Source organism: Rhinatrema bivittatum, chromosome 12 (assembly GCF_901001135.1).
Source record: "Rhinatrema bivittatum chromosome 12, aRhiBiv1.1, whole genome shotgun sequence".
NCBI lineage: Eukaryota > Metazoa > Chordata > Amphibia > Gymnophiona > Rhinatrematidae > Rhinatrema > Rhinatrema bivittatum.
This window is the reverse complement of record NC_042626.1, coordinates 17,983,055-18,050,147: the sequence shown is the minus strand read 5'-3', so window position 1 is coordinate 18,050,147 and position 67,093 is coordinate 17,983,055. Positions and strand designations below refer to the sequence as shown.

The 67,093-nt window shown below is 46.9% G+C and overlaps 1 protein-coding gene across 2 annotated transcripts; it reads right to left on the bottom strand.

Moving 5' to 3' along the window:
• Positions 1 to 16,840: 16,840 nt before the first annotated feature.
• SPDEF (SAM pointed domain containing ETS transcription factor) lies at positions 16,841 to 65,268 on the bottom strand. 2 transcript variants are annotated; one of them, XM_029573012.1, is made up of 6 exons: positions 64,837 to 65,268; positions 33,758 to 34,243; positions 29,456 to 29,653; positions 27,900 to 27,947; positions 24,102 to 24,242; positions 16,841 to 18,061 (listed from the first exon to the last, which is right to left on the bottom strand). In XM_029573012.1, exons 2-6 carry the CDS (start codon positions 34,215 to 34,217, stop codon positions 17,883 to 17,885), a joined length of 1,026 nt encoding a protein of 341 aa, XP_029428872.1. In that variant the 5' UTR covers positions 34,218 to 34,243; positions 64,837 to 65,268; the 3' UTR covers positions 16,841 to 17,882. The 2 variants fall into 2 exon arrangements, with proteins under 2 accessions (XP_029428872.1, XP_029428873.1); XM_029573013.1 differs by lacking the exon at positions 64,837 to 65,268 and adding an exon at positions 62,856 to 63,014.
• Between the last annotated feature and the right edge of the window lie 1,825 nt (positions 65,269 to 67,093).

The following is a 67,093-nucleotide window of genomic DNA, read 5'->3' as shown; positions in this document are numbered from 1 at the left end:
AAGAGAGCGATATTCAGTGCCACTTAGCCAGGTAAGTTTGGACTTCTCTAGCTAAGTGGTGCTGTTTCAATATTTGGCCACTGCTTAGGCGGATAATTATTTAGCTGGCTCAATATCTATCTGGCTAACTGAACGGTGGGATGAGGCGTTCTGGGGCAGAACGAAGGGGGTCATTTTCAAAAGCGATTGCATGGGAAAAGGGACTTTTTGCGTGCAATTACTAAATTGGGGCGGAGTCGGCCCCGGAAGAGGAGGAGTTGGAGCGGCACCGGGGCCGACGCTGTGGTCACATCGCTGGCGGTGAAAGGTAAGGACCCTTATCGCTGCCAGTTTCGCTCCGACTAACTACACCTTTTTATGGTGGTGTTATTCGGTGCGAAAGCCGGCAGCCAGCACACCGCGGTGGTGCGATGGCTGCCGGCTTTCGCAGGCCCGCCCCCTCCCCCCGTTACCAGTGGATTTTCTAAGGTCTGTGACCTTAGAAAACGCAGGCCTAAGTTAGCCGGATAGCGGCTGAATATACACCTCTAAGTATAGTATCTGAGTTGTCTGCTCTCAGGGGAATTTATAGGAGCTGCTGTTACATGATAAGATTTCCAAATGTTGGACTTTCAGAGACAGGGCGGGTGAGAACTTATTACCATCCATTCTGTTGTTCATCTGGTACTTGGAGAGGGAGAGATGACGCAACACGGCAACCACCAAGGCTTACCTGTTCTCATCTCGATTGCAGGTGGCTGCCATCTAGTGGCCAGAGCTAGTATTTGCATGCAAGCCTCCGTACACAACAACGTGTATCCGGCTCATTCTTGTGTCCTCTCTTAAAGCCAGCGTCGGACTATTCCAGGGCCGCTTTTTCCATGCTGGGAAGAAGGCGGGCCTTGCTTTTAAAATTGGTTTCTATCACTTTGATCTTTGCCATGTTCCCTGCACCATTTCACTTTCTTAAGCCGCTGTCCTTCTGTTTCCCTGTTCTGCTGGGTGAGGAAAGGGATTTTAAACAGTAAATTGAGAAGATCCGAGTCAGATCATAGGTGTCAAAGAGCAGCCGCAGACACACAGGCGGCACCCGCAGGGCTCTTCTTACACAGGGGCTGGTAAAAACCTTTCCCTTCCCCGAGTCATCGCACACACGGTGAGGGCTATGAGCTGGTGCGGGGGGGGGGGGGGGGGGGGGGAAGCAAGGGGAAGAAATTAAGGAAAAGGTTCAAAAAGCAACAACCGCCTCCAGAGCAAATCCTGTCACCCGTAGGACTTTGCCTTTTTTCTGTCTTTGGAGTATTGAAAGGAAAAACAAAATGATGCACCCCCAGCTCGCCGTGAGCTGAGTATCTGAAACCCTGCAGCCATCACAACTCTGCCATTGTCCTTAAGGCTAACAGAACGCTAGGACTTGCCCAGAGAAAATTTGCAAACAGACCAAAAAACGTTATTAGCCGTGGTGCAGCTGCCTCTTGGATCCTGTGCAGATCTGATCAGAAAGATGGTTTGGTTGGGTCATGCAGGCAGGTCACTCCAGTTAAGCAAGAACAGGACACCCAATTGTTTTTCAGTCTGGGTGCACATGAAAAAGATGCACCAGGGCAGATGTAAAGATTTTGAAAAGGGTGAGCAGATGATGTGGTGCATCATCATCCTCCCTACTCTTTTCCCCTCCTACGCTTATCCTCCCTTTCCCTCAGATCCTTCCAGGTTCCTCTCCATCTCCTCCTAGCCCGGTCCCTCTATATATTCTCTGTTTGTTATCTTCCACTCCTCCCTCACCATATTACTGTTTATAATTGGATATGTGGAAATGTGCCATGCTGCCAGAATAGCATTGGCATTGGTTTGTTCATGATAATTTATCATTTAGGATGGGATATGTAGAAATGAGTGACATTGTAATGGGAGGTAACAGCAGAACATGCAATGGCCCCTTTAGTTACCTCGTACCAGTGGTTGTCTCCCTCCTCCTGTCCTTCAGGTATCTTACAATCTCTCCCCCTCCCCCTCTCCAGCAGTTCCTGCCCTTATTTATTTATTGATATAAAATTTCTAGACCCCATCTGAGAATTTATATGTGCTTTACAGATAAACATTCATAGTCAATAAGAACATAAATAGCTAAAATCACTGAACATAGACAAACTTAAGACAACGCAAATAAAGCACTGAAAACATTTAAAAAAAAAATGGGGAAATACAACTGGCCCAACTCTGCTCATGGACTTTAAAATGTGGTGTTAAATCCTGGCCTGTCTGAGCAGAATAACAATGACCTTACTTCTTCAATATTAAATAATCAGTCACCATTTCCCTGCACACAAAACTTTCAATGCCGCCAGTACCCCACAGAGCGATAAGCTCGAGAAATGCTGCCTAACTTACGCAGGTAAAAACAGCCCATGTCACCTTTCCTTCCTCCCCATCAAAACCCATCCACTACCAGTCAGCCAAATAATAACTAATTGCCTTGATGGCAGCGCAAGAGACTGATAAAAATAGATAAAAGAAAGGAAGTGAATTGAAGCAGATATAAAACACAGCTCATGCCTTATTCCCATCATTTATACTTCTGGGAAAGCCTGTGAAAAGTGGAAACTTCATCATCCTACTTTTTATTTTTTTAAAGAGGTCTCCTCCTTTTGCGCGCGAGGCACTGAATTCAAAAGTTCAGGACCTTGAGCATAAAAGAGTCTTTCCCGAGACTCATCTGATCTTGCTATTCAGAATGAAGGAACATGGAGTAAGTTTTGGGTCGCTGATCGACAGGGCCTGGCAGGATGATCAATTCTTAAGACGGCCTTGAAACTAGTAGGAACAAGAATTTTAAATTTTACCCGCCAATTGATGGTCAGGATCATGGCGATATGTTCATGAACTGGAGTCCCAGCTAGGAATTCTGTACGGGTTGCAGAGCTCGGCTAGCAGGGCTGGGAAGAGAGCAAGGGACAAGGAGTTGCAATAATCCAGGGATGACAGTAGCAGTGAGAGTGCAACAGTTTTTAAATCGGCTTCATTCAGAAGAGGGGCGAAGCCTCCGTAACATTCTGGAGCTTATAGGAAGCACTTATGACAGTCCTACTAAGATGGGGCTTCAGCGATATAGAGGGGCCCATTAAGACCCCTTAGATCCTTCTCCATCTCGCCCTGTCATGTCCTACATTCTGGGGATCTACCCATGGCCACCCTGCTTCCCTGTGAGGAGAGAAACAAAAAAAACTAGGAGCCCTCCACTTGGAAAAGAGATGAGTGAAGGGGCGATGTGACAGAGATAGGTACAAATCAGGTGAAAGTAAAGAGGGCAGAGAGGTTGCAGGCCATCTTTTACCCAAATCTTTGCTTTCCTTAGAAGAGCAGAAACTCCAGGGAGAATGTGCAACAAGCACTGCGGGACTGTACCCAATCCTTAAATTTAGCCCTATGAGACATAAAAGCCAGCAGCAGCCGATCGCACAGGGTTTCACTCTTCTTGTCCTCATTTTTCCCGGTCCTTTAATCTGGGCCTTTCAGCGGGCACAGTAAACTGGCATGACTCGTACCCGTTGTGCTGTGCTCTGGTACTATGTGCAAACACCAACGTGAATGAGGTTCTGAACAGGTAGTCACGGAATTCAATCGATATTAAATTATCTACAGATATTAGTGGGAAAGACAGAGCTTGAAGGCAAATTATTCTCCTCTCAGGTTAGGTAGATCAAGCCCCTCTCATAGCTGTAACTAAGTTGCCGCCATTCCCTGATCAACCTTTACCCTTCAGTCTTGGCTTGGCCAACCATTTTCCCCTCAGAGCACCTCCCGCACTGGGGCGACAATGAGCACTGGTGGGGGTAAGGAATGCAGATACACCAAACACAGATTGTGAGCCCCCTGGAGCTAGGGAAACACCTACAGTACCTGAATGTAATACACTTTGAAGTGTCGAAAGGAGGAATATAAAATCAAATAAATAAAAATAGATCTGGGGAGGGTGATGAGACGTGGGGGTGTGGGGAGCCCTTTTAGGAAAGGCTGGAGGGCAGGTCAAATTGTGCACCGTCCCTGGCCGAGGCCGGAGTGAGTGGGAGGCCGCTCAGTGGGCACTGTCCCTGCAGGGAGGCTGCTAGGGGCTTGGAGTGTGCACTATCCCGAGGAGAGGCTGATGTAGTAATCTGTGCATTACTGGATTTCAGTGCACGGTCGTAATGCACAGATTACAGTTTTATTTTAAACTCCCCCATGCAGTAAGCTAATGCTATGTTAATGCAGTGGAAGTTTAAAAAAAAAAAAAAGCATGTTGAAAGGAAAACATACGTTCGGCACCCGCCAAACACACATTTTAACTGGGGAAGGGGGTGGTGCTATCACTGACAGAAGCAAATACCCGGTGACATCTTATCTGGCTAAGTGTTCCTGATGTCTTTTTTTTTCCCCTCTTTTTTTTGGGGGGGGGGAGGGGTTAAGTGCCAGCACAGTAACACTGGAAGCGTAACTCCATCTGTGCCCTGGAGTTAAGTTTTCAGTGCTGAGAAAATCCCACTTGAGCCAGCGCAGGCACCTCTCTGCATGGGTGAGGGTCAGGTCGCTAAACAGCGCTCCCATTTTGAAATGCATATTTGCTGCGCACAAAACTCCTTGCTGCATTGGCAGAAACTCTTGCACGCAGAAACTGTGGATTGAAGTGCAGGTAAAAGGGTGCGGCCGAGTGAATGCACCTTTCTGCATCGGCCCATGAGTGTGCACTGTCCCTGGAATGAGAGGGGCTCCGCCTGTGTTAATATATGCAATGCAAACGTCTTGTGCAGCTGTCTGTTCTGTGTCATGCCAGCCTGCAGCTTTCTTTCTCAGAAAAAGCTGCAAAAAAAAAAAAGAAAAATCAGAATGAAACCAGAAAAGGAAATATAAAGGATTATTTTATTCATACATCGTCTGCTTTGCTTTCTTGTAGTACAACAAAATATTTCTGCTGTATAAACCCCCCTAACCAGAGCCTAGGCACAATGCTGCCCTTTGTAATGCTCTCCCAGAAATACACAATGCTCCTCTTCATAACGCACTGCCCCCCCATATAACTCCATCCTCAAATGCACAATGTCCCTCTTTATCACCCACTTGACTCTAGGGTGTGCATGTGAAAACATTTCATTTTGCTTTTTCGGTGCCCGCTGTTTGCAAATAGTGTGCACTAAATGATTTAGTGTGCATTATTTGTGAATTGTGCACACTTAAAGCATCTGGTTGATTGGGCTTGCAGTTTTATGTTTCTTTCTTCTGCTGCTCGCAAGTAAGTTGAAGGGAAGGATCCCATTTTCACCACCAGCTTCTTGTGTTTTTGCCTGGAATGAGGAGGTACAAGAAGACAAGTTTGTCCAGGAGCGGAAGTGTGTAGGTGTTGCTTCTGCAGACAGACAGGGAGCCCCCATACTGCAGATGCTGGTGCAAATGGATAATACTTTGTTTTCAGCTACATTACCCTTGGTTATCTCCCCCCCTCCCTCCACCCCCAGTGACCGGAACCAACATTTCCATACTACGCAGACTAAAGAGCATTTTCAATATAATTCCCGCCCTTCTATTTGGCAGCCTCTTGCATTCTCATACTGTGCAAGCTAGTTAAATATACACAGATGTTTAGTTAAATATACACATACGTTTAATATGCAAATCTTTTACTTATCTGAATTTATCATCTTTTCTGCTGTCTGTTTGCTAAACCATGCCTTCTTCACAGGAACAGCACTTCCTGGGTTCAGAGAGAGGGTCAGGGCAATAGAGAGAATAGAAAGCCCTCCCTCGCCATAAAGAGTGACTCCAGTACTGCCCTCCCTTAGCTTTCTCCAGCAATGAACCGGGAACTCGTTTCAAATCAATTTACCAGGCTCTGTGTATCCTGCCCTCCATCCTCCCAGCTCCCTGGTAATAGGATCCTCTTGTTCTTTTCTTAATCCGGAAGGGGGCAGGAGGGAGAGATTAACCATCCAAGGCCCTCCAGTGGTGTAAGAGCACCTTAAATAATCCACTTTAGTTCACCCACACAAGGAAGACATTTGATGCGAGAGATGTGGTTCTCAAACACGAAGACAGCCTGATGAAAGCAGCATGGAAAAATATTTAGAAAAAAATACATTTCTTTACACTTCTGTTTCTTGGACTTAAAGAATCCGTTTCAACGTTTAGTAACAATTAATCCAGGAAAAAAAAAAAAGTCATTCCTTTTTTCAACAAGACTTTATAGTTAATGCTCCAAAGCTGGCTCTCAGTCAGGGGACTGCTGCAGACATTACTGAGACAGTAAAGGCGCACAGCTCACCTCTCTCCTTCAGGCAAAAGTTAGACTGATTGGATCTATCCCAAGACTGGGGACAAAAGCTCCTCTCTTTCTCCCTTACTGGAAAAATATAACTCGAGGCAGTGTGCAGCTTTACTAGTAAGAACGGTACAGCGAGTCCCTTCCCCAAAGAGCTTACAAGCTAAGTGACCCCTGAGGTGAAGGGAGATAAAGTGACTTGCCCATGGTCATAAGGCGTATCCTGGGGCTCCCTGGGTCTCATAGGCCTCTGCTTTTCCTAATTTGCCTATACTAGGACAAGCTCCAGCTCCTTCATCTGCTTCCTGGGCTCGTCTTTCTGGAAGAGCACCCCCCTCTCTCCTTTAGGGATTTACTACATGTTTAGTTTATTATTTATTAAATCTGATTAGCTGCTAAGCGAGCAAAGTCATGAAGGTTTCTCCTCTGACCCTAGGGAAAGGTAACCTGTTGTGCCTGGAAACGCCCCCGTGGTTTTCCATAGCCCCCCACCCCCACCCGAGGGTGTTCCCTGAGGTCTCCCCCAGCCCCCTGAACAAAAGAGCAGGGGCAAAGTCCCCCACCACTTTATTGCACATTACCAGATGAATTTTCAAAAGGAGTTACTCGCGTAAATGTAACAACCATCGTAGCAATTTTGAAAAGCCATTTATGTACATAAAGTGATCTTATGGGAGTAAATCCTATGGGCAAGTCAATGGTATATATTGTAGCAATTTTCAAAAGTCCACTTATATGGGAAAAGTGCATTTACACGAATAAAATCAGATTTTAAGCGCATAACTACTTTTGAAAATCAGGCCCTATGTGTTCTCGATGGACCGGGTGGTGCTCGTCAACTCCTTTCCTCTGCCAGAGGCTGCAGCTCCCTTCTGAACTAAGAATGCCTGAACCCTACGTGTGGCGAGTAAGGGTCACCATTGAGCTAAGGAGGAGACTCTCCCCACTCCCCCCAAGAGGGTACAACTGCCAGCCCGGGGCAGAGAATCAAGCCCAGTTCCTCTTGATGGAAGCATCTAATACTGACACTGGGGTGATCGGGGGTTTAAGGGAAGGGACTCACCCCCTCCTTACCGGATTCCCATCGAGGAAGGCTGCAGCCCTGACCGCCCCCATCTCTTATACCCATTGAAAAGACTTTTCGGCAATCGTCCAGAAAGTGGAGGCTACCTCCTGCTCCCCCATTGTCTCAATCCGGTTCCTCAGACTGTGCCAGAATCAACTCATATCTGAGCTGAGTTTGGCCTGGTTTGTAACCATCCGGCCAGGGGGCTTTCCCTCTTGCCCTTTGGGTGATGTTGGTTAAGCCATGACTGGCCTGTAGACTGGGAACGGCCACTAGGGAAGGGAGGAATTTAATCTTCAGGAAAGCTACTTGTGAAAATCTGCTATCGCAGTGACCATAACCTACCCTGGAAGTCCCTGCCGCATTCCGCAGTAACAGAACTGAAGAAGGCTTGGGATACGCAGAGAGAATCAATGGCTGCAGTTCAGAAGTGAAGGCAAAGCCAGAGGTCCCCTGGGGGCTGTAATAAAATTGGGCTTGCTGATCTTTGGTTCCTATGAGCGTTCCCACCTGAAAGGGTAGATGCCAGCGGAGCCTAAGGAGACCCGTCTTCAGATGAGAGGCCATCCACCTGCCAGGTTTCCAAAATCAGCCACTGCCTCCACCCGCAAAGACCAGAAGACTCCGCAGTGCATAAACATTATTTTAATTCCGGATCTGAAGCGGTGTTTCTCAAAAGCAAATAGGAAGTATTTTCAAGGTTTAATTAAACATAGTTTACTTGTCTAAATTGGACAAAGTCCTTTTCTTTTCTGAAATAGTCTGACATCGTTTTCTTTTTGGATCCAGCACATGGCACAGGGAAGAGCAGGCCTGTCGGCCATGGAAGTTGGAAGGGTTCCTCCTGCCCTGAGCACGTGTCTGTCTGTCTGTCTGTCTGTCTCTCGTGATCAGGCCCACTGAAATCTACTGTAACCTCTTCTCTCCTGTCAGAGAGTGATGCTATTTTTATTTGAATTGAATTTCTGAGGCCAGGGCAAGGAAAGCTCAGCGCCCCCCTTCCCACTCCCATGCAGACGTCCTGGGGAATTTGGCTCCTTTTGGGAGCATGGGCGGGACGCTCTCTGCTTGCCAGTTTGTTCTGGTTCCCAGCTTTGTTCTGCAAGCGCATTAGCAGTGTCCTATCCAAATTTGTTTTCAAGAAAAGCGGGCGATGCATCTTTCCTGGGGACATAGTGCCTTGGAGTATTTCAAGGCTCCTCTTGTTTAGCAGCTGCCACTGTTACAAATCTGAGTACAGTAGGGGCTGCTGTGGCACTGATTGTCATCAGAACTGAGTGCAAGGGTCGCTCGGTGAGGCCTGAAGCGTGAATGCGGCACGGAGGGCTGAAAGAGGATCTCCCTCGGAGCCCCATGCAGGCATCACACACAGATATGTAAAGCATGACTACAGCTCGGACTTCTGAAGAAATGCAGCAGGAACAGGGAAGGGGCTTTTGTAAAAGAAGGGGTGAGGCACACCTTTTATTCCGAAAAAGGGTCCAAACAAATAAGGATATGTTAGGCCATGGAGGAGACCTAGGAATAAGACCAATAGGTGGGCATAAGAACATGCCATGCTGGGTCAGACCAAGGGTCCCTCAAGCCCAGCATCCTGTTTCCAACAGTGGCCAATCCAGGCCATAAGAACAACCTGGCAAGTACCCAAAAACTAAGTCTATTCCATGTTACCGTTGCTAGTAATAGCAGTGGCTATTTTCTAAGTCAACTTAATTAATAGCAGGTAATGGACTTCTCCTCCAAGAACTTATCCAATCTTTTTTTAAACACAGCTACACTAACTGCTCTAACCACATCCTCTGGCAACAAATTCCAGAGTTTAATTGTGCGTTGAGTGAAAAAGAACTTTCTCCGATTAGTTTTAAATGTGCCACATGCTAACTTCATGGAGTGCCCCCTAGTCTTTCTACTATCCGAAAGAGTAAATAACCGATTCACATCTACCCGTTCTGGACCTCTCATGATTTTAAACACCTCTACCATGGCAAGGCGCCAACAGATCAACTGATATTTTGAAGACTGTGACCAGAGCCTAGGAATGTGCAGGGGACAGACCAAACTTAAGAAGAAGGCAGAAAAGCTCCTCACCTGAACACTGCTCTCATCTTCCTCCACCCCTCCCCCACCCTCATCTTAAAATATGTTCTGTTCCTGGAGTTTCTGCTGGGTCCCTTCACCTCATCTCATACTCCTTGCACATCTGGAACACAATGGGAGCTTAAGGCAGCAATGGGGATTGCAGGCATGGGGGGGGGGGGGGGGGTGCGAGAGCCCTGCAAGTCCTGGTTGGAAGCAGCAGAGAAGGCTGTGTCCACTAATCTGAGCCTGACCCAACACCGCAATAGATAGGAAAGGGGGGTCACCACCGTTGCTTCTTACTGCAATAATTATTTACTAGCAGAAACCCGGTGAAAATCCAATGCAGCCCCCTGCTCTCCCTCCCAGTCCCTCCCATGATCCCCTGCCCGACCTCAGCACTCTGCTACTGTCCCCTCCCACCATGGGTACTTTGCAAAGAGCACTGCACATCCTCCAACCTCGTGGCCTTGACCGAGAGAGCTCAGACAGACAGACAGACAGACAGACACCAGCAGCTCCCCCCCCCCCCCCTTACAGACTCGGAGCTCTCCAGATGTGCAGCCAGATTGCTGAAGAGCGGTGAAAACCTGTGCCCTTGGGAAGCAGGGTGAGGACAGGTTTACTGCACCAGGGGCAGATGGGAAAGAGCTCTGCACTCGGAAGACTTTGTCCGCTATCGAGGTGACTCACTCTCAGCTCCTCTGGGCATTTGTTTGCACTAAGGGTGTGCACTGGAAAAATGTTTTCTTTTACTATATTTATTATTATTATTATTATTATTATTATTATTATTAATTTCAGGAGGGAGGGAATTGAGGGGGCAGTTGTTTCATTTGTAGTTTATTTTGTTTTGTTAATTTTAAATAAATCAAAGAAAAAAAAAAAAGAAAAAGCGAACAAAAAATAGTGGCAGATCTGGGCCCCTCGGGCAGGAGCAATCCCAGGTCCCTTCTGCCCTTTCCTTTACACGGAAGCACATCCATGTTTTTTTCTGCCGAGAACGTGAAAAGGAGAAAGGATGCGAGAGAAATGGTGACAGGAGGGGAAGAGTCAACAGTGGCGCCACAGGTGGTGAGTGAGGCTGGGCCAAGCTTAAGTAAACGGAGGCGAGTGAGAGAGGAGCGGCCCCCACCGCCCTGCCAATGTCAGGGAAGTCACCGAAACAATGCTCCCTGACCCCATTGTTCCCTGCTTTCACCCCCCTCAGCCCTGTTTACCCAGCCCCGCATGAGCAAACTTTCCCTGCAGAAAGAAAAGGCGATTTCTCAGGCAGACTGCAGGTGCCTGAAGCGGAAGCGCCCGGCTCTACCCGAGGGACGTCTCACACTGCCAGTGAGAGGTCGGGGGGTGCATTCGTTTGAAACGACCCCAGACAATGTCAAGGACACTAAAAAAAAAAAAAAAAAAAGGGAAAACATTCACGAAAATAAAAATCGACCCCCCCCCCCCCAAACGACATGACACGACACAAAATGATATTTTAGGGCCTGCACACCCCTAATAAGAACTGGGTCTGCTAGTTGTTAGAGGACAGAGAATGTCTGATATAGAATGGGAACCTGCATTTTATTTTACCATATATACTGTAGCAAGCTTCCAGAAACTGCTCTAAAAGCCTCTGTTTTATAGCAATTCACAGATAGGACTCCTGTTATTGACTTATTCTGCCTAGAGCAGGTTCCAAGATCACTTCTGCTACCAGCAAACTGAGATTCACTGGGGAGGGGCAGCAGCCTGGGGGACAGCTGGTAAGGAAGCTAGAACGACCTCGTGGCCGCAGGAGGTCGCTCCACTACTGGGCCAACATGTATGAAAGGATCTAGTAGAAATCAGACAAAGCCTGTATGCAATGGCTCCCTGATAAGAGCTGGATGGGAAGGAATGAGGAGAAAGGCTACACATGATGGCTCCTTCATGAGAGCTAGAGGAGTAAGATTAAGGAGGGAGGTTACCCCTTATGAGATTGGCCTTGCATACTGGCTCCCTGATAAGAGCCAGATGAGAAAGGGTAAGGAGGGGCCGGATATGATGGCTCTGCGAGGAGAGCCCAGTGAGGAGGGCAAAGGGGGAGAAGCAAGTGCATGATGAAGCCCTGATGGGTGCTGGATGAAGAGGAGAAAGGTAAGAAGTAATGCCAAAAAAAAGACGCACAGATTAAAAAAACAAAACAAAACAAAACATGATTAAACTTCTATAGGGAATAGATCCATGCCCTCTCCATCCTTATTGCCTCTAAGATCCTCCAGCCTGTGATGTCCCCAGCAGAGGCTTGCCCTTCTCAGTCATGATGGGAAGTGGGTGCCCTCGCCTGAGCAAACGGCGAGCCAGAATCACAGGGGCACAGGGGCCTTCTGGTCTTTGCGCCCTCTCAAGAATCTCACGCTGGAAGGTGGAGTGCGAACGCTCTCCTGGGAATCGTGCGGGGCTCCGCCCGTCCCCGCCTGCTGCAGCTCAGGGCACGAAGGGCAAGGAGAAAAGGGACAACGCAGAAGCTCCATAAAGGCAGCCCCCTCAAATGACCACAGCATGGAACAAGGCCACTTTTCGTTCCAGTTTACAGAGAGCACCCAGTGCCTCCGTCACCCTTCTAAAGAATTCACCAGAACCCAAAAAACCTACGCACACAGAGCCCTCTCTCATCAACCTAAAATAACAGTCAGAAACACCCAAAGGAAAGATAAACATCACCAGGCAGCTCCAAACTGAGAGTTAACACAATATACATTCTCCCAGGTTACTTCTTTGAGGAGCGAGGGAGGCTCTGGGGTGTGAGCCAGAGAATAGTCCTACAGGCCCAAAAAATGCCTCGTGCTCTCTGCTACCAACTGTATAACCTTGGGCAAGTCTCTGTATCTCCCTGTGCCTTGACAGTGATCCCTCATCTTTGGGGTTACCAGATAACTGCAGGTCATCAGGGTCGGGATAAGCCAGTCCTGGTTTTACCCCATTGCTTGATTGGACTTGTTTTTCTTGGGAAAAATCAATGGCCCGGCCTGTCTTCGATGACCTGAAGACAACCCTGCATACAAGCAACTGATCTCATAACCCCTAAAGAAATCTTGTGATAGTCATCAAATCCTTCTATCAGAGCTCCTTGCTAGAACAAACCGTCCTTGGATCACAGGTTGTTTGCTATGAATAGGATGCACTGTCACATTCCTCCCTATGTGGGGCACGTGGTGTGCTATGATTCTCCTTCACTGGACCTCTACATATAGTGAAAGTGCATTCGTTTCAGCAGCGATGCAGCTGAAGCTGCATGAAAACATCCAGAATGAGTGCAATACACCAAAAAGTGTCCACATAAAGAATGCAAACGAAAGGAATGAGCAATAGCGCTGAATGCTCTTACATCATGTCTTAATAGATGGCAGTAGATAAGGCCCAATTGGCCCATTCTGTCTTCCCAGTTGTCTGTTTCTACCGCATTGGAAAGATGAGCAAATAGACTCCCATATTTAAACTAAAACCAGTCCCCTCCCCCCACATCTTTAGCTCAACTGTATTCCTACACCCGCCCTTTCTAACAGTGCTTCTCAACCCAGTCCTCAGGGCACATCTAGCCAGTCAGATTTTCAGGATATCCACAATGAATATGCATGAGATAGATTTGCATGCACTGCTTCCATTGTATGCAAATCTGTTTCATGCATAGTCATTGTGAATACCCTGAAAACCTGACTGGCTAGGTGTGCGCTGAGGAGCACTGCTCTATAATCAGTCCCAAGCATGTTTAGATTGCATTACACTGCTGGCCTTCACCCCTCAACTGGTAGGCTATTCCATGCTCCTCTTTACTTCTCTCGTTCCCATACTTAATCCAGCGCTCATGACCCCCTCCCATGACTTACCACCAGGCTTTGGTGAGAATCCAAACAGCTACCAAAAGTAGCGAGGCTGTTGTCCAAACATTTGGCTTCCGGGCACTTGGTGATGTGGTTATGTAACCATGGCTGCTCTGTGCAGGTTGCCTCGGCCTTCACGGAGGCAGTTTCAGCAAAACTGAGTACCCCCAAAACAAAGGTAAAAGATACCACCAAAGTGAAGCTGTGGCTGTGATTGGTTTAATTTAAACTTAAGGATACCAACTCAACCCAAGTCAACCAAAAAGGCTGCGCCTGTCCTTGTTTTCCCCCATTGCATGCATGGAGCTCTGGTGGAAATCAGTGGAGCAATCAGCACTACAACTCCATGCATGCAATGGGGCAAAACTGGGATGAGCTCAACCTGGCCGACCTGGGGTGAGTTGGCCAACCTGTGATACTGTACAGAAGAATAGAAAGACACAAGCTGGGGAGACCCAATGATTACATTCTAAAGTAGGATGCATTTTATTTAGGAAAACAAATTACATACAATAGAATCACAGATGCATAACCCACTTCCCCCCACTCCCCATACACCACCCTCTGTTCTGTTCTGTGAAGTGGATTAGCCCCAGGTCACCCTTCAGTTTAGATGAGATACCAGAATGTTCCACAAATGAAGAAAGTTCATTGGCTGAAGGTCCTTCACCTGCCTTACAGGAATTATATTAAAAAACATGATGTACACAAGCATGCACGCACTCGCATGCACGCACACACACACACACACACACATATATGCATACACATATAGGGAGACAGAGATTCTGCTGTAGGAAATCCCCTGATACAATGAATCTTCCCTGGAGTCTCTGTTTCCTTCTAACATGGTAACATTGTGAATGTTGGCAGATAAGGAGCACTTGGCTCACCCAATTGCTCCAGTTAAGGATATCTCTCAGCTGTCAGCCATCCCGCTGCTCTCTGCAAGTCAGTTATGTCATTTCCTTTCTTTGGCCCTCTACCAATCAGCAAAAAAAAAATGTGCGTTTACATTTTCATTTCTAATTCCAAACCTGGGCGTCCCCCTTTGCTGTATCCAGCCTCTCCCCATCACTGCTCTTATCACTGCCCTCTCTCTCTCCCCCCAGCGTGCATTCATTCTGTCACAGCGGTGGTTTCCACTACCTCTGCTGGGAGGTTATTCCAGGCATCCACCAGAGACTCCCTCTCTCCAACTTCATATCATTTTGATTTAGAAATGGCACGAAACAAGACAACGCATGTCGTTGGTGTATTCTGTGTTGTTTTAAAGAACTGCACGTCCCTAATATCATGACTCCTCTTACCCTTGATTTTCTTTTTTCCATGGCTCAGAGCTCTCTTCTCGGACTGTACTGCAACCCGCTGGATATTGCAATGAATCCCTTACCTGTTCCCTTCTCTCTTCCAGGCAGGTAAGCCGGCAAGCGGGGAGCAGTACAGGGCATCCACCTTTCCTGGATATTCAGCAGGACTTGTGCGCATAAATCTCCTGCTGAATAGCCATGGATAAGGTTGTGCAGACAGCTTTAGCACTGCGATTTCTCCAACAAGACCTATGTGTATCGTTTTAGATAGAGAGCTCTATGTACGTGTGCTCACCGGCTAATAAATAGCTCCATCCCAGAATGCCTCCGTGGACGCTCCTTTCTGTGCATAGCCGTGTACTTCTTGTGTGCATGGAAGGTTTTCTGCACAGAATGTGTGCCATTGGCAGGGGTAAAATTTCAATCCCAGAACCCCTCCGTGGACGCTCCTTTCTGTGCACATAGCCGTGTACTTCTTGTGTGCACAGAAGGTTTTGTGCACAGAATGTGTGCCATTGGCAGGGGTAAAATTTCAAAACCTGGCTTTAGTGCGTGGAACTCAAAAATGTACGCATGCAGAGGCTTTCAACGTCGACCTGACGGTGGCCACCTGGCTCCGTTTTCTTTTAGGTTAAGTTGGTCAATCTGATTTTGTGACAAAAGGGTCTCGTGGTGTGACCCCTCAGAAAGGGAATACATCTGGGGACTCTGGGAGTAATTGCATTGCTAACCTGCATTTCTTCTTCTCCAATCATTTTGTGTTCCAGTATTTGCCACAGCATTGTGGAACCAGCTTGGAAATGTGAATAAAACATAAATTTGTCAGGTCGAGGTACTTTTTATTGGCTCAGCGTAAGCTTTATCCAACACATGGGCTTGCAAAGCCAACACTGCTTTCCTTTCCTGATGTCAGGGTCCAGGGTGTTTCTGTGAATAATTCTTACGTTGATCTCACCACTCACAGGCAGCCCAGGTTTCTTCAGGACTCAGAACAGCTGCTGGACCTCTGGTCTGCCTTATTTCTCATTTGAATCTTGCATTTGCTTCTAGCTGTGGTTCCCACAGCCCCGTGCTTCCCAGAATCCTTTGGTCTCCGCGGCTGGCCGCTGCTCCAGCCCAGGTGTCAGGGCGCACTGGGCCAGGACACTGAGCTCTGGGAGTCCCATTGTCCTCTCTCAGGTCAGCCTCAGGTGCGCCTAACACAGCCCACAAATCACTGCCCCCTTCCTCCTCCTCCTGCCAGGACACAAATAATTGAATGGCCTGGCGCTGCTCCTTCTCCCTGCTTAGTCTGAAATATATGCGGCCCCATGAGATTTCCATTCTCTTGGGGGGGGGGGGTGTCCTAAGAACTGCTGGTGGGGGCCTCTGTAGGCCTGAAAGCATCCATTGTCATCTAGACATATTCATGAACCCTATAAAGGTACTTTATTGGTTCACTTTCAGCTAATTTCACCATTGTTGCTGGATAAAGGCAGCTGGTGGCTCCTCCTGTAATACATGAGAATATCCTGTAACAATATGAAAATATCTTGCCAGTCTGCCTCTGTCCAGGCCTTACAGCAAAAAGTTAGAAACATGAACAGGGCAGCCAGGGATCCAACAGTCAAGACGGTGACAGTCACTGAGAGACATTTCAGCGCAGTCAGAGAGACACTGTGGCAGTCACTAAGAGACATTTCGGCAGTACAAGGATAGGAACAGATAGAGACACTGTAATAGTGACAGTCGCTTAGAGACACTGTGGCAGTACAAGGACAGTGACAGCTACTGAGAGACACTCTGGTGCAGTACAAGGGCAGCTGCTGAGGCAGCCTCAGTGACAGTTATCTGTGGAGGTACAAGGACAGTCACCGAGAGACACTATGGCAGTGCAGAAAGAATCACTGAGACACCCTGCGGCTGCAGAAGGGCAGTCACTGATTATAGCAGGAATTAGAATGGAGGCCCAGGGAGATACAGTAAACTCGCCCAAGGTCACACAGAGAATCAGAAGAGAGCTGACCTGGTAACCTCTAAACTACTGCTCAAGGTCATGTCAGGGTAGAGCATGAGAACTGAAACATTTTGCTCTCCATCCCCCTCGCGGAAATGGAAATACTTTTACTAGATACATCCCTAATCTCTGACGTGGTGCTCCCCAAGCTCCTATCCCGATATTCTGGAATAGCCTTCACCCCAGCGCTGAGAGATGCCAGCGTCAATGCAAAGAGTTATCAAGCTGCAGGTGAAGTGCGAGGCGCCCCCCGTACTCTCGCTTCTCTTCTAGGGATTCAAGGATAGGGGTTGCGGGAGGGGTGACCAGCTGCTGGGATTGTCCAGTTCTTTTGCCCTAACCGGTTTTCATCTTTTTTTGTTTTTGGAAGAAAAGTTTCAGTGTGATGGGCTCGCAGCCTCTTAAGACAACATAAAATTCTACTTCTTGCATATTTGGGCAGGAAAACCAACCTCCCTAGGCTCCTGCTCTGCAGTCCCCTATGACCACCTGAATTTGAACCTTGCTGGGGGAGGTGCTCATCCCGGCTGGAGCCCTTGCCTTGTGTAGGGCTGAATTTCATGGGTGTAGGGCAAGGTCACTAGAGTGAGGAGACGGGCACAGCTCATTCCCTGACAAAGTCCTTACAGATCAGCTCATGCTGGTAAGGTCCCTTGGCTGCCACCCCCCAGCCAAGCCCCTTTATCCATTGAGCCAGCAGCTGTAATTCCAGTATGAAAACCACCAGAAACTCGTATCACCCAACCAGACCTACTGCTCCGTGGCAGAGTGAAAAAATGAACTGGGAAGCCTTCAGAAGGAGAGCATAAGATGGTGCAGACTGCTATAAAGTTCCTGATTGCTGCAGGAGCACCAGGGGAAGCTTCCCACAGGTTCACTGAAAGCTGGAACTCTGTAGCAGTCTGTGCTATCCTATGGATTCCTCCGGGCATTCATTTTCTACCCTACTTTTCCAGGCCCTGCTGCCTACCCTTCCTTGAGCTGCTGGACAGAGAGAAGAGTAGAGTTTGCACAAATGCCTTGGTCCCAGGATTAAACTAATTTACAAGGTTTAACAGGCAGTCTATTCATAGTACATTGGTAGCTATTCACTTGCTATTCACGGTCCCTTTCCATCACAGTTAGGGCATTCCTTGCTGCTGGTGTCCGCTGGGAGGCTCTCTTTGGATTCTCGTGAAACCCAACCCAAGGTTCTGTCTTCATTAAGGCTCTGATTCTCTTTTAAGTGTCCTTGTTGGATTGTGGCTGGGATTCCATGTTCTCCTCCTGAGGTCAGTCCTTTGCTGCTGCCCCCTCTCCCCCCTCAGCCGGCAGCACCTCAGACGGGGTGCACAAACTGGTAGACCAGGCGCTGGGAGATGTCCGGCTTCCGGATGATCCCCTTCTTGTAGTACTGCCGGATGGAACGGCTCAGCTTGTCGTAATTCATGGCTGGGCGGTTCTTCCGGATACCCCACAGTCGGGCCACCTGAGCAGAGTCCTCGATCTTGAAGATACCTGGGACAGAAGGCGGGGGAGAAAGGGATCAGTGGAGAGTCTTGGGCAGGGAAGATTAGAGTCCTGCTTTCATGCTGAGGCATTGTAAGGTAAGTCACCAATGAGATGTCAACCGAGGCAGAAAGCGCATCACCTGACCAGGCCATGAATGTAAACCAAACAGTCCTACACTCAGGAAGAGCCCCTGACATAATACTTAAATCAGAACAAAAAACAGAGTTTCATTTAAAAATTGTTTAGTTTCGAAGTAGTTTATCTAAAAGGAATTGTCAGTACTGTGGCTCTAATTCTTTGTGGGCATGTTGGGGTTAATATAATGCTGGGGTGGACAGGAGCATTAGCTTAGCATCAGTAGTAAGGCCTGGTCAGTCAGATTCAGGTTCAGTCTCTTGCCACCCTTGTGCCAGTATGTAGAAACATTTCTGGATGACATCATGAATACACTTATTTTCTCACAGAAGAAGGAAAGACAGTATCCCCAGCAGTTTCAAGGATATTTGGCATGTAAAGCAGAGTTGCTTACCTGTAACAGGTGTTCTCACATGGGCTCCATCCGATGATGTCACCCATGTGCGAGGTCTGCCATCCTAACAGCCACCTGCAAAAAGATACTCCTTCCAGCAAGCTACATGGCTAACAGTTAGGGCTGTCAACCAGCTCCGGATTTTCAGGACAGAGTGATCCAGTCCTGGTTCTACTCCAGTGCGTGCAGGGACTTGTAGTGTTCCTTTTCTAAGGAAATGCATTATGGACAGGTCAGAACTATAAGTCCCTGCATGCAATGGGAATAGAACCAGGAGTGGATCAAGTTGACCCTGAAAATCTGGATCCAGTTGTCAAGCCTCCTACGGTATATTCTGAAGCAAGAGAAAGTCTTCCCTCATACACCCCGCAGAGACCTCTCTCTCCATCCATCTATTGCATCAGCTTAGCCAAGTGATGGACCACAGGGGTCTGCACTGCTAATTGGAAAGATAAAGGAAAAACAAACCTGGCCTGGCCTGTGCAAGGACGGGATCTAAGAATATAATGTGTTAAACCCCAACGCACAGTACAGCAATAGCAGAAGCAACAACAGCAGCTGACTACTGACCGGACCAGACACCGGGATCCCGTTGCCTTCGCTTCCGGCCAACGTGAGGAATCAGCCATCTTGGGGGACAGATCATCCTGCTCATCTGGTAGCCAGGCATAGAAAGACATTTCTGTGTGGAACTGGCTTACTGTAGGTGCTAATCTGGTGCTTTATCTATGTACCAGGGTTATAATAAGCATTAGAGTACCACTGGTCAGTCTCTCCTGTGTCTATATCCCGCGGGTGCTTTCTGTTAGTGGCTGTAACAGGCATAGACTAATCTCTTCCAGGCACTGAAAGCTCTCTGGTGTTTGCAGAGTAGCAAACTTTTCCTATGTGGTGGAGAAACTGCTTCCTTTGGACCAGAACTTACTATTTTCCAGTTTCCCCACCACCACCACCGGTAAATTCACGCTTTCCATTGCTTTTCAACAGGAAAATGAACTGACCTCCTTCTCCCAATCCCTTATCAAGGGGGAGTGAGCCTCAGGGCTCAAAGTGTCTCAGCTGTTTAGTCACTTGAAGCTGCTGGGAACATCCCAGGGGTGATATCCGCATGCGCCCTCACCATCCTGGGATCCTGGCATGTGCTGATACGGGATCACACAATGGCTTTGCTCAGCTTCAATGTTCAGAAAAACTCATTAACCAGGCAAAAAGGCACTTTTACTCGCCCAGATAATAATCCGCCTACCATTTCCGTTCAACTGCCATGTGTGTGGAAAATGCTGGGCTTCTTGGACTGAAGTGCTATTTGCCTGTGCATAATTGGTGAAAAATAACCTGTGAAACTCACGCACTAGATGATGCAAAGTATTGAAACAGTGTGAAATCTGGTATTGCAGATGTTTGCACGGAAATCAAAAGAATGCAATGGGCAACGTACCGCTAGCTCAGGCCCGCCCAAGAACCCAGGAGTTCTGCTCTGTTCTATTTACAGCTGGGCAAATTTGGTAGAGGCTGTCAACATGAAAACCACTAAGGACCGCCCCATGCTGAGAGGGACCACACAAAAAACAGCCTCAATAAAGCTGACGAGAAGACCAACTAAAAGAACCCTGGGAGTTCTGCATCGCATTGCAGCAGTTTCCACAGCTGGAGCTGGGGGGAGGAGACCTAGGGTACTATCAGTGAGTACCCCTGGATCACCAAGCAGTCTGTCTGAAAGTAGATAGAAGTCCCTTGTTAAAGCAGCACATTCCTTTGCTATTTAATTACCAACGGGCCGATACAGTAAAAGTCGCGGGCGATTCTGTACTCAAATGAGGGCCATGGCAAAAAGAGGCGCTAGGGACACTAGCGCGTCCCTAGCGCCTCTTTTTGGACAGGAGCAGCAGCTGTCAGCGGGTTTGACAGCCGACGCTCAATTTTGCCGGCATCAGTTCTCAAACCCGCTGACAGCCATGAGCTCAGAAACTGGATGCCGGCAAAATTGAGCGTCCGGTTTTCAACCTGCGAGCCGCGGGCCGATTTCAAATCTTTTTTTTTTAACTTTTTTTAACTTTCGGGACCTCCGACTTAATATTGCCATGATATTAAGTCGGAGGATGCACAGAAAAGCAGTTTTTACTGCTTTTCTGTGCACTTTCCCGGTGCCCGGAGAAATTAACGCCTACCTTTGGGTAGGCGCTAATTTCTGAAAGTAAAATGTGCGGCTTGGCGCACTGTTAACCCGCATCCAATTGCGGGTTAACAGTGCGCTCCACCGGAGCTCACAGTACTGTATCGGCCTGCATATGCGTAACAATTTTACTTTTTGTTATGTGAAGGAAAATATTCCTTGGTACATCTGTCTCATTCTATTTCCCTGAAGCCAGATCTCCAGATATTAAGAACATAAGAACATGCCATACTGGGTCAGACCAAGGGTCCATCAAGCCCAGCATCCTGTTTCCAACAGTGGCCAATCCATGCCATAAGAACCTGGCAAGTACCCAAAAACTAAGTCTATTCCAAGTTACTGTTGCTAGTAATAGCAGTGGCTATTTTCTAAGTCAACTTAATTAATAACAGGTAATGGACTTCTCCTCCAAGAACTTATCCAATCCTTTTTTAAACACAGCTACACTAACTGCCCTAACCACATTCTCTGGCAACAAATTCCAGAATTTAATTGTGCGCTGAGTGAAAAAGAACTTTCTTCGATTAGTTTTAAATGTGCCACACGCTAACTTCATGGAGTGCCCCCTAGTCCTTCTATTATCCGAAAGAGTAAATAACCGATTCACATCTACCCCTTCTAGATCTCTCATGATTTTAAACACTTTCAAAGCAAAAGTTCTTTGGGTCGGAAAACCTAGCATTTGAATTGTTTTGCAGAGATGGCACGTGCTCATGGAGTGCCTTGCTGGATGAGAATACATCACCTTGCAGTAATATGCCCTCCACCCTGCAGGCATCCAGGATTTCACTGCCCAGTATTTGGATAAAATGGATACATTTAAGCATTCCTACCATATAAAAATAAAGTGATATAAGGGTGCAGTAAAACGTAGGTCAGCGCCTTTTGTATCTGGGCACATGAAGCCCTCATCTGTTACATGTTTTAATGTAACTGTCTGTTGTACTCACCCTTTCCGATGCAACCTCCATACACTATCTCTGTTTCCATCTCTAACTCTATTACCTCTCCTGATGCCACCTCTATACGCATCCTTTGATGATCTCTCCCTATGTTTCCAACCACCCCATTATACGTTTATACCCCTTTATAATAAGATCAATGTCCTTGGTAAACTGTAGTTTTGTACATAGTTCTTAAGTTGATCAACTTAAATACTTCTTACTTATACTATGCTGTTATGATGTCAATTTGATCCATGTACCGGTTTCAACTTACTCCTTGTATCTGTTTGCCTCTTACTATAATCACTAGGCTTTTTGAAAACTATTACGATGCATTTATCTATTATGCTTAATTTTATTGCACTGTTTTCTTTGTAAACCGATACGATGTGCAAACGGCAATCGGTATATAAAAACCTTTACATAAATAAATAAATCTTCACACCCACATAGGGCACACAGGAAAGCCTAGCGCTTCTACAGGGTGGGAGCTGGAAGGGAAGCCTCCATTCCGGCAAGACCCATCAATGGCAGCCATGTACCAGCAGGGGGTGCTCTTGCAGTGCTAATTGTCCACGTCCCCTGCTTCCTTCCAAAGGCTTTACTGTGCTATTGCTTTTAATGGACCCCTTAACGTCTGCCAACTAACGTAGCCTCTTGGTTTCCATTTCTTAATTCAAAGCAGGGGTCTGAGAGCTTCTTTTCTAAAAGTTAGCTGGAGGACGGTGAGGGTTTTCTTGTGGGCCCACAGTAACCGTAACTGTAAGCAGTTTGCTCCTTTGTTGCGGCGTTTGCCACATGAACTGGGAAGCGCAACTGGTTTTGCAGAAAGGCTGTTATGGCAGTCCCAGCACCCGTCTTTGCACCTGTGCCTTGGAATCCAGCCTGGCAGGAAGGAATCCTGTATCCAGGTCCAAGCCCCCAGGCACAGGCTTAACTGCTTCCTGATGAGCTGTTCCTCTGTTTGCATTTTCAAGACAAAGGTGCCTCCAAAGGAAAAGAGATTTAGAGAGAGCATGAAAGAGGCATGGCAGGAGGACCCTGGGGGCTGGGCTCCCTCTTATGGTGGGACCATGGGAGCTCTGGGGTTAGAAGGAAGAAGATAGCCCCCCCCCCCTCCAGCGTGGGACAGAGAGGGGAGCTCTGGGGGTGAGAGAAAGAGAGCCCCCTCCCCATATTGGACAAAGGGAAAGCCGAGAGAGAGAGAGAGGGATAGATAGTTTATTAGTTTATCTCACAGCTAACTTAATAGAAATACACAGGGCATGAGAATTATACTTGTGAATAAGTAACTCACATGGTCAAGACCTACCTCACTCAACAAATGAGATTTTTTTACTTGACATGATGTAACCGAACCTTTATGGCACTTGTTAGAATGTACTACCGTACACATTCATCTACTTTAATTTATGTGCCTGTATGTAAACCGTTGTGATGGTAAATAACTTAACGACGGGACAGAAAAGATGTGAAATAAATAAATAAATAAATAAACTCGTGGTGGTGGGGGGGGGGGGGGGGGGGGATGAAAGGGTGGGAGACAGCCCATCCCAGTGGATGAGAGAGGGGGGACGACGCTCGGAGGGGTAAGCGTGAGGGACACTGCTGCCTGCTGAAGTTGAGCTTTGGATAAACCGAGTCACTTAAGCCTCCTGGAAGTGAGATCAGACAGCAGGGAGACACTCCAGCCTCGTTTTCCAGGACTTTACCCTCGTTCTTCTATGTTCCCATCTATCCCTGTTAGATCACCTTACTCGTAGTCTCCTTGGGTTGAAGTATCCACTGTTTGATGTAATATTTATTTATTTACTTAATTTATATCAATTGTTTGATGTATCCACTGTTCGATGTAATTTATAACTTGGTTTGATGTAAACCGAAGTGATATGTCTATGCATGAATGTCGGTATAGAAAAGTTATAAATAAATCTTAAGCAAAGGGTGAGTGCATCGTGACTCCCTAGGCCAGCTCTCTGGCTGCTTCTCCCTTCATTCCTATCAACAGTCAATTTCCCAATGAGAGCCCTCGGGAGCGTGGCCCTTCCTGCTGATCCTAGCCTGAGGTGCGTGAAGCAAAGATTTACTTTTTGATAGGTTTCTTGCACTTTTTTTTTTTTTTTGAATGACGGTGGTTTTTGTGCGAATGTGGCCCAGACCTCGATGCCCGGCGTTGCCCGTTTACAAGCTTCAGACTTGCGTTAATAATTTCAAGCCCCTGTGTGTGCCCGCTCCCGCCCATCTTTCCATATGAGGAAGAAAGTGATCGTTACTGGGGAGGGATGAGAGTTTCGGTTTTCCCACCCGACTCTCCCCCCCTCCCCCCCAAAAAAAGAAAAAAATAAGAATAAAAGAAGATTCTTGGCAACCCCAGCGCAGAATCTCTAAAGCACTTCTTACCTTTCTCCTTATTTAGCCACCGAATGAAGCGTCCGTAATTGTGGGGTTTCAGCAGAAGCTCCTTCAGGAACTGCCAGAGATGGATGGGCTGACCAGAGCAGGAAGAATCTGCTTCGCTGTCCGTCCAGTTCTCCTCGCTCCCTGAAAGAGAAGGAAATCCGTCTGCCGGCCAGAAAAGGAAGGAGGAAGCTGTGGGCAGACCTCCTGCTCCAGACAGGCCTGCTGTACCGTGCCTTCTCCCTCCCTCAGTTCAGAAAAGGGGCTGCTAAAATGATCCCGGGCCTACAGCGCAAACCCCACACAGAAGTGCTGCAGGCACTCAGAACGTGCTCACTGGAGCAGGAAACAGACATCTGACACAGTATGGCAAGGAGAGGACATTCAAGGAGGAGGGATCATGATATGAAGTTGTAGGGGGTTTTCGGAGGAGACATGGGGAAATGTTCATTTATCAGGCAGGTAATAAATGGCAGGAATAGCCCATAGGCCTAGACAGTGGCAAACCAGAACCGGGACAGACACAGAATGCATGGGTAACAGCAAGTGTGTGTGTGTGTGTGTGTGGGAGGGGGTTCCCCATAGACAGCAGGAAGGATGGAGGGGGCTTGAGTGTTTTTACACAATCCTATGGGACTTTAGGGTGTCAGGGGAGGCAGAGAGTGGCACTGCGGCTGCATTAGGCTCCCAAGGAGGTTGGAACACCCGTGGTTGCAAGCCTCACGTTAGTGGTGTGGCTGCAGTGGACTTCTGCGAGAGCTGACACAAACCACACCCTAACAACGAGCACAGGGTGATCAGAGGTTTCAGACAATGGCCTTACTGATTTGGGTGCCTGTTTGGATTATTACAAAACTTTGCGGCAACACGTGGGAAGGCGCCTGAGTGCTGCACTAAGCATTGGAGCTGGAAGAACTAACGATGAGAATACTAAGGCTTGCAATAGCCTACGTGAGGTAGAGGTCAGCACTAAGATGAAATTTCCAATACAGAGGGCAGTCGTAGGAACAGAGTTGAGAGGTTGGGTATATAAGATAGTTTAGATATGGGAATTTTATACACTCATGTATGGAAAGTGATGGAGAATCAGAGAGGAAGACTAGGTGGGACAAGTGGTCCTTATCTGTTACTAGCTAGCTCTCCAGCCAATGCAACATTAATTGGTCAAGCAACTGTCCAACCAGCTAGCCAACTAGCCAACCCATATCTAGTCACAATTTACTAAGTAACCAATCAGTTAATTTATTAATCAACAAATGAATGAATCAACCAGTCAGTATAGCACTGAAATAATTAGTTAAGCCAGTCAATGATATTAACTGGCCAGTTTAGTGCTAAGTATTGGTATTTGTACACTACCTTTGATTCAACCAGGATCCCCGTGCACATTACAGTTTAGTATGTCAGAGATATACACCTCTCGGGTGGATGGCCTTGCAGCATATTTATCCCACTAGAACTGCATTAAAAGCTTCTAAAAGGGTGACATCTGGATGATAACAGTTATAATAATTATTATTATCCAGGAGTAGATGGACAAACGAAAGCACAGGCAAATAAAGTGACTAGCATAGAAGTATAGGCCACGATAGCAAATAACACCCAGCTCATCTACCCATTATCCTTTCAAAGCCTCTTTGATCTCTTGGTTTACTTTCATTTCCACTCAGCTAAAGTCCTGGGCACAGAGAGAGTCAGGGGTAGGGGGAGTTTATGACATCACAACGGATAGGGCTGAACCAGTCCTGATGTTTCCCCATTGCATGCATGGAGACACCATTCCTGCTGTTGTTTAGAAAACCACAGCTTCCGCTCTATGCACGGAGTAGAGATCAGCCTGTCCCTTCTGACATGGAGATATCCAGTCACCTTAATGTCCATATCCCATTAGCTCTAGATCACAATCCGTCAAACTGGCAACTGACTGAACAAACCAGTCAGAGAAGCTTCTGTCATACCTTTACCAAGCATTGAGACAATCAACTTGTCGGTCAATGAAATACCATTTGAGCAATCCTTCAATCGACAAATGAGTAACTGAAAGAAACAATCAATTGGCCAACCAATGACAGTAGGAGTTCTCCTGTTTGAACAATTAAAATATTTAGGGATATTCCTACTGAAGAAAAAACCATGGCTGCAACTCCAACATTGCTCTCTGCTTCAACGGCAAGAGGTAACGGGGAATTGGACTCAGACAGCAACCAACAGGGGCCCTGACTTTAACAGTTTGGGAAACTAAGAAAGGGGGTGACCTGTACGGCGCAGCAGATGCTACCATAAGCTTGTTGGGCAGACTGGATGGACTGTTTGGTCCTTTTCTGCCGTCCTTTTCTGTTTCTATATAAGGAGCGTTCTAATAACAGGAAAGAGTTGGAAGCATTTAGCTCTGGGACTGAGAAAAGGACAGAAATTAAAACCAAGCAGTTCAGGGCAAATTCTTAAATCACAGAGAATCATGGCGGGTCGGCTGAGTGAGGGTGCTGGGATCTGGAATCCAGTCCTGTGTCCAGCTTCCCGGGCTCTATTCTCAGAACCCACGGGGAGGGAGTGCGGTTAGGGAGGAAAGGGGGAGCCTCAGCCGTTGCACAACAGCGACACCCAGTGGCTAGACTCAGGAGGCTGCGCACCTTGCAGGTTTGGGAAGGAGCCAAGATCTGCAGAACATCGGTGAAAGGCTGTTGCTGTGACAGCTGGGCTAGAAGGGGATTTCGGGGGGAGGTGGTTATAAAATGGAGAGGGGGTATTGCTCATGGTGTCACAGCCCAGTATAGACTCGTTCCAACCGAACGAGGCCATCACCCTTTACTGTATAGTCTGCCACTGGGGGATACGGTACCCTCATCAGCAGATGAGGGTACTACTAGGACGGGGATTCTCCTGCCTGCAAGCATTGCGGGGCTTGGATGACTGGGGATATGATATAATTATCTGAGGTGTCATCCTTTCCGGATGGGTAAGGCCCTGGCTGTCTTTCAGCGAGATGTACCACTAATGTTGCTTTTGTCTACTCAAGAATTCGGCTGACAGCGCTGAGCAAAGGGCAGACCTGTTTTACAGGCGAAGGCTGACTGCTACAAGGGATGATATCTGGAGTGGGCGGATAAACGATTTCATTTTTATAATCTTCCGCGCAGGCCTGGAGCGTGCCAGAGCTGTGATAACCTCTCCCAGCAGCAGCGGCAGAAGACGGAAGTCCCCCTCTTTTCCTGACCCGTGTTTATAAAAGTGCTGGAGGAGTAGCATTCATCTATTTCCGTAGGAGCTGATTGCACCTAAGCATTCTGGTGCTCTTATTAATCTAGGACAGCAGCCGTGTTATAGCCCTAGCGCTGCAGCAGCAGTACTACTCTCTCACAACCAGACTTATTACACTTTCTAGCACCCAAGGACATACATTAGCTTACTGTTTACCAGTTCATACACTCAGCACTGCAAGAGCATTATCCAAGTAGTATTACCGGAGAACTCTAAAACCTACAAGTGCTTTGCATGGGTATTATATATGCCTATTATTATCCTAGCATAACATGGCATTGGAAAGCTGCTATTCCAACACAGCCTGAGTATTATTATTATTATATACCTGGGACTGCAGGAATATCCTTAAGCTTCTGGAGGAGGAGAGCAGGCAGTAATGCAGAAGAGGAAAGGCAGTGAGGGAGGGTGCAGAGCAGAGATTAATAAGTGATGGGGAGGGGAGCAGAGAATGAGGGAAAAGGAAGGGTGGAGCCAGGTGATAATGTTGGGGCAGGAGGGGACCATGAAATAAAAGCAAAGGATCAAAGCAAAGGATCTTACCACAGAAACGCACATCTGCAGAAGGCGTCTTCTCCTTCATCCAGGCAGCTGGGAGAAAAAAAAAAAAAGCAAAACAAAACAGAACCCCAGTGAGTAGAAGGAAGGGCACTGAGCTGGGGGGGAACGACAGCAGAATGAAATCAGGCAGCCTGGGTGGCCTTTGCCATCCTTATTTGCTATCATATTCTTCATTTCCGTTCAAGCACCACAGAGAAAATATTTCAGCACATGGACATGGGCAGTAAGCTCATGACTGAATTAAAGGGGTACCACGCTCACAGTCATGGGGGAGAGGGCAGAGGAGAGGGAGACTCTCATCCAATGGAGGCGTCGCACTCACAGTGATAGGGCACAGGGGGACTGTTCTCCTATATGGAGGTGTCACGCTCACAGTGACGGGGGAGGGCAGGGAGAAGGTGACTATCATATGGAGGTGTCACGCTCACAGTGATGGCGAGAGGGTGACTGTTCTCCTATGCGGGTGTCACGCTCACAGTGATAGGGCACAGGGGGACTGTTCTCCTATGTGGGTGTCACGCTCACAGTGACGGGGGGAGGGCAGGGAGAAAGTGACTCTCATCCTATGGAGGTGTCACGCTCACAGTGATAGGGCACAGGGGGACTGTTCTCCTATGCGGGTGTCACGCTCACAGTGACAGGGGGAGGGCAGGGAGAAGGTGACTATCATATGGAGGTGTCACGCTCACAGTGATGGCGAGAGGGTCTTGCACTGACAGAGGTGGAGGAGAGGATGGCTGTTGTCCTATGAGGATGTCACATTCACAGTGATGGGGGGAGGGCAGGGAGAAGGTGACTCTCATCCTATGGAGGTGTCACGCTCACAGTGATAGGGCACAGGGGGACTGTTCTCCTATACGGAGGTGTCACGCTCACAGTGATGGCGAGAGGGTGACTGTTCTCCTGTGGGGTCTTGCACTGACAGAGATGGAGGAGAGGATGGCTGTTGTCCTATGAGGATGTCACATTCACAGTGACAGGGTGAGGGCCTGGAGAGGGTGACTCTCATCCAGTGGAGGTGTCACGCTCACAGTGATGGGGGAGAGGGGAACGGATGTCCTATGGGAGCCTCACAGTAGTAGTGATGGAGGGGAAGGCTATGCTCTTGTAATGAGGAATGGTTTCCCCTAAAACATAATCAGGAGTCAATTAGTGGTCATCAATGAGCAAGTTACATTTAAGCCAAGTCGAGCACCTTTATTCCCCCTTAAGCCTTTCTTGCATGGCTCTTCTTGTTATGCCTTCCCCTCTAGCTCTCATCAGGGAGCAATTAAGCTCAACCTCTTTCCTTCCTCTTTTTCATCTAGCACTCTCCCGGAAGCCATGAGGCATGATTTCTCGCCCAGCTTCTTCCCATCTAGCTCTCATCCGGGAGCCACCAAGCACCAACTCCTTGTGCATCCCCTTTGTGTTCCCCCTTATAACGCCCGCCTGCATGTAAGGCCAGGAATTTTACTGCCCTCCAGAGCCTTCCGTGCTGCGCTTTGCCTTCCTTTCCCCTCCGGGCGGTAAGTGCTACTCACTGGCATCTTTTATACCTGATTTCCAGATGTCCAGGTGGGCATAGAGAACGTCTCCGCAGATGGGAGACCGCTGTCGGAACTCCTCTTCGGGCATCAGGCACACATCCTTGCCCGACAGGTCCTGGAAGGACTTCCCAATCTGTGGCAATCGGTACTGGTGCTCGGTCCATAAGATCCACTTCTGTACATTGCTAGGACTCCACTCCATGGGGTCTGCCAGGTGGGAAGGGAGAGAGGCCCAGATCAGGGTGGGGGGAGGAAAAAGGGTTTTCCCAGCCGGTGCTTCCCCCCCCCCCCCCCCCCCCCACCAATTCCCTGCAGGAGGCTGATCGAGTGGGACACAGATCTTCTGGCACGCTGGGACAGGACAGGAGAAGAGGCCATGACGAAAACCCCAAGCTCCCTTTAGTTCAGAAAGCGCAGAGCTCCAGCAGCTGGATTGGCCCCCCCCCCCCCCCCAAAAAAAAAACCCTGGATTCTCTGGTTGTGATGGACCAAACATAAGATTTAACCTAAGATGTTATGTGTGAGCTTTTGAGACCAACCAGGTCCCTTCCTCAGATCTCACAGGTGGTCTACAAGGCTCATGAACATATTTGGATAATTCTTGCATTGATCCATCCAAAGGTAATTAAAGGCCACGGACAATTCTGTGCAGCTTAGAGGAAAGTGGAGGAATAATATGACACCCTACAGCACCTCCCAGCGCCCAAGACAGACAAAGGCTGTGAGGAGAGCTGCTACGCTGATGCCACTTTAGGGGATTCGGTCACGGGGAGCAACACAGGAAAGAGCTGAGGCCTGCAGATCCCCTTCCCTTACCCTTCCATCCCCTGCAGCATTTCAGCTGCTGGACCACTGAAATGTTTTTGCAGGATTGCAAGAAGGCTCAAGGTCAGGGTGAGATTACTGTCCTGACACCAACATCTGACACTTCATCTGAGGGAATCAATGTCACAGGGAGGGTCTGTCACTGTCACAAGGCGACTCTGTCTTTATAACAGAATCACTAACACAGGGACGTTCTGTCACTATAATAATCACTGTCACGGGGAGGTTCTGTCACTATCATAGGGTGACTCCATCACTATAACAATCACTGAGGCTCTGTCACTAGGTCACTAGGACAATTCACTGTCACGGGGAGGTTCTGTCACTGTCACAAGGTGACTCCTTCACTATAACAATCACTGAGGCTCTGTCACTAGGTCACTAGGACAATTCACTGTCACGGGGAGGTTCTGTCACTATCACAGGGTGACTCCATCACTATAACAATCACTGAGGCTCTGTCACTAGGTCACTAGGACAATTCACTGTCACAGGGAGGTTCTGTCACTGTCACAAGGTGACTCCATCACTATAACAATCACTGAGGCTCTGTCACTCGGTCACTAGGACAATTCACTGTCACGGGGAGGTTCTGTCACTGTCACAAGGTGACTCCATCACTATAACAGTCACTGAGGCTCTGTCACTCGGTCACTAGGACAATTCACTGTCACAGGGGGGTTCTGTCACTGTCACAAGGTGACTCCATCACTATAACAATCACTGAGGCTCTGTCACTCGGTTGCTAGGACAATTCACTGTCACAAGGAGGTCCCCTTGTTTAGCTCAGTATTGCTATATTGGCAGGGGAGGATTCTGAGGTATACATATCGTTTTTAGGGGATTGTTTCACTATTATGAGGTTGTGCTCAATATCAGAATTCACAAGATGGGAATAAGTGATCAAGGTGTCAATTTTCAAAAACTTGCAGAGCAGTGATCTTTGCATGGATAGTCAGCCACACTTAATCTGGCTAACTATGCAGCTAAATATCCGGCTAAATCTACCCAACCCAAAATGTGAATGGACAGATGCAGGCCTGATGTTTCTGGGCTTCCCTGGCGAAATGTACACAGTTAGTGCTGAATATTGGGCTAACTGGCTAAGCTTGAAAGGCCATCCCAGGAACGCCTCCAGCTCGGACCTGTTTTTAATAGGATAAATTTGTGCGGCCTGCGATTTTTAACTGCATAAACTTAGCCCGTTATAGGGGCCACATTGTTAACCGGATAAATCTTTCCAATATTGACCCACTAAGTGTCTGCCTCTCTTAGGTTCTGAATCTTTAACACGAAGATTTTAGGTCCTCTTCCCCTTCTTTCCCCACCTCCTTCCCTTCCTGAGTTTCTCTCCAATTCCCCCTCTGCTGATAAAAGCTATTGCCCACTCATCCCCCCCCAGCCCCAGTCCTGCCCTGGGACAGGATCTCGCTCTATGGACAGACGCCAGCACAGCCTGTTTCTTGCTGTTTTGAATACTGTACAATCAGTGGGGAGGGGAGAGGGCAGCTGCTTCTAAACTGTTGGCTTCCCCCCATCCCCTGTTATAGCCTGGAGGAGGGGGGGGGGAGCAGTATTTGAATACAGGAGAATGAAGATCTGTCTTCCTTCCCTAAAGGAAATCAGCATACGGAGCATGAGATGTGCTTGTGGCTCCTGATGAGAGCCACGCAACACGGAACGCATCTGTGACCCATGAAACGGGGCAGAGGACATGGACCGCACACGCGATTGATAAGAGTGGGAGAGGGCCTGAGTACAGATCACAACCCCCAAAGACACACAACTGCTTAAAGCACTTTTCAGTTATCGTTCACCTTATGACCTGTCTTCTTTGTGCATGTCTGGTCAGACCCCGTGTCAAGCGAGAAGGCTTCCTATAACCTGTTAGAATAATCTGTTCCCTGGGGTAATTCACTGTCCTGGAGAGACTCCGTCACTGCTGCTGTAACAGCTTACATCCTGATTCCTGGCGTTGCTAGGGAGAGCCGATCAAAGGCAGGAAGAGCCTGCGGTTTAACGGGGGAGTGCATGGGGTTGAGGGGCCGATAGCCAGAGGATTAATTGCCGTTTGCTGGTTTGGCAATAGTTTTGCTCAAGGCTGTTGGCCTGCTTTTAGCAAAACCAACCTCGTTGACCAAAATACTGGCTGGTTGGCAACGCTAGAGCTGTTTGGATGAGTTCCTGAAGGACAACTGAGTCCATACGTAGAACGATCTACTTAGATTTCCACAGCTAACCGAGAGAAATTCAATTTTTGGGTCTTGGAGGTGGTTTTTCTGCTTTAAGATGAAACTGGCATTGACAAAAAGGAATTCCTTTGCCTTTCCCTAGATCCCCACCACCAGGGAGGTGCCTGAGAGGCTGCTGAAAAAGCCGAACATGTTGCCTTCTAGTCTCCTTTCAACTTGAACCTTCTCCAGAATTGTTAGGGGTCACCTATCCTGTTGATCTGGGGGGGAGGGGGGTCGTCCGATCTGATGCTCCACCACACCCAGATACAAATTAGTATATGGTATAACCACCAAGTCAGATGACATAGCTACTACAAACCACATCACGTAGCCACCAACTATAATATATTTACCTAAAGTTCACTGAGCAGGCAAGATATTGGCTTAGTGTGTTATCTGAAATATGGCATCTTAACGCTATGCTGGGACATTGGGTCGGTACTGGCTCAGAGAAAAAAGTACCCCCTGCTGGGATACTGGGTCAATACTGACTTAGAGGGACAAATGCCACCTCAGTAAAATCTCCGTTCTCATGCCTTCCCTAGCTGGCATTGCTGGTGTTTGTGCCTTCCTCTGACTGCACTGTTCGCCCTCCTTCCTCAGCACAGCCTGCACCAGAGGCTCGCACTCTTCCCTCCGGGGCAGCAAACAGGCCCCCACGTAGTGCTCCTCCTCCTCTCATGGGGCACCCAGCATGCACCATGCACGTGCCTCCTTCAGAGCACCTGCCGCTTAACCATAAACTCTACTTTCTTCTAACACAGCTCTCCTACACCTCCTAGGAGTTTCTCAGCTGGCATGTGGAGGAGCAGGAGATACTTAGGCTTGCATTTCAGGTGGAAAAGGCTTGGCGTGTGAGTTTTCAAGAGAGGCCTCCCACAAAGACATGCTAACGTGTCATGTACGTAGATTGAGGCGAAGCAGCTTGAATTTCCCAGAGAAGCGGAAACGTACAGCTCCTGGCTCGCACCTCAGAACAAGCTGCCTTGGGATTTCCGGCAATGCAGGCCGACAGGGACAGAGGAGGGAAGGTGCAGAGAAAAGAAGAAGGGAATGTAGGAGGCAGGGGGGGCCTCTGAGGTGAAGGGGATGAATGACAAGGGTGGGAGACGGGGAGAAACGGAAGGCAGTAATGAGGGGAGAGGAGAGCAGGGAAGCAGGGGATGGGGAGGTAAAGCTGCAGGAGTAGGGAGGCAAGGGGATTAAGGGACAGCAGGGTGGGAGATGAGGAAATGGGAAGAAAGCTACCTACCTGCAGAGATGTTAAGGAGCTTGCAGGCTGTCTCGATGTCTTTTAACACCTCCCCCACCACCATAGTTTGCATCTGCTCCAGTGAGTGCTCCTCCAGGTGGAGCGAGGTGTGATAGTCCAGTTCGTGGCTGAGCCCCAGCCCCTGGCTGTCAATCACGGGGCACTGATCCGGCTCCTTCTGCCCCTCGCTTCTGCCCCCATGGCCACTGCTGTGTGGGCTCTCTGGCAGTCCCTTGGGTACCCAGCCAGGGTCCTCGGTGGGGTACAGCATGTCAAAATAGGAGAGGTAGAAGGTGGGCAGGGTCTGCTCGGGGGTGGCAGGAGGGCTGGGACTGTCCAGGGAGCTCCAAGTCCTGTTCTCAAGGTCTTTGGTGGGTTTCTCCAGCGTTGTCAACACAGAGTCCTGAAAGGCAATCCGTCCGTGCTGCAGAGTGGTCAGCCCAGGGCCGGCACTGCCCATCCCTCTGAGCAGTGCTGTCTCGAGATCTGAAGAGACAACGCAAAGAGACCTTTATTAAACAGTAACCTTTCTCCTTCCACTGACTGAACCCACACAATGTGGGGGGACAAGCTAAGCCTGTTACCAGAGAGGAGAGTCAGGAGAATCGGCAGTGACACCTCACAGCCAGGAACCTCCCAGAAGAAAGCCGGCTAAACACTCCTTCTGTGGGCTGCTGTCGTTTGGGCACTTCTGGGTCACTGGGCAGAGGGATATGCCCCTCAGGAGCCGGGGCTGATCACTTAATCAGATCAGAGAGGGGGGGAGCCGTGGGGAGTTAGAGAGCACATGGGAAGGGTGAAGCATGGAGACAAGGAGCCCAGCAGCAGCAGAAGCAAAGCCTGGGCCCGGGTCTCAGAACTGTGAATGAAATGTCCATCGTAGGCGCTTTACAAAGCCTGGGGAGAGAGATATTATCTAGGTATAGAGTACTGTACAGTATATCCTTATCTATCTCATAGATGCATTTATCTCAGGTTGGAAAATATGTCCATTTGGGGAGAGGGGTCCTGATCAGGTCATAAACCATTAGCCCTTTGCTGTTGTCACCAAGACAGTAACATTTCCTCAACATCTTAGCTGATTGACTTTTTTTTTTTTTAATTATTCTTTGTATACTACAAGAATGCATTTAGGGGAGGACGTCCGTCCGTCCGTAGCAAGTGTCTGTACAGTGAAAGACTTATGTGCCATTTTCCCCTGTGGTGGACTCGCATGCAGAGAGACTGATTGCCCTTGCAAATGAGGAAAGCAGCAATCCAGGGGCCAGCTTGGAGAAAAAGAAGGAGGGCCACAAAGAAATTTGCATTTGGAATTTCAGTGGGCTCCCGGTGGGAGGGTAGTCCACCTTCCCAAGCTCACTTTCTGAGAAGGAAACTGACCTTCTAAAATCATCATGGCTGTCACCCCCCCCAGTAAGTGTATCTGTCACCTAATAACCTTTGAAATGCTTGCCCACTTTAATTCAAATTTGTGCCACAGAGATAGTCAAATGCTCTCTCTACTCTGGCACAGCTCCTACTTTTCCTGTGCCGCCCATGCCCTCCCTGTTTCTTTTCCGTTAGTAAACAGGCCAGGTCCGCTGAAATCTCAGGAAAGTCAGAGCACAGTCTGATGTAATCGGTCATATTGAAAGCCGCCCTGCTATTGGTCGCTATCTGCAAACAAACCAGGAAATTAGGCATCATGAAAGGTTTGCTATTTTAGGAGGCAGACTGTCAACAGAGCCGCCCACCTGACCCGCACGCACGCATGAACTTTTCAGTCTGCACGGGATGCGCGGAGGTTGACTTTGAAGATCGGCTTTTTACACGGCTAAAAAGTAAATCAAGCCTTTGAAAACGCATCTCTAGATGCCATGGCATGAAATATGCTTCTTATTTACCAACGAGCACCTGGTGTGCAAACTGAGAAGGATTCATTTTTCCTTTCAAATATTTAAGAATACTTTATTGATACACCTTGTGAAGTACAAGAAGTCAGCAAATATAAATTATAACAATTCTATGTGAACGAGGCATGGCAAAGCGGGGTGTGTGTGTGTGTGTGTGTTTAAATTTGTTTGTTTGATTTATTTTAAATGAAATACACATCGAAAGGAACAAGAAAAAAAAAACCCTGAAAAACAAAAATTCCAAGAGGCCAGATTCCCTCATCCCCTCTGCAGAAAGAAAATTCCCCAGCACCAAAATGTAAACAACCTCAGGCCTTCCCCCCGGCACCGTTTTCAAATCAGGACCAGGGGGGATCACTCCCGCTCCATTTAGACCAGAGACCCATGGAAGAGGCACAGGGGAGGACCAGCGGGATTGTTTCAGTTTTTACACTCCTGGGGCGCTGAATATTTTGCAGTGGGGGAGACAGGACTAGGGCGGGTACCTGCTATTTTTAAAACAAAGAAAAAACCCCAACAAATTTCAGTGGGGATTCTGTTTTGTTTCTTTTTGAAACGGCACATAACAAAATGGGCTTTGTTTTTTGTGGGGTTTTTCCATATTGTTTTATAACGAATGCACCACCTCTATGGAAAGAGAGTGGGAAGATTTAGGGCCAAATTTAAGGAGTGGGGCAAAAGTCCTGCCATACCGTTTCCACGCATCTTTCAGCAGGTGCAATTTCTTATTCTTTCAGTGCAGGGTTTTTTGGGGTGGTTTTTTTTTTTTTTTTTTTGCCTTGGCTAAAACTTGCCCTGCTCCAAACTGGCACCAGAATAAAATAAATAAATAAATAAATAAATAAATAAATAAATAAAACAACACATTTGCACGTGCTAAGTTATTTGTGATGTGTGCAGGTGAGCTATTGCTGTTTTCTCTGGCAAAATAGGAGAATTATGTGTGCGAGTCTTATATTTTGCAAAAATGCAAAATCCATTGTGTTTGCCAATTTTTTTTAACCTACTAGAGCCCTTTTTATCATGCTCGGGTGAGCTGTAGTAGAATGGGTGGGTTTCTAACACTGTACTTCAGCTGGGCCTGCAGCAGCACATCTGGCCTTGGGATGACTTCATGTGCGCTGCTCTAGCAATGAGAACTATAACAGAAGAACCATCATAGAAACTTCTCTTGCACTGGGACAGTGCTCAACGCTCAATGCTCAACGCACAATAAAGCTCTGGAATTTGTTGCCAGAGGATGTGGTTAGTGCAGTTAGTGTAGCTGGGTTCAAAAAAGGTTTGGATAAGTTCTTGGAGGAGAAGTCCATTAACGGCTATTAATCAAATTTACTTAGGGAATAGCCACTGCTATTAATTGCATCAGTAGCATGGGATCTTCTTAGTGTTTGGGTAATTGCCAGGTTCTTGTGGCCTGGTTTTTGGCCTCTGTTGGAAACAGGATGCTGGGCTTGATGGACCCTTGGTCTGACCCAGCATGGCAATTTCCTATGTTCTTATGTTTGAAGTGTCTTTCTCAGGCCAGCTCTTTATCCTGGTTTTCTGGATGTCTGCTACCATTTCATATCCAGCATGTCGATAGATTGCAAGGGCAAAGATTTATTCAGAATGTTAATATGATTGTGAGGAAGAAGAAAAGGACTATTTGGTCCCAGAAACAGAGAATTTGATATCAGGCAAGGATCGTCTGCCTGATTTAAATTCTTGTTACAGTGCCATAGATTCCACTTGATCTTTGTTTTCCCCCTGCACTTCTTTGCATCTAAAAATCCCCTACATTTATTAGGTCTTATGTTCTTATGCCTAACACAAAATGGTCTAGGCGGTTAACAATGAAACACATAAAATAATTGACAATAAAAAGAAAACATAAAATTACATTAAAAAGCATAAAAGAATAGCAATTAAAATACTGTTTCAAATCATAAAACTCAAAATAGGCAGATTTAAACAAATGGGTCTTGAGAAGACCTTTGAACTTTTTAAGAGAGGCACATTTTCGTATTTTGAGTGAGAGGAGATTCCAGAACATAGGTCTGGCAACGGAGAAGGAGCATTCGCTTGTAATATAGAGGCGTGCTGCTGTTGGCGAGGGGACTTTGAGAAGGAGGTGTTCTGATGAGCGTAGAGAATGAGTGGGTTGGTAAAATTTGAGTAAGGAGTTGGCCCATGGACAAGAGATGTCATTCAGAAGTTTATATATTATCGTTCCCAGTTTATATTTGATGCGTTTGGATATGGATAGCCAATGGAGAGGAATTAGAGTCGGTGTAATGTGATCTGAGCATTTTGTGTTGGGCAGTAGTTGTGCAGCCAAGTTGATTAAGAGTTGGATAGGTCGTAGAGTCGCAGCAGGAAGACCAATGGATAAAGCATTACAGTAGTCAATAATTGGGAATAAAGAAGCTTGAAGAACAATACAAAATTCAGCAGTGAAGAGACAATATTATTGTCCCCAGCTTTCTGGGATGTCTTTGGATAACTTTACATTGATCCCATAAAGTTATTACAGCCCAAAACCAATCCAGTTTTCTCCAGAATCAAAACAATTGCTATATTTCTGTCCTGCCAGAAAGTTAAACCTTCCTGTACCCGTGTCACAGGAAGATACAAGAATGAACGTCAGTACTACAAGTCACAAACAGACCTTTGCTGTATCAAATGGACAACAGCAGCTGAGGGGAAGGTAATCTGGGATATTGGAGAGAGGCTTTGAGGACTATCCACTGGAGACAGCATGATTGTGCGTTTTGATTTCTTTATTAATGTAGGTGTTTTTTCCTATGCTATCTCCTGGATGTCCTGTGGTGTTTGCACAGGATCTCTGTGGTTTGTCTGTTAAGTTATTTTGACATTTAACTGATTTTTTCCAGGCTCAAGCCCTGAGCACCGGTGTGTTCTGTTTATATTATTTAGTGAAAGAGTAGGCAGTCTGAGTCTTCCATCACCAGGCACACAAGAGGCAGCTAGGTGGAGGCTTCTGATGGGATCTTAGGCAAAAAACATTACACAGTGATTTAGGTGGATTGTGCTGGCTTTAACACCCTGTCACAATCAATAACATCTGAATAAAATTCTGCCAAATTCTCTATTGATTGTGGGAGTGGGCCTCACTGACCTTATCATGAGACTGGGCACGAACGTGCGTGTTTAAAAGCCTAAGTGGCAGAGTTGGGCAGTGCTACCGAAAGGGCCTATCAGTCCATCAAGCTCCATCCCCCGTTGAACTTCTTGGAGTTGGATAATGACCTGCTTGGAGTGGCGCGCAAGTCTATAAGCAGGGCGGTCTGAGAGAAGCTCGCATTACATCGGTCTTCAGTTTCTCTTCCAGACTTGAAAAGAAATTGTTTCCGTGGCTGTTTGTTTAATCAGATGTTCAGAACTGGCTGTACCAGGGACAGGCCAACAAGCCAAGAGAGGAAGCGAGTTCAGCTGGTGCTGCTCTTCCCCACCTGCTCCCCAGTCTGTACACAGCACATAATTAACTCTCATGAAAGGGAAGCTGCCAGAGTTGTCTTTAACCCTCAACGTGCTGAAGCAGAACTGCCCACATGCGTCTCAGTAAATGACGGCAGACAAAAGGCCAACTTGCCCAGCTGAGATTCATCCACTGTGAGCAGACACCCCTAGAACAGCTCTTATGTAACCAACACCAACTCCCTCTCCCCATGCCTTTTACCTGTCCTCTCAACCATCTTCCCAGCACTGTCCCCCACATCGGGCCCAAGCCGGCCCTAAATTTTGCCACATGGATGGCTTTCACCGTCTCCATTAGTAGGCCATTTCGGGCCATCTTCGCCTTCTTACAAGATCAAAGCTTAAACCAATATCTGGGCCCCCTTCTTATTACCAAGTTCTGCAATAAAACTCCACACCCACCAAGGTTAGTGATGCTGGCCTCCCCGTGCTCACTTGGTTTTAACTCTGGTCCCCCCAATACAGGTCACTCCAGCCTTCTTGGAAGCCCAGCTCTTTGCACCACTCCGTATTACTCATTGGACTTATTTCCACATAGATTTTTCCACAGATATTTTATTGCTTACAGCTTTGCCTTTGCGTGAGAGTAAGAAGATAGAACCTTGTGTCATCATTCCCGGGCTCTCTCCAGTTGTCCATGTTGTACTTAAACACTGGATGTCTCTTCCAAGCTGGAATCACATCCTTTCTCTTGGATGTTCAGCAGATGGAGGTGTATAGGTTGCTGCAGATTTAGCCTTTTTCCAGATGGGCGGTGCTTGTTTATTTTGTAAGATTACTTTAGCCCAAGCTGCTGGTGACGTTTGTGCTCTCCTCAGGCCCGCTTCCACCAGAGATGGAAAAATGTGAGTTAGCCACAGGGGTTTCCAAAGCCGCTGAGCGTCTCTGCTGTCTCCCTGAGAGACACTGTGACTGCTTTATTTACCGAGGACTGGATTAAGATGTCAGGAGATGAGCACACATGCAGCTCCCTTCCCGCTCCTGGCACAAAAGGAAGGCTGGCAACAGCTTGCAAAGCCCCAGCACCGCAGAAAAATCCCTTCAGAAACTTTGCTTTCTTAGAAAAGGGATTAAGTAGCTATTGCTTAACTCCTCTACCCACCCTTGTCATTTCCCCATTTCTCTCCTTTCCCTCACCTCCCTCTATCCTTTAGTTTTCTCTCACTTCTTTCTCCTCTGCTCCTCCAACCCTCTCCTCTCCTCTCTCTACCTCTTCTCTGTCCTTCCTTCTCTCCTTCCCAAATAAAATAATATCTGGAAGTCCCTAAGACGGCAAGTTGATGAGAGAAAGAGGTTGTTTTAATATTCTCCCCCCCCCCCCCCCCAACCTTGACATGCCTGGTAGAAATGGATATTTTTTAAGCAGTGAGGGGGTTAGACCCAGTAGCTATGCAATCTTGGCTGGGGTGAGGGGAAGGAATATGTATATATTTTATACAATAAACAGGATGCTCACACTCCTTCTATAGAACCTGATTAGATGGATCACAGGGCAAAATCTGAGCTTTCACACGTATACAGAGCCACCCAGTTTTGGTGTGGGGGAGACTGAATCAAGGGGAGATGGGGGGGGGGGGGGAGAAGGGGGAAGGAATTTTCCAAAGCAAATTTTAGTGAAAAACCATCCTATAGTGTTTTGGATCTGGTTCTGTTCCCAAACTGAATTTAGCTTACATTCTGGTACCCAATCTGGCATGATGGCACTCTGTCCAAAATCCCAGCCCACTGTGATGTCATTCACTGGCAGTAATATTCTTAGTAATAAAATGCACACGTGGGCTTCCCTTTCTCTCTCTCTCTGATCTTCATTCTTCCTGTTCTCGATATCTCCACTCCTCTCATCCAGCTCTTGCTATTTCTTTGCCTTGTCTGAAATGGATTATTTATCTTTGCAGCTCATCTATGGGATGAGCTCCCTCTGGACATTCTCCATCACATGGGTTACATCTAAATCCAGGGTAAAGACCGATTTTTTTTTTCAATTCATTACTTAGTATTTTGGCCACCAGGTCTATTAATCTGTTCTGCTTGTATTTACCATGTACCCTTCAATGTCTTGTAAGGTGTCCTAGCTGAAGGAATCAGCTAAATGTGGAAATAAATTCTTTCTAGGTTACGGAACATAGGCGGTGTTACTGTTGAAGCAAGAAGTCCTGTGAGTGAGTCAATTAATGGCACTTAATGACTGGAGGAGTTTTCCTTGGATCTTTAACATAAAAAGGCATTAACCGTTCATTGAGGATTATATGTAATATATTGTAAGCTGAAATATAAATAGATAGATACACATAGCCAGATATTTCTATTTTCTATTTTAAATTTATACCCCACTCTTCTCTCAAAGATCTTATAAGCATAACAATAATAGCATAATAAAATAGCATACAATAAATTTACAAAATTTCAAACACACAATAAAATGCAGTAATAATTCCTCAAACACACTTACAAAACAAAAGTCACCTTCACACAAAGGTTGGAGCGAAGCTTTCTACATAACACGTTTGATGGCTCACTAATAACATTCAGTATGGATTATAAAAGAATCATCAAGAACAAAATCTGCCTGCTAGGATGTTCTCTTTCTCTGCCAGGCTTAACATTATTGGTGTAGCCATTTTGCTATCATGTGGTATAAGATCGTCTTTCCAGGGTTCTGGTCTGTAGGGGGGGGGGGGGGGGGGGGGAGAAACATGTTTCAAATGTCTATTGGTGGATAACACTGTAATTTCACTTTTGTTTTTTAAGAACCAGTCCACACAGTCTGGTGGGTCTCAAGATGTCTTTACTTTCAAAACTCAGAAGGTAACAAACAATTTTCCAAGCCATCCTCAACAAAGGCAAAAATCTTCACGACAAGACACTTTTTACAGATCGTCTTTCCAGGGTTCTGGAGGAATAGCCTAGTGGTTAGAGCAGTGGACTATGAACCAGGAGACCAGGCTTCAAATCCTGCTGTCGCTCCTTGTGACCTTGGGCAAGTCACTTTACCTTCCATTGCCTCAGGTACAAAACTTAGATTATAAGAGAGAAATACCTACAGTACCTCAATTCAATCTCAGATTGAATGTTGGTATATAAAAATAATAAATAAATAAAATTAAGACTGAAAAAAAATCAAAGCAAGTTTCAGGGTCAAAGAGAATGTTCAGAGGCTGTCTGCTGTCACTAAGCAGATGGCATCCAAATTATCCAATTAATAGGCTGGTTATCTGGACATGCATGTATGCAAAACTCAAGGGTTGGGTCCTTGATCCCAAATGAGCACAACTGTAAGGCTATCAGGACATCTCTAACCAGGTGGGAAACTATCTCAAAGATCCCCTATGCTAACATCTGTTTCCAACAAGTGGGATGAACCTGTAGACAGGCAGGTGAGACACAAACATTAGTGTAACTAAAGCATAAGAGAGATGAATGAATTCTTTCCTGGGACAGGTTTCTGCAGCTCTTCATAGAGGCCTTTCTCCTCCTAGACCATCAGACAGTTCTCCAGATCTCTCAAGAGGTCCACAAACCCCACTAGGTTCCCACATCACAGTGGTGCATGGAAGAGGATATCACTATCTCTGATTTGACCAGGTCAAAAGTTCCCAGGTATGGAGAGGTGGCATAAGCAGCAAGGTTGACTTGGCTACGCTTCCCATTTAAGGACAAAAGAAGGAGCAGTGATAGTCTGTAGGCAGTACAGTTTGTATGACTGACAGATGGACGATATCTTTCATAGAGTGGATGGTGGTAAAGGCATGGAAAGGTTGCAAAATGGCTCAATCTGTTGTTTAAAGGGAAAGTTACTTGATGGTTAGATAAAAGACCAAAACGGCCTTATTTCATCAGCAGAATACTTTATTCACAGACTGGTTATGATTATTTCATCAGCAGGGCAATTTATTCAGGCATTGGTTATCGGGGAAAAGAGTTATGGGCCGGATTTGTAAACCGGGGTCGGTGTGCGCCTTGCACGCGCCGAGCCCTAGGGGAGCCCCGATGGCTTTCCCCGTTCCCTCCGAGGCTGCTCCGAAATTGGCGCGGTCTCGGAGGGAACTTCCCTTCGGTCCCCCCCCTCCCACCTTCCCCTCCCTTCCCCTATCTAACCTGCCCCCCAGCCCTACCTAAATCTCCCCCTGGCCTCGGTCCCACCCCCGCCCCTTTCACAAAGCCCCGGGAAATACGCGCGTCCCGGGGCTTTGCGAGCGTCGCCGGGCCTATGCAAAATAGGCCCGGCGCGTGTAACCCTTTTAAAATCCGCCCCTATATCTATAACTAGTTTCTGAATAAATTGCCCGGCAGATGAAATATTCATAACCAGTCTGCGAATAAAGTATTCTGCTGATGAAATAAGGCCGTTTGGACTTTTATCTAACCATCAAGTAACTTTGCTTTTAAACAACAGATCGTTTGAGACATTTTGCAACACATCAGTGTGTTTTTGTACATCTTTTCACTTGTTTTATGGTGTTAAAGGCATGGAAAGGACATGATCATAGCTAGAGCAGTGCATGGCTGACAGCTGGGTAATATCCTTAGCTAGGGCAGTGCAGGCAGGGGCACCTACCAGACTGGATAGGCTATCTACTATGTTTCTGCATTCCTATGACATTTCTAGGCACAATATTGCTTTCTGTGAAATCTTCTAGAAGAAATAAGGAATTAAAAGCCTGGGGCAAAAGTTGTGCCATTTCAAAACTGAGCAAGAAAACTGACTTACAAGCTTTATTGCACATTTTTTTCACCAATTTTGCCCCAGACTTACATCAGGCCCTTTGATCTGTCTGCTGCTAGCAGAAACATTTAGGGTTGGTGCAGAATTAGGCTGCCAGAGACAAAGTTGTTCATCAGGCCTAGTAGGAAAGACAGAGAGCTCAGCAGAGGTGCCCCTCGTAGCCTCGGGTTGGGAGACCTTGTGGTCATTGGTCATAGCCCCTGTTGGTCGATCAGAGGTAGTGACTCAAGGAAACCGTGGTCTGTGTCCCTCTGGCTAGAAGAACGTCACCGTGATGGCTGGCCAGGAAGGGAGAAGGGGTGCCTAGCCCCGATTACACAAATGCTCAGTCCCAGTCTGCCTTCTTGTCTTAAATGGTAGGGAGAGGGGCTTTGCAAGCTCCACTGGGCTGGACATCTATGGGTTCAGAGGACGCCAGCCAGGTCAAAAAATGGTTTCACTGAAATCACCGCTATAATTAGCACCCATGATAAACACTTTTTCAATTTTACGTGGCCTGACGAGGAAAGGTACAAATCTTTCCTGGGTAACTGGATCACTAAGCTCTGCTTCAGACTCCCCTTATTTTGAATGCCTTTACATTTAGCCCAGGGTGTCCAGTGCCTCCTGCGTTCTCCTCTTCATGCTCAGCCTCTGATCTTCCCGACACGGTGCACAGAAATGTACCCTCATAAATTAATTATTAAGCAAACATGAAGCTCTGACTGAGCCAGGGAGACCTGCTGTTCCTCTGCTGGAAACACATCAGGTAAGCTGTCAGGGCTGATGACCCCAAGACTTGCAAAGATGTCAGAGCTACGGGATTCGGGGGAGGGTTAAACAAGTATTGTTCAAGTTAAACAAGTATTTATTGTTCGATGGAATGGCACTGCCAAACGTTTTAAGTTATCTGTAAACCGATACGATGTGCAAACGGCTGTCGGTATATAAAAAAACGCTAAATAAATAAATAAATAAATAAATAAGTAGATGGTGAAAGCTCTTTACGAATCATTGGTAAAACCTCATTCTAAAGGACTGTGTTCCATTCTGGAGAGCTACTAAAATGGACCAGAAGAGAGAGATAAGCCTTATGAGGTGAGACTAAGGAGCCATACATGTGTAACCTGGCATAGAGAATGGGAAAAGGCATTCAAACTCATGAAATGGGTAAACGCTTCCACTTCCATGCAGAGAGCTAATAAGACAGGCAGAGCTGCAGGTTCTCGATGAATGAAGGGGGTGAGAGGATTAAGTTTATTAGGCACCTTTAAGGGTACAGAGGGATCTCCATAGGAAGGTACTATGATAACCAGGTACAAATTATCCAGAAGTGACAAAGGAGGAGAAGCACTACATTTTAACATTCAATAAGGTACACAGTTTATTTACAGAAACTCTGCTTACATAAGAAAAGTTAGATGTTAGGGCTATCGTATTGACTCCCTGAGCAGGATACTCAAGCTGATAATGAAATGCTAAGGGAGATCAGAGAAGCTGCATAAGGAAACACCATAACAACGGGTGACTAAATTATCCTCATATAGATTGGGTAAATGTATCCATCCCTCCTCAGAGATAACATTTCTGGATAGGGGGTAATTTTGTAATGTCATGCATAAGTTACACTAATTTTCAAGGCAGACTTATGCATGCATTAAAATTCTCCCTACTTGCACATACTTACAATTTCTAAAATGTGCATGTAATTTTCTCTTGAAAATGTATGTGCATACTTATGAAAATAGAGAAGTATGTACGAAAGTCCAAACCGCTCCCCAATCCTGCCCCTTATTACACCCCCGTGCAGTCCAGGTAAACTTGCACATATACAAGACATACGCAGGGAGGTTTACCTGCGTAGTGCAAGACTCTCCCTATGGCTGCTTTTTAGTCCTGGACCCCACAAGAAGTCAAACAATTCTTGGTTTAGGATGAGTAGTGCACGGGTACTAACAGTGACCATAATATAATTCAACGTCTTCAGAGGAGAAAATAAACCCCAAAATTTCGCCTAAAAAAATGTATGTCTTTAAAAAAGAAGACAACATAAAAAGGAGGTAGCTAGATAGAAAGAAATAAAAAAAAGTAAAGTGATTGCAGGCAGTATGGAACTGGGGACCGATGAGTAACCTCTTGGGTGCTTGACACGTATGTGAATTGGCAACCACAGATTATGAGGACTCCCTTTCATTTGTATTTTACGCTAGTGACTTAGAAGACAAATTGTTTGCATCATTGGTTTGTTCCGTTAGTGTGGTATTGCTACATATTCCTCTAGCTGTGTGATATCTCTTTAAAAGCAACATATTAGAGGCTCAGCATACATGTGATCACTAATCAAAAAAATGGCACTAAGCAGGCAATATTCAAAGGCTTTGCCCGGGTAACTTTTGGAGTTACCTGGACAAAAACTGAGATTTGAAAATTTTTTTATCAGCTCACTGGCTAAATTTTGTCCAGATAACTTATTGCCTGGACAAAATTTAGGAAGATAAATAGAAGCAGCGATGAAGGCATTCCTGGAAGAGCACTGATATTCAGCACTACCCAGCTAACTTTAGCTGGGTAGTGCTGAATATCAGTGCTCTTCTAAATCTGATTAGAAAAATGCCTGTCCTAAAGTTGTGCAGGTATATCTGGGTATATTCAGCGGAACACTTATCCAGATAAGCTCCGTGAATATTCAGGTAACTTTACCCAGGCAACTATCCTGCTCTCTGGCCCACTGAATATGGATCTCACAGTACTTCAAAAATAATATACTATGGTTTAATATCAGAACAAAGGTGGCTATTAGCAACAAAGAGGTCCATACTCAATGATTTGTCTGGCTAAGGTCAGGACTTAGCTGGACAAACCGCAGGATTTGAATTTCCCACCAGTCCAACTGCCACTGACGTATCTGGGTATGTTTTTAGTTGGATAAAACTTAGCTAGTTAAATTGGAGGCTTTTTGGGGCGGGGTTAACTTAGTTGGATAACTTAGTCAAATAACATCGACATTCAGCATTATCCAGCTAAGTTATCTGGATAAGTCTGGCCATGCTGGAGAGCAGTCCTATCTTTATCTAGATAACTTAGCCTTTATCAAGGTATATTCAGTGGAATGCATAACAAGCTGAATTCCATTGAATATATGTGTAAACTTATCTGGACAATTTTACCTGGATAACTCACCTGCTCCTTGTGTTGCCAAATATGGACCTCAAAAAGACATTATTTAAAAAGTGTAAGTCATTCCCAAATAAGGCAGTCAAAAAAGCAAACAGAATGTTGGGAATTATTAGAAAAGGAATGATGAATAAAACGGAAAATGTCATAATGCCTCTGTATCGCTCCATGGTGAGACCGCACCTTGAATACTGTGTACAATTCTGGTCGCCGCATCTCAAAAAAGATATAATTGCGATGGAGAAGGTACAGAGAAGGGCTACCAAAATGATAAGGGGAATGGAACAACTCCCCTATGAGGAAAGACTAAAGAGGTTAGGACTTTTCAGCTTGGAGAAGAGACGACTGAGGGGGGATATGATAGAGGTATTTAAAATCATGAGAGGTCTAGAACGGGTAGATGTGAATCGGTTATGTACTCTTTCGGATAGTAGAAGGACTAGGGGACACTCCATGAAGTTAGCATGGGGCACATTTAAAACTAATCGGAGAAAGTTCTTTTTTACTCAACGCACAATTAAACTCTGGAATTTGTTGCCAGAGGATGTGGTTAGTGCAGTTAGTATAGCTGGGTTTAAAAAAGGATTGGATAAGTTCTTGGAGGAAAAGTCCATTACCTGCTATTAAGTTCATTTAGAGAATAGCCACTGCCATTAGCAATGGTTACATGGAATAGACTTAGTTTTTGGGTACTTGCCAGGTTCTTATGGCCTGGATTGGCCACTGTTGGAAACAGGATGCTGGGCTTGATGGACCCTTGGTCTGACCCAGTATGGCATTTTCTTATGTTCTTATGTTCATCAATAAGAAGGGACAAAAATAATTTGAGTGAGCATTTTGTAAAACAATAAACATTGATAATACAGAAGTTCTCGGTGCAGACACGGCGGGGACCTTGAATTGTTGGGGGGAAGTAGAGGGGACCCTGGCCACCCTGCATTAGGTGGCGAATGACCGCTTATGGGGATAAAACTGAGTAATGATCCTTACAATTTTGCTGCAAGGTCATCCCTTTCAGTAAGAGATCTCTATTGTCGCTGGGTTGAGATTTTGGATGTTACCTTGTTTCGTTGCCTATTGTATTCTGTTCTTTTTTGGATCATATAATAAACATATTAACCATAAAAAAAAACCAAAAAACATTGATAATATATCTTTTTTTTAAAATACATTAATACTAGGAAGCATGTCAGAGAGTCAGTGGATAATCAGGGTGTAAAAGGTGCATTAGGAAAGGATAAGGCCAAACCATTGAAGCTGAACAAATTCTTTGTACTGGTCTTTGCAACAGAGGATATTCTGTTGTTTCTCTCAGCAGAGTCACCCTTTTTAGGGGATACCTCTGAAGAACTGCTTCAGACTGAGGAAAGAGCAAATTAATTTTTTGAACAGACTGATAAACAATAGCAAATCATCAGGACCAGATGGCATTCACTCAAGAGTTCTAAGGAAACTTAGCTATGGAACTGCAGATGTACTAACAGTTGTATGTAACCTATTACTAAAACATTTTCAATGCTAAAAAACTGGAGGGTTGGCAATTAATACCCATCGTTAAAAAGGGCTCCACAGCAATAATTATCATTTGAAAAAAGTGGTAGAATTCATAGAATCACTGGTCACATAGGAAATTATGATATATGCAGGGGAAGGGTCAACATGGATCCTGCTCATCAAGACCTAAAGATATAAACAATGTACAAGAAAGAGGACCCCAGTTCAGGGAGCCCCTAAACTACAAGAATATTTTTAGGAGAAAAAAAGACTTGAAATAAAAATTACAAGGCTGTCTGCATAAAGTTATCCAGGTATCTCAAAAAATTGTTTTCAAAATATAATAAATTCAAGCAATAAATGCAAATCTCATAAGTACAAACCAAATATTAATAGAAATAACTATTTTATAGAAAAATATAAGTATTCATATGATTTGTCTGAAGATTTTTAAATGGATGGGTGTCAATTTCATTTTTCCCTAGATTTGCAAAAGTGCTAAGGCAAACACTGGCAATAACATAATTAGGTATGTCGATTCAGTAATGTAATGAGTGTGTGTGCTGCTCAGAGCTATCTCTGGGCCCCTGCAGGGCCTGAGTCCTTGAGTAAGTATTGAGTGTGTGCTACTCAGAGCTGTCTCTGGATCCCTGCAGGGCCTGAGTCCTTGAGTAAGTACTGAGTGTGTGCTGCTCAGAGCTGTCTCTGGATCCCTGCAGGGCCTGAGTCCTTGAGTAAGTATTGAGTGTGTGCTGCTGAGAGCTGTCTCTGGGTCCCTGCAGGGCCTGAGTCCTTGAGTAAGTATTGAGTGTGTGCTGCTCAGAGCTGTCTCTGGATCCCTGCAGGGCCTGAGTCTTTGAGTAAGTATTGAGTGTGTGCTGCTCAGAGTTGTCTCTGGGTCCCTGCAGGGCCTGAGTCCATGAGTAAGTATTGAGTGTGTGCTGCTCAGAGCTGTCTCTGGATCCGTGCAGGGCCTGAGTTCTTGAGTAAGTATAGAGTGTGTGCTGCTCAGAGCTGTCTCGGGATCCGTGCAGGGCCTGAGTCCTTGAGTAAGTATAGAGTGTGTGCTGCTCAGAGCTGTCTCGGGATCCCTGCAGGGCCTGAGTCCTTGAGTAAGTATTGAGTGTGTGCTGCTCAGAGCTGTCTCTGGGTCCCTGCAGGGCCTGAGTCCATGAGTAAGTATTGAGTGTGTGCTGCTCAGAGCTGTCTCTGGGTCCCTGTAGCCTGAGTCCTTAAGTAAGTATTGAGTGTGTGCTGCTCAGAGCTGTCTCTGGGTCCCTGCAGGGCCTGAGTCCATGAGTAAGTATTGAGTGTGTGCTGCTCAGAGCTGTCTCTGGGTCCCTGCAGCCTGAGTCCTTAAGTAAGTATTGAGTGTGTGCTGCTCAGAGCTGTCTCTGGGTCCCTGCAGGGCCTGAGTCCATGAGTAAGTATTGAGTGTGTGCTGCTCAGAGCTGTCTCTGGGTCCCTGTAGCCTGAGTCCTTAAGTAAGTATTGAGTGTGTGCTGCTCAGAGCTGTCTCTGGGTCCCTGCAGGGCCTGAGTCCATGAGTAAGTATTGAGTGTGTGCTGCTCAGAGCTGTCTCTGGGTCCCTGCAGCCTGAGTCCTTAAGTAAGTATTGAGTGTGTGCTGCTCAGAGCTGTCTCTGGGTCCCTGCAGGGCCTGAGTCCATGAGTAAGTATTGAGTGTGTGCTGCTCAGAGCTGTCTCTGGGTCCCTGTAGCCTGAGTCCTTAAGTAAGTATTGAGTGTGTGCTGCTCAGAGCTGTCTCTGGATCCCTGCAGGGCCTGAGTGCTTGAGTAAGTATTGAGTGTGTGCTGCTCAGTGCTGTCTCTGGATCCCTGCAGGGCCCGAGTCCTTGAGTAAGTATTGAGTGTGTGCTGCTCAGTGCAGTCTTTCAGAGTGGAAGTCCAGTACTGTACTGATATTACTCAGAGGGTGGGACTGTTTGGTTTGTTCTGTCTCTTGCTGGCACACAAACTAAAGTCTTTATGGTTAGGTGGGAAGTGTTTACTCTGACAAGCCACCTTCAGTACAAAAGATTAAATCTTCAAACAAAGAAACAGACGAAAGAGATCGACAAGAAATAAGAGATTTTCTGTCCTTCCCCCTCCCCATGCCTCAGATATGTTTTATTTCCTTCTCCCCGTTCTTCAAAGCTTGATCTCTCTTTCCGAGCTCGCCCTCCGTCTCTCACAGGCCCCACAGGTCACTCTGTGCCTCCTAAGGAAGGGGTCAATGCTGAAAGCCATTTACCCAGGCACCATAGCCTGACCATAACCCGACCTCCTCCAGTGCTGCCGAAAGTGGCCCGCCCAGCTCCATAGCGCACCCACTGGCTTCCCCATGGGGTAAGAGTTTAGGACAGGGGAGGCAAATAGGCAGATGCTAAGTGCATGGGGGGGGGGGGGGGGTTGAACCCGTGTCCTTTCCACCTGCTCATTTTTAAGGGTGAAGTTTTCCTTTGAGAACTGGCACAATGTGCGGGGTGGGGATAAAACAGCTCTCCTCCTTTGCACTCAGTGTGGGCCACTGAAAGTTGCCCCCACCCCCAGGAGCTCCCTTCCCTGGAGGTCCGTGCCTTGCCTACTCCGATGGCAGGCAGAGCTGCTGGGTGCCCGAGTTCAGTGAAGCTGGGCTGCTGCCAGAGGCCACATTATTGCCCCCAGCAAAATAAACAGCTGTTACTCTTATTTAATTAAGCGCAGGGTGTGGTCCCAGCCTCCCTGTCAGCAGGCCCAGCACCTTGGAGAGAGCATGAGAGGAGACAGCAAAAGGGGAGAGAGAGAGGCGAGACTAGACTGAGAGAGGGAGAGATGTGGGACAGGGGAATGAGAGCGAGAACGAGAGGCTTTGCCCTGCCATGCACAGACAAATATTAATGGCTATGGAGCAGACGCTGCTTCCAGGGCACCTAAAGGCCAGGCAGAAACAGCCTCCTGCGGCAAAACTTAACCAGAGCCGAAAACCTAGCAAGCCTCCTGGGTTACCATCAGATGCATGGAAATGTCAGGAGGCTCAGTACAGGAGGGGAGGGGAACAGAGGCATTGAGGCACGGCAGAGAATGGCATTAGCCACGGAGTATTTACAAACCAAAAGGATCAGCCTTATTATGCTCTGTGTGCTCAGGCTGCTTTATTGTTAAGTTATCATAGCCGATTGCTTTTGTTCTGTACAGTGCTGGGTACACGGACAGCTATAGAAATAATAATAATTTCCTATGTGACTACGTGATCTTGGTAGTCAGTGTGGGGTATGCTTCGAAGCACACACGAGACCAGCCCAACTTTCAGGCATAAGATACACACGCCCAAGTCGTCTTTGAAGATCAGGTTGCTAGACAGCTAAATCCATGCTCCTAATGTTGCAAAACGGGCTGCAATAGTTTTTTTTCCTTTTTGTTAAATTGTTTATTTAATAACATGAGGGACAGCATAACAAAGGCCATACTTAAAGGAGTAGTAAGCAGAGGGCACAAACTCTGCTCCTAGAACACCCCTAGAATGCAGGTGAATGTATGCAAATCTATGCAAATTATCAAAGATGGGATAGTTGGCAGGTACTTTTTGTCCACAGACTTTCAACGCTAAAGTCCGTGCATCTTTGCATTTTTTAAAAAAAATTCTTAGAAAAGTGCACGGGTTCAAACTCTCCCCGTCTCTGTGCACGTGGATTTATCGCGTGATCTTTAAAATCGGAAGTGTGTACGTAAATACCAAAACCGTTCCTCCGGACGCCTCTTTTTGTTCTGTGCACAAGAATGCACGTGAAATCGAGTTCGGTGCAAGACACGGCACATTTTCTGAAATGCCACGTGCGCTCACATAGAACTAGTTTTTATCCATGTGAAAATTCAGCCCCTAATGGAACTGCCCACACATTTTTAGGCAGCTGACAATCCACATTGAGCTCCTAGGAATGAGTTACGCGTGCGTTGCCTTATTTAAACACAAGTCCCAGCCCAGTGCCTCAGTTCTAATCCCTGCCTCTGCCACGCACTAAAATCCTCGGTGGGTGCTATCAATTTCCGGCCAAAGGACATTCGCCATCCCTGCTCCAGTCAGCAAGACACTATCCCTCCTATCTTAAATTAATTTAACCAGGGGCTCCAGGGAAGAACTGGAAACATCTGGAGGTTGAGGAGTGATTAAAGGTGGCGGCAAAGCTTTAATATGAAGAAAAAAACCACAAGGGGAAGTTGTGGTGAGGGGGCACAGAGAACCAGGGAGCTGATGGGATGAGATGGGGAATAGGGGAAGTGATCAAACCGTGCAAGGAAGCCTGAGGGGAGAGCAAGTGAAAGGATGGGATGGATGCACTGCCAGGAGAAACAGAGGAGCTGGTAATGCCTGTAAAGACTATGAATGAGACCTCATCTGGGACACTGTGCCCGGTTCTGGAGGCTGCACCTTCCCAGAGTAGAATCCGTCCAGGCAAGGATGGTGCCAAGCCTGCACTATAAGCATAATATACGCGCGTAACCCTTTAAAAACCCTCCTGCGCATAGGCTCGGCGGCACGCGCTAGCCCTGGGACGCGCGTATGTCCCGGGGCTTTGAAAAAGGGGCGGGAAGGGGGTGGGACTGTGGGTGTGGCGCAGGTCTGGGGGCGGGACCAAGGCCTCCAGCACAGAGGCTGTGCGGGGGATGGCGCGCCGGCAGCTGGCCGGCGCACACAAGTTACACCTGCCAGGTGTAACTCCTGAAACAAAGGTGGGGGCAGGGATTTAGGTAGGGCTGGGAGTGGGTTAGATAGGGGAAGGGGGGGGAGTGGGTGGGAACGGGGAAAGCCATCAGGGCTCCCCTAGGGCTCGGCGCGTGCACCCCCTTGCGCGCGCCGACCCCGGCAGCACGCGCATGTTATAAAATCGGGTGTATATTTGTGCGCGCCAGGTAGCACGCACAAATGTACCCCACGCGCTCTTCTTTAAAAATCTACCCCACTGTGTGCCCTAGATCAGTGGAGAGAGCGAGAGAGAGAGTGTGGTATGTTAGAGAACAAATGTTGAAAAGCAAACTTTTTTTCGGGGGTAGAAAAGAAGTTCTAGGACAAGGGGTCATGATACAAGGCTCGAGGGGGTAGAATCAGGAGGCGCATAAAGAATATTTCTTCACAGAAAGGGTGGAGGATGGGTAGAATAGTCTCCCAGGGGAGGCGCTGGGGAGCAAAATGGTACTGGATTTTGAGAAGACTCTGGCACGCAGGTGGCAGGGAAGCAAGGTCTTGTCGGACCTGCAGTATTTCAGCAGGAAAAAGGGAAATCGACAGACTGAACGGGCCTGGAAGTCTTTATCTGCTGTTGAGTTTCTATGTACAAGGGCACCGTACACCACAGCAGATGCAAGGCAGGCCCTCGTACGTGGCTTGTCTGCATCGCTCACAGAGCCATCAGCAGTTATGGGCCCTTTGCATTTTTACTGAGATCGTATTGATCTGATTATTAGCAACAGTAGCATGGGATAGACTTAGTTTTTGGGTACTTGCCAGGTTCTTATGGCTTGGATTGGCCACTGTTGGAAACAGGATGCTGGGCTTGATGGACCCTTGGTCTGACCCAGTATGGCAATTTCTTATGCTCTTAAGGGAGAGCGGCTCTCCAGAGCTGAACACAGATCTACTAAGTCCAATATAAAGGTGTCACCTACAGCTTCTTCACCTTTATTTCTATGAAGGCAAGTGGACTAACATAGCAACAGTGCTGTGCTGTGTATTATGCTAACATTGGAATAAAACATAATTGAACATAAAACAAAAACCTTGGCACTTATTCACAGGGAGACCCTGATACTAACCAAGAGACTCTGCCACTATCGCAGGAAGACCCTGTCATTGAAACAGGGAGACCTCTCTGTTACAACAGACTTATCGCTATAACCAGGGTCCCCCATAACCGTCACAAGGGAGACTGCAGAGACCACTGTAACCACTATGATCTCTCCCGGTGTAAGGCCACAGGGAGAAAGGATAGAGCCAGATGCTGTACACAGTCCAGAGCTGCTCTCTGGAGAGACACAGCGAGCAGAGAGAGGACTTGGCTCCCTGGGGAACGTGAGCCAGGGGTTAGCTTGACCCAACCGGCTTCGCTCGGCTACTCAGCAGTGAGACAGTTACACCGAGTAATATCAGACAGAAGCAGGCCTGCCGAACGAGGAACAAGGCCAAGGAACAAGGGTGTGTACGCTGAGGAGTCAAACTCAGCATGTGTAGGGATCGACTTGTGCATCGCGCAAATAAATGGCCAGTTCATTTGTTTAAATGAACGAAAACCTTTCGTTGCCAGATTTGAGGGAGTCGCTTATGCTGATAGCACACACCTGCCAATAAATTGGGGGATGTTGGCACACACACATCAAGGGGATCTGTCAAATGATGATCTGGTAACTCTACCACTAGGCACCGGCAGCCACATAATGAACACAGCAGAGTAACATGGCTCTCACAGTGTAAAAGAACAGAAGAGCAAATACTGAAGTGGCATATGGGATTTTGTGAGCAAAGGTCATGGAAATTGTGTGTCTCTCACTGATTCTCCGTGTGACCTTGGGCAAGTGACTCTATCTCCTGTTACTTCAGTTACCCACTATAAGCTCCATGAGGCAGGAACCTATTATACTAACATGAAATTTGCTGTACAGCGACCTGAATCAGGGTATTTTATAAATGGCTAAAAAAAATAAATAAAATACAGATTCTGATGCAATCTGTGCAGAAAGTGATTAGAGGACTAGGCAAAACCAGAGATTTGCTGAATTAATGGAAAACGGCCTTCAAGTAGCATCACAGCTGTGCCGAGAGCCCAGCTCCCCAGCATCAGGAGCAGGTTAAGCCAGTCCTGACTGCATCGATGGACTTCTCTGAGAACAACCTAAACTATAAATCCATTCATGCCATAGAGTAAAACTAGGCTCAGCCAGTTGGTAAAAATGGGGCCAATTAGTTACCCTACAGTCCAGCATGGATCTGACTTTCCAGATGTTTTTATTGTTCCTTTGCTTCATCTTCCAGTGGATGAAACCTTGTTATAGAATCCACCATTTGGAAGCTAAGAACTTCCGATGGTATACATTGAGGTTACAACCAAGCTGATCTTCCTGTTAAGCCATTTTTTTTTCTCCAGTGAATGTGTACAAGGAAGAATGTTATTGCCAGAAAAGTGAGTCAATACATGCAGTGAGCGACAGGGCAGACAAAGTGACTCACGCACACAGCAGACATGCCAACATTTCACTGCTTCTTCCAGATGGAAATCTAGGTGACGGGGGGAGATACGTAGCTAGCGCTGATTCACATGGGGTGTGAGGACATTTCGGAAGAAGGAAGAATCATCATGAGGACTGGCTCAGAATTTTCCTGAAGGAAAATTGGTCCTTACCTGCTAATTATCGTTCCCGTTGTACCACAGATAATTATTTATCTTCTTGTTTTTGTTAATCCCTTCAGACTGCAGGTTCTGCACCACCTTCCATCTGTTGGGGACAGAGAAATACTGAGGGACTGCAGGTGGCAAACCAGGTTAAGTGGCAGTGTCAGTAAAATGTTCTCTGTCTCCACCTGCTGGCGGGGAGGCAAAGCCCAGGAGTCTGGACTGATCTGGGTACGTACAGGGAATGGGAGTTAATACTCAGCCCTGCCCTGAAGCGAGCTAATTCCAGGAATTTCCTGCAAGGAACGGATATAAATAAAATCCCCACAACTTCCTGGTGACTCTAAAAGTAGTATCTTGCTAACTGCCAAAAGGACTAATTAAGAAAAAGCCAACAGGGTAGTTGGGCAGAGAAGATGTCTCTCTATAAAGCTTCCAAATGTTTAGCAATGTAAACTTTTGAGAATATTATAGACTCTTATTCAGGAAGGGCTGTTTTTCAATGTTTCTTTCAACTCAAAGCTCTGGGAAGTTTAAATCTGGGTCCCCAGCGCCATGTGGGGTGACAGCTGGAGAGAAAGGCCTAACCTCAACTCCAGGGAGGGCACATCTGGAGACAATGCACTGCTGGAGACAGCAGAGCTGGAAGAGGCTGCCACGCGGAAAAGAAGGAAGCGATGATTCAGCATTTCATGTCCAGCTGATTTCATAATGACTGATATGCCATCCTGTCCGTCCCCTCACGTGCCAGCACAAGGAAGAGGTGAGAGGAGGAGATGGAAGCTGAGGGACATGGGCCGTTCTCCCAGGCCCCAAACCCTGCCGGCACAAATTCCTCCATCCCAGCAGCGCCGCCGTAAAAGTGCTGTGCTGCAAACTTTGAACACGAAAGGTGAGAAACTGAGCTGTTAATATTAGGTCTGCCTTAAAAGGCCCACCCCAGTGCTGCTGCTGGAGTATGAGAGAGTGTTCCTCCCTCAGTGACACCTGCTGCTCAGCCACAGCGCAAGACTGGAAATACGTGAGACACCCCCCCCCCCCCCCATGTTACATTATCCCCTGCTGCCCCGCACTGTGTCGTGTTATCCAAGCCACAGCAACCTGAGCCTCACCGTGCCCACAATGTCCCAGACTGCCTCACGCTGCAGCGCTCTGGGCCTTTATTTTATTTCAGATTCTCCAAACGAACAACTCAAAAGAGATCTACGACAGTTAAAAATCAACATTTTCACTTTTCCATAAAATTCAGAAACCTATGACAGTAACATTTTTATCATCCACGCGCTAACCGCCAGCCGAATCGATTACTGCGGTTCCCTGTACAGTGGCATCTCACAATTCGGTGCACGGCGCCTCCGGCTCCTGCAAAGGACTGCCGTGAGAGTTCTGCTAGGAGCAAAAGCAACTGAACACATCAGGCCTATGCTACATCAATTTCTCTGGCTGCCACTGCCTTGTCTTCAAACGCCTGAAGGGACAGGCCCCCGAATTACCCCTCCCATCTTCTCTCCCCTCACGGGGACTGTGCTCCTCCCAACCGGCTCTTCTTTCCTCTCCTCCACTGACTGCCGCCAGCTCGTCCTCCGTGCTTTCAGTTGCTACGCACCAAAACCTTGGAACAAACTACCAGTAATCCTGCGCCTGAAGCCAAGCTGCCGTAAATTCAGAAAACAAAGAAAGGCATGGCTTTTCCACCCAGGCCTTCCCCTAGTCCCGGCCCAGCTACCTGAACTCCTGTCGAGGGACTGTGCTATATGCAACAGGGCCACAACTGGGTCTAAACTATTCGCAGAGGGATCTCCCATGCTGGGTTCCGATGCTACCCTAATTTGCATATTCTGATTGATTGTAAGCTATTCAAAGGCCACTGTTCATTTAAATTTATTGTAATCTGCCTTGAGACCAACTTGGGGGAAAGGCAGAATATTTATTTATTATTTTATTTATTTAAAAACTTTTATATACCGCTTCTACAATGAAAGGTAGATCGAAGCGGTTTACAAAAATATACATTCATAATAAGGACATAAACACAAAATAGGATAAAACTGAACAAGTCATAAAATTAATAAAAGCAAAAGCCTGTGCTACCCCATGCCACCTCACACCCCAGGCATCCAGTATCAACTCATGTTAAATTATCCGATGCTGTCTCATACTACAGTACCCTGTGTCACATTACCCCATACCACCTAACATCACAGCCCCTTGTGTCACCCTAGATCACATTTCCCCATACTATCTCAGGAGAGAGCAGGGGGTTAACCAAATTTAAAAAGAACAAGCAAACAATAACAGCACTTCGGTGATTTATTACTGGTTCACACTTTCACATCCTTTAATTACTACGTCAGAAAGCTGTCTTGGTTTTTGGTATCTGAATTCTGACCACTTTAATTTTCCACCACAAGCAACCAGCGCGCCTTCTCACCATAGCAATTAGTGTTCCCTCATACCACAGCAACAAATGCCACTGCACGTCACAGCGACCAGTGTTACCCTCATAGCAGCCAATACCACTTCATAGCAAAGCAACCACAGCCATCTCACACCTTAACAACCAGGGCTATTTCTCACCACAGCCACGCAGTGCCAGCTCTCACTATAGGAATCAGCGCTACCTCACACCATAGCAACCAGGGTTATTTCACGCTATATAGCAACTAGCGTTTTTCCATAGCAACCAATGTTACCTCATACCACAGCAACCAGTACCACCCTACATCTTAACATAGGGAACATTTCTAGGAGAGCCCAGAGTTTGCTGGAATGCCTTCAGCGATGGTCAGATTGAAAAGATACATTTTCAAAAAGGTAGGATCTTGGTAGTGTTCTAATGTTATCCTTTCACATGGTGGTGGCCTGGGTTTCGTTCTCTTTTTGAATATACATACATAAAGAAGATGGAGTATTAGTGTGCTGAGCTACAATGACCAGCCTTCATTTACAGTAAGAGTTTTCGTGGCAGGAAGTCGGAACAGCCACTCCAGTCACTCTGTTCCGCATGTCCTCTGAATTTGGTTAACTTGGTGGGGGTCACAGCAGGACTGTCCACGTCCCAGTTCGCGCCCCAAAAAGCCTAAGTCCCACCCCTTTAAAAAAAAAAAAACCTTGCAGATGTGCGTGCAGTGGGAGATACGTGCGTATCCGCTCGGCACGCGCAAGTCCAGCTTATTCGCGCATCCCCTAATTAACACGTGCGCTGGGCTTTTAAAATTCACTTTTAAGAGTATAGACACCCTTAAATAATCTTATTCTCCCTCTATCTTCCTCTTTCCTCACATCCTATCACTTGCTTGTTTTTCTTTTTCCTCTTGCTCTGTTCTCCTTCCTCTTGTTTTCTCTATCACTTTGCTGTTCTCCCTCTCTTTCTCACTCCGTTCAGACTTGTTCCTTCTTAGAACATGTGCTGTTAAGAAGAGCTAAGTTTTTCCTAAGATGAATTGTGGCTTTTTTTTAGCCCCCCATCTCCGAGTCAGAAACTTACTCCTAGACCTGTGCTATGTGAAGGGGGGAGATATTTCCTACATTAGCCTGGATCAGGAGCTAAAAGACTGGCAACTCAGTTCATCCTCTGCTGCCGGTGGCTAAGGTTCTAGCTATACCAATAATTACAGCTACAGAGAAAAATAGCTGGCATGCTTCCTGTACCTATGAAGTCAATAGTCTGTCTCTAACCAGCCAGAAGAGTCTGTCCCTTCCCATGGCCAGTGCTCCCTGTACATTCAAAGTCAGCACTTCCTGTCCCTACACAGCCATTACTCCCTGATTCTTTCATTCCTCCACAGCCAATGTCATCAGTCCCTGCACAGTCAGAGCACCTTGTTCTTAGGCAGCCAGTGCTCCCTGTATCTATGCAATCAACAGAGTCCAGCCCTGAGAAGCCCACCCTCTCTGTTACTACCTCAGACAGCTCTCCCTATCCCATCTCCTCACCATGGCCAGAGTTCCCTGCTCCCACCGCCCTATCCTTAGCACGGACAGCCCTCTCTCTCTCTGTCCCTATCATTGTCAGCATTCTCCCATTGTCCCTGCAGGGACAACAAAGTCTGTCACTTCACACCCGTGTGCCTTCCCCTACACAATCAGCATTGTCCCTGCACACAAAGCACAGTCTGTCTCTTCACACCCCTTCCCCTACACAATCCCTTCGGTCTGTCTCTGCACAGCCAAGTATCCCAGTATGGAGATATGCCCAGCTTCCAGCTGCAGCCCTATTCTGGCTGGTCACACCCCTGCGCACACAGGTCTGTGTGCCCCATGGTCAGTGTGCCCTCTCTGCTTGGCAGCTTTCTGCATAAGGCTGTCTGTGTGCGTCTAGGTAAGAGCTGGGGTGCGTGGGGAGCGCAGGGAAAGGAGGCTGCAGGGATGGCTGTGGTGTCTGGGGCTTGAGTAGAAGAGGCATCGTCAGCACTTTTATACTCTTCCTATGCTATCTCATTCGCAGGGGGCAGGCCCAGGTGCAACGGAGACCCCCACCACCTCCCGCACTTTGGCCGTACGTGACCGCGAGGCGTCGTGCATCGGAATGGCGCTTTCCGGTGCCCGACTTGAAGCCACGCCGCCACCGTGTCACACGAAGCGCTTCCGCCTGGAATCCGACGCTTACACGCTGAGCAAACTGCAGACAGCAGACGGCGCGTGCCGTGACGCGCCAGGGCACGCGGGGCCCGGCGAGCAAGGGAAGGGCGGCGACGTCCCTGCCGAATCAGCAAGCACCCCCATTGGTCAGACGACCGTCATGTGATCACGCGCCGCCAAGGACACACAGGCCCCGACCAATGGGAGGGCCGCTTTAATAACGTCACGTGGCTGAGGGTTTAAGCGACTTCTGGTTGTTGTTTTTATTTCAAAAGCTGTAACGGGGGCGGTTTGGTTTATAATGGCGGTTTATAAAAGCTGAGGCGCGCTCCGTTTCATTACCGTGCTATTCAGTCCTTCTGCTTCTTTGAGCTTGTGGCAGTGCCATCGGAACAAGGCCGGGATCTGACACCGGCGAGCGGCGAGCCTGCCTCCGCAACGATCCGCGAGTTTTGTTTTTATTTATTTCTCCCCCCCCCCCCCCACTAACGCTCCTGACCGGGACATCCTCCGGATCCCACATCCAGTCATTAAGGACTAAATTGACCCCTAGCAGGAGCTGTGAGCGTTGCTTTCCACAGCATCCCAGCCTGCGCCAGAAATCAAGCCCAGATTTTGCCTCGTGGCGAACGGACTGGCTCCCTTTTTATATTCCTGGTTTTTCCCCTCTGCATGCATGGACTTGTAGTTTTGCTTCTCTTAGAAAAAGGGGAACCAGAACTCCATACATATAATGGAGTAAAACCAGGACTGGATTTGTCAAGATCACTTTATAAAGTGATATTTGGCTGGAGCTTCAGTATTTGTCCGACATTTCTCTGGAGTTCTGTTTTCTGTCACCTCAGATCCGATCAATGTTTATTGGCTTGAGGTGGCAGAAGAGAATATTCTGGTTTATCTGATGCATGGTGATTATTTTAGTTTTTATATTTGTTGTATTTATTGTCTATATTTGTTTATTTTTATTGCTATCTACTTTGCAGTGTAAACAAAGCGGAAAATCGAGTTTGAATAAATAAATAGAGCTACCGCCTGCTAATACTCCAGTCTAGGTAGTAATCACTCTTAAGAGTTGTGACTAAAGGACTTCCAGGAGGGCAATATGAACACTGGCACTAGGGCCATTTCAAAATAGGGTTAGCAGGGACAGGCTGGGTCAGTCCTAGTTTTGCCCCATTGCATTGATGGACTTGTAGTCCTGTTCTTACAGAAACTGGGGGCCTGATATTCAAAACACATTCAACACTCGATAGCAAGATAAATAAACCTGCTCATTGGCAAGTCTAGTTATTTGGCTAAGTTAGATTTGCCAATAAGTTATTTGGCTAAGGCCGAATATTGTCAGCTGGATAACTTATCCGGCTAAGTAGTGTTGCCTGATCCACTCATTGCCTATCGCTTAGCTGGTCAATTTGTGCGCAGGTAATGGTCGAATCCAGATGGCGCTACTTAGCTGGATAAGTTATCCAGCAAATTGACGATATTCAGCTTTAGCCAGATAACTTATTTGGCTAAGTTAGACCTGCCACCGAGCAGGTTTAACTTAACCGGATATAACTTATCCAGTTAAGTAGCGGCTTATACACATATTCAGTGGCATAGCCGTGGCGCTGGATATCCCTTGTAACTTGGAGCTAAATTTTACTATGTCGCAGGGCTCCCTGAATCGTGCGCTAATGGGGGCGGGCCTGTGAAAGCCGGCAGCAATTGCACCAATAGCGCCATCATAAAAGGTGGTGCTTTTGGGCGCGAAATAGGCATTGAAAAGGGTTCTTACCTTTTCGCTGTCTGCGATGTCCTCGCGACATCCGCCCCGACGACTCTTGTTCCGGTCTTGACGCCGCCCCCATTTAGTGATCGCACGCAAAAAGGGACTTTTCACGTGCGATCGCTTTGGAAAATAACCCCCTTAGCTGGATAAGTCATATCTGGCTAAGTTAAATATGCAGGCAGCTTTGAATATTGGGCCCATGTAGTACAAGTCCATAGATCGAACAGAGCAAAACCAGGACTGACACATCCCGTCTCTGGTGGCCTGGAGCTATCCAGTATCCTATTAAAAACCCTTTTACAAGCCAAATGTTCTTACAATAGTTATTAATTTCATAGTGGGAACATATTGGACTGTGGAAAGCAGAACAAAAGAACATATAAACAGAATACCTATAGTTTCTACAATACTCCATAAAGAGAAGCTACATACATGATGCTACAGAGTTAGAGAATGAGTTAGGCTAACAGCAGACCAGAGGCCCATCAAGTTGCCTAACTGCTCTCTAGGGAGATGAAGGCAAAACAAACCCTGTGCGCTTGCAGCCAGTTCTGCAGCAGAGAAAAAGAAATCTCCAAGTAGGATGATTTGTTTAAAATCTCTGGTTCAGCACCTTTCCCTGCCATACAGCCGTATCATCACACCCACCAACATTTTCCTCCAAAGCCTTGTCCAGAGGTGGTGTTTGGAGTATTTTTTTATGGGTGGACAGCAGAGAAATAAAATGCCAGCAGACAGCTGGTGTGGGAGCCTCTGGTTTGCACAGTGGGGAGTAATCAGCGTTCCCTGAAGCTGTAAAAAAGCAGGTGGGGAGGAAGGCAAGATAACCAAGGTATCCCAGCCTCAGGGATGCCACCGATCTCCTGCTCTCATTGCTGGAAGAAACACTCGGTGGAGGGATCTGGAACACTGTTTCTGTAAAAGGGGTGGGTGAGAGGGAATTGGGGAGTGCATAAAGAAAGGTCTGGCGCTGGAAGGTATTATACACCTTGCCAGCAAAATTGTTCAGTGTCCAGAACCTCCCCCTCCCAGGCTTGTCCATCGATCCCTGCTTCCTTACAGCCTCCATGGAAACAAATATCCAGCCCACTGAGGTTTCCGCAGCCACTTTAATAGCAGGACCTGGGGATCCCTTAATAAACCTGTTCAGATTCAAGATTGGATCTTCACATTTCTTATCTCGGATTTACTTAGATGAGCAACATTAGCCATGATCCAGTCTGAGTCCATTGGGATTTCTTTTCTTGTTATTGTTCTTAAATTCTGGATGTGTGCAGATTGATTTGGATTTGTTTGAAAAAGACCCAGATTTGAAGTATCAGAAGACAGCCCGACCCTTCCAATGTAGGACTGAATCCATGAATACTCATAGCCAAGTCAGCCAAATCTAGAGATCTGGGAGCAGTGGCAGATGATTGGGTTAATTCAAGTCATTTATGGTCTGACCTAGTTTGATTTTGGGCATCTAGTTCCCTCTCATGTTATTTTGAGGGTTTACATTTAAATAGTTCTCCCACTTCTGTTTCACAGCAGGGACATAAAAGCACAGGATCCACCACGGAATACAATTTCTCCACTGTGGGTCTTTAACATCAATTCTCTCCTTGTGCAAAATGGCAGCTCCCTGGGTCTTGTCTCTTCATATAATGTAGATAGCAGCAGCCCCCCTCCTCCCCTCCCCTCCGAATCTTAAATCATTCTGAGCCACCAAGTTCCCCCTGAATATTATTTATTGCTGCTGCTCAGGATTCTTACCACAATATACTACGGGAAGATTAAGGTTGTCCTTACAATAAAGTTGTATTTATTTGTCAACTAACACCAAAGTCCTCTATAGTATAAGAAGGGGTCCTGATTAGACAGGGTCCTAATAGTACAACTGAGAATTGTGAAGCTAAATTAGTTGGATGGATGGGTAGGCTAGCTAGGCCGTACAATTTTTTTTCTACATCGCGTCTCTTTGTTTCTGTGAGCTGAGACTCACCAGAGGGTTCCCCCTTATCTCCAAAAATCACTGGGCATCAGCTGCTCTGTGAAGGCGCTGAATAAATTATAGTCTCTTTTCGTATCAAACTTGGTGCCCACCATGCCATGATGATGATTATTATTTATTCATGTTTGTAAAGTACAAAATCCTGCAAAGTGCTCAGTGTGGTGAACAAACATAGAAAAATCATTACAAAAATCCAAATATAAAATAAAGTTATTACATAGCACCTCTAAGAATGTAAATAAATATGACAAACTATAAATCATACAACTGCATCAAGAAAATGCTAGAATTAATGGGGAGGTGGTAGGTGGATATCAAGCCGCTGAAGAGGGAGTAAAAGAGAACTCTCCACAGACTGAAACAGCACACGATGGAACACGACCCATATTACAGCACGAAACAGAATATCACTGAACAAGATAACACATCAGGATATGAAAGAGCACATCATAAAACAGCATGTCATGATATAAGACAGCTTGGCACGGAATGTGGCAGCACATCGTGATATGAGAGAGCATGTTCCGAATGGGGCTGCGTAACTCAGAAAGGAACAGCTCAGCATGAGACGGGGGGAAAACCAGACCAAGCAAAGAGAAAACCCCTTCTCAGAAACTATATTAAAGCCTCTCTCACCTGCTCGGAGAGCACTAGGACGATGGGTTTTCAGTCGATGTGCCAGTCCGGCTTGGGGGGCAGTGGGCACGGATGGATGGCCTCCCCCGTCTCTTCTCAGCCGGGCATCAAGGGCAGCAGGGGCACAGGAGCCGGTGAGCTGCTGGGGGAGGGAGCTCTCGCTCACGGCTGTGGCTCGTAGTGATGCCAGCGCTAGGGTGGGCAGGGGCACCTGCCTGCACTGTCTGTCACACGGCAGAAAGGGCTGGAGTTGCCCTCTGATCCTGACACCTGCTGTGCCCACTTGCTCACAAGGAGAGGTTCTCCCAGGGAGAGATGCTGCAGGTGGATTGACAGCAGCACTGCAGGCTCTGGGGTAAGTGCCACGTAAACCCTTGTCCTTCCGACTCCCAGCAGAGAAAGTGTTCTCAGAATGGACTTTCCTGGGTTATATATGATCCTTCCCTATTTACCTGAACAAACACCAAAGTGCCTGCTTACCTCAGTTGAAGGTGTTTGAGTATCCCAGCCCAGATTTAACTCTTTCAGCACCGATTACTTCTCTGGCACAGATGCAGAGCATGACATATAAATTCACCGATCTGCACACACATGATTATGTAGGTGTATAGAAAATATACAGCATTTGCTAATGCCCAGTCCAACTTATTCACTCAGCTTCACCAAAATCACCCACCCTTCTGCTGACACCTGGGGCAGCAGACTAATACCCCAGCAGCCACAAAAGCTACCAAGTACACATGTTTCTGCAAGTAGACTCCAAGTCAATCCTGGCTTTCTGCTTCCCCCTTTGTAATGCTTTTTGGTACCTGTGGTACTGATCAGAAATGGAAGCAGCAGAACTCTGAGGATGTGAGTGGATGCAAGCAGTCTTTCGGGCAACAAGGTGACATCCTACCCAGAAGCCTTGGGGGCACAAGCATGACAGTGTGAATATACAGGGCTTTGGAATGGAATTCACTAGGTGAAAGCAGCATCAGCTTGTGAATACTGTATTCTGCCATGCACTTTTACTGGAAGCCCTCAGAACAGTTTGACTTTCACACTCTACACTTATCCTGCTAGGACCTGCATCAGTTCCAGAAGCCTTAGAAACATTCAGCAAAATAGAACAGTAAAAATGATAATTCCCCTTGGTCCAGTCACAAATAATCTGGAAGTAGAAAAGAACCTAACTGCAGATCCTCAGAAAAAAGTCTTGTACCACCACAGTAATAATCACCAGGGTAAATGCTATTGCTTTGAAGCTGCCACCGCCGCCATGTTTAAAAAAAAAAAAAAAAAAAAAAAAAGCCATCCGGTCCTGCAAACCCTGAAAAAAGACCCCACTCAATTCTTCTGACCTCCCCCCACCCCTCCAAATCCTCTTACCCCATCTTCTGTACAACAAAATGGTGCTGACCTTGGGTTGATGGTGGCAATTTTGAAAACCTTGAGCTGCAGGCCAGGAGTAATTGGGGATTGCTCCTGCCTGGGGAAGATTCCCTCAAAAGGTAGGAAGGGATGGGGGCGGGGGGCGAGGAGCTGGAGGGAGCCTTTTATTTTCACAGATTTGGTGAGCTGGAGGAGGGGACGCTTTTTGTTTTGATTTTTGCTGGGGGTTTTTTCATTTTGTTTGTTTTGGATAAAAAAAACCCCCAACGTGAAATAAAAGCAAATGAAACATAATTAAACATAAAATAAAATGACTTTTTTTTTTCAGTGAACAGCCCTACTAGGAGGTGCCATAACTGTGGATGATTCGATTCTGTTTTATATTTTATTTCCCTTTTTGTTTTTACTGGTTTTTTGAAGCCTTTGGGCTAAGCTGAATGATTTCATGAATATTTAGTATAATTGTTGTGTGAATTGTAATTATTGATACTATGTAACTGTAAGCTGCATTGATTGGTTAAAGAAAGACTGCATACAAATATTATAAATAAAAAATAAATAAAGATGCGGTGAGCAGTGACACTCCTAGGAGTTGTAATGAGCAGTGGTACAGCTGGGAGGTGACATGTGAAGCAACACAGCTAGGAGGTGCAGTATTGCTGTGACACTGCTAGAAACTGCAGCGAGCAGTGCTACAGCTAGAAGGTGTTGTGTAAAGCAACACAGCTAGGAGGTGTAGTGCTGCAGTGACACTGCTAGGAGCTGAAGTGATCAGTGGTAGAGGTAGAAGATGCAGTAAGCAATTGTACAGCTAGGAGGTGAAGTGTGAAGCAATGTAATTAGGAGATGCATTGTTGCCTTTATACTGCTAGGAGCTGCAGTG

What these genes read in the sequence shown, in the direction of transcription:
- SPDEF (XM_029573012.1), bottom strand. Translation starts at nt 34,217, where the DNA reads ATGGGCAGTGCCGGCCCTGGGCTGACCACTCTGCAGCACGGACGGATT. An exon ending in GCTCCTTAACATCTCTGCAG is followed by an intron (nt 29,654 to 33,757) that starts GTAGGTAGCTTT and finishes CCCACCTGGCAG; the next exon opens with ACCCCATGGAGTGGAGTCCT. An exon ending in TGCAGATGTGCGTTTCTGTG is followed by an intron (nt 24,243 to 27,899) that starts GTAAGATCCTTT and finishes CTTCTCTTTCAG; the next exon opens with GGAGCGAGGAGAACTGGACG.